The sequence below is a fragment of the Urocitellus parryii genome, chromosome 1 (genome assembly GCF_045843805.1).
Source record: "Urocitellus parryii isolate mUroPar1 chromosome 1, mUroPar1.hap1, whole genome shotgun sequence".
In the NCBI taxonomy this organism is placed as follows: domain Eukaryota; kingdom Metazoa; phylum Chordata; class Mammalia; order Rodentia; family Sciuridae; genus Urocitellus; species Urocitellus parryii.
Window position 1 is genome coordinate 164,608,210 of NC_135531.1, and position 72,089 is coordinate 164,680,298.

Consider the following 72,089-nt stretch of genomic DNA (forward strand, 5'->3'; position numbering starts at 1 on the left):
TTTTTTTCCTGAATCCTCTATCTTATGATATATTCAAACATATTGTATAAGAAAGGAGAAATTGCCTTTTAAAAGGAAAAAAATGCAATATCTGGTGTGGAGAACTCTTGGTCAATAAACAGAGTAAAACAAATTTAAATTTCTACTTAAATGTGTATTTGAAGCAGTATGTGAAAAATATGTCCACAGACCTGGTGTGAACAAGGTTGTGTGGAGTGGTGTGAGAGAATAGGAAAAAAATAAATTAAAAAAATAAACCTTTGGTCTTTCTTCTGTAAGTATTTTATTAGGATATTCTAAGATGGTTATGAGACAGCTAGTAGTAGATTCCATCATCACAGATGGCAATTTTAGAAAACCAGAAAAATTCACAACAGTGCTGTAATCCCAAATGGAGAAGGGCAGCCTCCATGAACACAGAATGACACCTCCCGATGTGCCCATTTGAGAGTAACTAATCAACTATTTAAAGGCATATTTACAGGTAAATAAGGAAAAAAAAGAAAACTCTTAGAGTTTCAATTTAATTAAAAATGAGAAATCGAACTGCCCTCTTTCCCTTGAACCATATGGAGTTTATGGAGTTAAAAATCTTGAAATATTGAAAAAGCAGGGTCAACCAGAGAAAAAAATATAGGGAATTTGTAATATTCGTTAATAAAGTGAAATGACTTTCTTTTATGTTAAATATTGAGTCACCTTCACAAGTTCAGAACTAAATTTTATGAAACCCTAGGAGAAAACGTGGGTTGTAACACAGAGTACCATCATTGAAGACAGGGGACTGAATTCCCTGCTGGATTGCAGAAGCAAGCCACAGATTACTTACAGAACTGTGCTGCAGAGGTTCACTCTAGAAATTTAAATGCTTTTGGTGGCCTTGGAAGTGGGGTGTCTTCTTGAACACATGTGGAAGGTAAGTCCCAGGAAGAAGGTGTGTTCCAAATATTTAGATGGTTTGACCATTGTGGAGTCCAAGTCACTGGGTGGAATCACAGTCTATTCAACAATTGTGTATTAGAAATTCTGTCATTTGAAATTCTTCCAAATAATGAGGTGATTTTTCATGTTGATCTACAACTTACCCCTTTATAGTCACTGACATCGTAGAATAATACATTTCTTATATTTCCAACAGTTTTCAGATTGAATGAAATGATACCAGTGAAGATGCTAAGGGAATGTAATGCCTTGTTTACAGTGATATAAAATATGGTATCTTAAGAATAATTGCAAGATATTCCAGTTCAATTGATATTTATGGGGATCTTAGGAACATGCCTTATACATGAATCTCGATTGGATTAGGAACATCTCAGAAATAAGCACATAGCTTACCAATCAGAAACCAACACTCTCGTAAGGAAAATGAAGGGGTGATAGGTCTGAGTAGAAATGGAAAGATTCATCTGAATAATGCAGGCTGTGACAGATGTGATTGCATGAGGAATTTTAAGTGGTAGCTTATCTTTAAGACAACTAAGTAAGGGGTGGAGAGGACAGAAACAAAATCCTAGAGATGCTGTTTAACTTGCCTGGTGATAAAAGAGTTGGTGTAGAAAAGAACGTAAGCCCAGGATTTCCTGACCTAGAGGTCCTGGTCTTCATGTGCATGTGGAACAGAGAGGGAGGCCCTGTCGAGCTGGGTGTGTGCAGAGGTTGCCCTAGAACAGAGAAGGGAATAGAAAGCCAGCTGTGTGGCCCGAAGTGTAAGGAGATGTGGCTTTCAGGGGTCCAGGACTGTAGGGAAAGAACATGGTTGACCGACTGTCCCCAGGCCCTGCTCACAGGAGGATGATGTCTTCAAAACCAACAGCCATGAAGCACTGCTCATGCCAGCCACCTGGGCAGGCAGCCAAGATTGCTGAGGTTTGTAGTTTCAGATTTGGCAAAGATAGAAGAAATGCATTAGCCAAATGTGATATGAGAATCAGCAGAATTTTATGGCCTATTTGGGCAAAAAGACAAGCCAGAAGATAAATGCAGATGAAGAAGATCCTGGCGCGTGGAACTCCTGCTCCGAGGAGCCCGCAGCTTTCTTAGCATCCCTAACCTTTCAGTTATAGGCTGGCTAATCCGGTGATTTGTGTACAATCTGAAAGATGTCGCTCTAATGCTCTGGTACCCTTCAACTGCAGCACGTGCAGTTGAAACATGGCTGCAGAAAATAGAAAAAGGAGAGGATATTCAAGAGCTGACTTGATGTGTGTCGTTTTCCAACAATTTTATAGTCATCTGTGTATTTCAAAACATAGAGAAAGAAGGCCAGGCAGGGTGACAGCACAAGGGAGCTTGAAGAAGGAAATGCATATTGATAAAGAGAGGGGATGCAACTGGCTCACCGGAGTGGTCTTCATCTACTGGGCAATATATTTCAATCAGCAAGCATGGGCAATCAGGAGCATTTTTTTTAACTTGACTCAAGATTTTCCTGAGGGGTGTATAGTGAAAGGGTTGCACAAGGGTGAATGATACAAAAAGGTTTAGAACATATAATTAGCTATTTTGAAACATAGAGTACATTCTATAATCTATAGTCACCCTGCTGAGCAATAGAGCTCCAGAGATCACCTCTCTGATCTTGCCATAATCTAGGAGTCCTTGACCAACATTTCTCATCCTTCCTTCTCCCACCCCATCCTGAGCCTCTGGAAAGCACCATTCTATTCCTGGTTCTGCAAGGTCCACATGAGTGAGGCCATGTGGGGCTAGTCTTTCTGTGCTCAGATTATTTCACTTAATGTAATCTCTCCCATTATGTCCGTGTTGTTGAAAGCAGATCATAATAAGCACATTTCAAATATTCTAGAAGAAATCATTTTGCATGTTCTCACAACAAAGAGACAACAAATGTTTAAAGAACTAGGTGAGCTTATCCTGATTTGAACATTTCGCTACGTATACACATTCATAAACACCCCATGCACCACGTAAACATGCAGAAGTATTACATGTGAATCGAAAATAAATATAACATAAATAAATAACATAAAGAAAACAATATTAGCAAAAATCTTATGAAGGTTGGGAAAGTAAAAAATTTTAAACAACTAAGCCTCATGGTTTGTATTAACTCACACAATTAGGGTTGAATTTATTGTTAATATAGGAACTGTGAGAAGCGTTGATAGGACATGTGGAACTGATGAGGAATCAAGGCTTCAGGGAACGCCTAAGTTATAACTGGAGTGTGTTCACATAGTGGGGGACCTGCGCACAGACACTCAGGAGGACAAACAACTAAAAGCACAATTATAACAATTTGTTCAGATAGCATTAAAGAAGAAATGAAATGCCTGATCTCCCAAGAAGGAGGACCAAAAAGAAAATGAAAAGGAGGTCAAAACACAGAGTTAAAAAGATGCTACTTTGCAGCCAAATAAGGACTCGTAAAGGGATTTTCCAAAAAAACATTGAAGAGATTGACGTTTGTATAAACTACATTAGTTAGAGAAAGGGGCTTGGGCTGTGGCTCATTGGTAGAGCTCTCACCTAGCATGTGGGAGACCTGGGTTCAATCCTTAGCACCAGATAAATAAATCAATAAAGGTATTATGTCTCTCTATAACTAAAAAAAATGTTTTTTAAACATATTTAGAGATAAAGTAGGAATGGGCTTTATTCCCTCCAGTGGTACTTAATATAAAAATACTTGCAGAAGCCATGACACAAGCAATGTTCTAAACAGCTTAAGGTTTCATTTCATAACTTCATGCCAACTTCTAATATGCCCATTTACAGAGCAAAAAATAAGTTTTAAGGAAATTGATAATTACCTAATGTCACACAGCAAAAATAACCTGTAGGCAGAGTTTGTGTTGTGTGCTTATGGTCCCCTCTGGTTGGTCCCAGGGAGAATGGACTATTCTAATGTCTCACAAGCACACCTGACCTTCAGTGATGGAATAAGACAGGAAAACACTGGTGAGGACAGTCTTCCATGATAACTCACTTAGCAGCAACACCCACTGGTTAACAGCTTCTGTTGGTGTTTAGGACATGCTTCCCTCTCCATGAAATTTTATAAACACCACAGTGTGATGAAGAAGGTTCCATGGAAAATGTAGCAGAAATGCCACAGAATCCCAGGAAATCCGTGACTCCTCACATGATCATGGTGTTGTTTGGAAAATAAAGAGAGACCCAGAGACAAGATGCAGAGGCAGGAAAGATGGCAGAATGGAAGAGGGGTCAAGCTGCCAGCTTTACTTATATCTATCATACTTTAGGTCATTGGCATCATTGGGATCTATTGTTCTTGGTATCACTAGGCATGGTACAGACTTAGCAACATCATGCAGCTTATTTATTCCTCAGTGACAAACTAAGTTGCAATATCCAATGTCTCTCAAGAAGTTCCATTGTATAAAGTCACTGTTATTTGGACAGGTTTAGGCTCAGTAAAACATTGTGGTTGCCTAACAAGAGAGTTCCTTTATTCCTAGGAACTGTGTGCCTAAGGTTAAGGTAGAGGCTGATAATACTCTAGTACAGAGCCTCCTCATGCAGGGCATTGTCATATCAGCTAGACATGGCACGCATGTTAATTTCCTTAGTGGTTCCTAGGAGAAGCTGCAGGATGTCCTAAGGGTGGTAACAGAGTGCCTGTGACCCCCAGGGAGTTTACGCACCAGAGGAATGTTTCCCTGTGTATTTGCACAGTCAGAATCCCTACATAGTGTAACTATAAAGGACATTGACACTACACCTTTGAGCTGAGTTCTCCCCATAACCAGATTATTGACTTTGAGAAGACTTCTAGATTTTTACTGTGAAACCTAGCATGTGCACAATGTAGGTATCTTGCATTTAAAAGCACATCAAGTTACAAACAAGCCTTAACCACACTGATGTACAAATCAAAATTACAAATATAATTTTGTAGTGTGCTTGTGTAAGAGAAAAATCCTCCATATTTCCATAGCACAAACCTGCCCATTTCTTACAAGCTGTCCTCTCCACAGTGAGCAGCTCACCATGGACTGGGGGAACCACACCTCCAGCCCTGTCTTCATCCTGCTGGGCATCTTCAACCACAGCCCCATCCACACCTTCCTCTTCGCTCTGGTCCTGGGCATCTTCACAGTGGCCGTCATGGGGAACTCCACCATGGTGCTCCTCATCCACCTGGACACCCAGCTGCACACCCCCATGTACTTCCTCCTCAGTCAGCTCTCCCTCATGGACCTGATGCTCATCTGCACCACCGTCCCCAAGATGGCCTTCAACTACCTGTCTGGCAGGAACTCCATCTCGCTAGGAGGCTGCGGGACCCAGATATTCTTCTATGTGTCCCTGATGGGAGCCGAGTGCTTCCTGTTGGCAGCAATGGCCTATGACCGCTATGTGGCCATTTGCCACCCATTAAGATACCCAGTTCTCATGAGCCAGAAAGTCTGTGGCCTCATGGCTGCTGCTTCCTGGCTTCTTGGCTCCTTTGATGGTATAATTGAAGCTGCAGTTGCCTTGTCCTTCCCATACTGTGGTTCCCGGGAAATACCCCACTTTTTCTGTGATGTCCCTGCCCTGCTCACCCTCGCATGCACTGACACCTTGACATTTGAAAGGATGATATTTATCTGCTGCATCATTATGCTTCTGTTCCCTGTAGGCATCATCATTGCTTCCTATGCTCGTGTGATTCTGGCCGTCATTCACATGGGATCTGGGGAGGGTCGCCGCAAAGCTTTTGCCACCTGCTCTTCCCACCTCATGGTGGTGGGCATGTACTATGGAGCGGCCATGTTCATCTACATGCGGCCCACTTCTGACCGGTCCCCCACCCAGGACAAGATGGTGTCGGCCTTCTACACCATCCTCACGCCCATGCTGAACCCCCTCATCTACAGCCTGCGCAACAGGGAGGTGTCCAGAGCATTCATGAAGGTGCTAGGGAAGGGAAAGTCTGGAGAATGAGCTGGGTAATTGTATTTATGCTTTGTTTTTTAAGCACACTTGATATGCTTACATTTATATGCAGGCTAATGCACATCAGCATCAAGTTTTCTCATCTTTGTGGTTCTACTAACCACTGCATAAGTCACCAGCAAACATTGTTAGGATAGATAATGCACATCTGTGTGTTGTCCATACTTAGCAAATGGAGGTGGTCATCTGTAGAAGCAGCCCATTAATTGATTGTAGCACTCAGTTTTTTAGCATGTGGTACATTTAATCTGGACATAGGATTGCTTATGTAGAGTCCAGTATATCCTGGACTTACCATTTTGCTGAAATGACTCATGGTTTTTTTATCTATTGACTCATAGATAACTTTTAATATAAATATTGAAATGAAGGTAATTTAGGTGGAGAAAACAGGCATTACTTGGAGGTTTGGCATGTTGTGTTTGTGGTGAACACTATCCTTTGGGGTACTGGATGACTGAGAAACTCTCATTTATTTTCTTCCTCTACAGATTCTCTTATACATAGGATACAGAAATGTTCTTAAGAATTTCTGAGTGTAGATTTTACATCCTTAGTTGTTCTAACCCTTAGGTGTGGAATATACTGCAATTGATTTGCACTGTTTTATGAACAATTGCTTAACTGATGTGATCAATTTTTAATAGAAAATTGTTTCCTAAAATCTTCATATTTTTCTTAAATTTTATGTATGACATACATATTTATACATAGATATATATGTGGCTGTTTTGGTATTATGTAAGATGAAATGCAGTCGAGATTTTACCCTAGCCCTAAGTGCCTTATAAAATCCCTATTATTGTGTTGCTTTCTTCTTCTCCATAACACTAACCACAAACCTAGGACTGTAATGAGCTACTCTTTATTTTAAGCTGGGCCTTCTTCTCAGTGAGCACTTTTGTATGTGGCTCAGAGTCATCTTCCACACTGCAGTGCTTGTTGAAGTGATCCCCTTCCTCTGCAGCAGAGGGACTCTTGCTTTCCTCTCTGAAGCTAGCAGGAGTGTTTGTTCCTCTCAGGGTGAAGCAAGATCCTCTCTAAAAGGCCTCCCAGCTGGTTAAATAAGGCCAATATCAGAATACCTCCCTTTATATGGCTTAAATCAACCAAAGATGGATCTTAGCATCCTGAAAAACAAAACAAAACAAAACAAAAATCTGCGTTCCTGGCATACAATGAACTTGATCTTGCAGGTAAAGCTAGAGGGTGCAGATCATGAGAGGAGCTCGGCATTCCTCCTTCAGAATATTCCACCAGTCATTGCAGACCCATATCCACACAGACACAGAGATGACATCGCCAAAAACTGGTCCTAGCACATGTGTCTTACAATAGTGGTGATGTCCTTGCAGTAGACTGCACTGTGTCACTTAGGAATTCTTTACACTTCTTTTTAATGGACTAACATATAATTTGGAGGTTGATTATGCTTCTCTAATTTGCACATTGCTCCTCTACTTACTATAAAACAGCACTCAACACAGTGCATGCATTCGTTTATAAACAGGGATGACTGTGAATTCCTTTCCCTCTCTTTCCCTTTTTCAGGTCTAGCAGACCATTAAAACAAATGCTTCTCCTCTGCTCAAGCACACAGGTTAAAAAAGCAATATCTGAGTTCAGTGAAGTAATTCATAACACTTTTCTACCTTATTAAAAACAAGACTACTTTGGAGGTGGGGCATGGTTGCACTAGTCTATAATCTTGGCAACTCCAGAGACTGAGGCAGGAGACCACAAGCTCCAGGCCAGCCTCAGCAACTGTTTCAAACAAAAAAAAAAAAAAGCTGGGGTGATGATTCAGCAGTCAAACTCCCTGAGTTCAATCCCCCAAAACAGGATAGAGAAGAAAGTCTAAACTTCACTACTCTTCAACCAAATTGTCTTACTCATATAATTATTTGATTTTTTTATAGAAATTTAATTCAATTTTGGGTTAAACCAATGTTTTTATATTTGACTTTAAGGAAGTAAATATAATGATAAATAGGCAAATATAATAATAAACACTATATTACCCAATCAAATAATATTACTAGCAGGGAAAATTTCTAAGCTTATTAAAGATAGAGTATAGTAAAAGATTATTTACTTTAAGAAATATGATGGTTTTCATATAGATAAAATGAATCAAAACTGCAATTAATAGCCTAAGTCTTTGCTAATGTATTTAAAATGTTAAACTGTGACAAACTTTAAGTTACCTACTAATGATTATGGTGAAGAAAAATATTTTTTCTCTATGTAAATGAAGCTTCAGCCTCTGATATTTTTAAAAATAAATGATAAACCTTGAGATGAATGCTATGATCATATATTTCCCATGAATCATTTATATCATGTGTGACACATTTTATGAGATATATGTATAAATATGTAATATAAAGGAGAGGAATTCCCTCACAGAGTGTGCAATGTTAAAAGAATTGAGGCATGGACTCATTATAAATTTAAAACAATAGAAAATTTTAGAGCATTTTGATCAATAACGTACACATTTTTAAAAAGGAACAATACAATCGAAGTCAGAGGAATGATCTGATTCCCATACAGTACATGCGCTGGATATAGACGTATAGGATTCAAATGTGGTCCTGAGAGCAGTTCAGTGCCAAAAAGTGTGTGGAAGATTGAATAGCAGAGTGCAGGCTGGAGTGAGGCCTGGGTCTGGGGAAGACAGAACAAGCAAGTGGAAATGCCCAGGTGGGCAGTGAGGAGTGGAGAACGCAGGCGGTGCACACCCACAGCAGAGGACAGTGGGGGTGAGCAGGGCCTCTGAAAGTCAAGGAGAGCCGCTAAGCACGTCTTCCTGGCAGGAATCCTGCCTGGCATTGCTCAGCGTGGATGAAGGGGTAGCTAGCGAGGCCCAGGGACCTAGGCTGTCGTTGCAATAAGAGAGAACAAGGATTTTAGAGCAGCACTAAGTGCGCAGTTCCACGTGCCAGCTGCGGTGTGGCGCCCTCTGTCGGAGCCTCACCGGTCCCTCCTGGGGCCCAGCATGGATCTCCCATGCCACCTAAGTCGCCCACTTACAGTGTAAGATTCAACGTGTTTTAGCATCTTCCCGAGTGTGGCCATAATCCACATAGTTTTACACCTTTATCACCCCACCACCCTTCGTTACTAGCGGTCATCCCCCACCCACACCACCTTCTACAGACGCTGACCCACTTCTCCCTGCAGATCTGAATCCAGCTCTCCCCATAAACTGGGTTATTAGTGTCCCAGGGCTGGTGTGTTCTACTCAGCTGGTCCTCAGGGCCCATCCGTGTTGCAGGTGTCAAAACTTCAACCGACATATTACCCTACAATATTCTACCATATGGATACAATCTATTGGTTTGTGCATCTTTGCACTGGGCTCATTATCTCCTATTTTGAAAACGTGTATAAATTTTTGTGTAAAAATGTGTTTTCATTTACTTTTAGTATATCATTAGGAATAGAATTAGGAGGTCCTCTGGTGACTCTATGTCTAACTCTTTGATCATTTACCAGATTATTTTTCAAATCATGCTACCTTTCACATTGTCTAATAAAGAATAGTACTTTACATTCCAACTGGCAGTGTACAGAGTTGTAATTGGCCCACTTTCTCACAAACACTTGGTATTATTTCTATTTTGAACAAAATGATTCAGGTGTGCAAGTTGATATCTCATTGTAGTGTTCATTTTATGTCCCTGATAATTAATGATGGGGTGAATGTCATTTATGTACTTATTGGTCAGTTGTAATTTCTTTTTCCGGGAAATATCTATCTGGTGATTTGTTAATTTTTAAATTGGGTTATATATCTGTTTATTATTAAGGCTTAAATGTTATTTATAGTTCTAGATATAGGATTATAACAGAACATATGAGTTACAAATTATGTACTTTTTCTTAGTTTTATGATGTTCTAAACACAAAAGTTCCATTTTTTGTTGTTTTTTGTTTTGATGAATTTCAGCGTAATTCCACTACTTTTTTTTTTGCTTATGCTTTTGATATTATGTCAAAGAACCTATTTCCAAATCCAAAGTAATAATTCTTTCTTTCTGTTTATATTTTCTTCTTAGATCTTTCTAGTTTTCATTTTCTGTCTCAGATAATTCATCCATTTTGAGTTATTTATGTATGGTATGAGATACAGATGCAAATTTACTATTTTTGATGTGAATAAATAAACAGTAGTCTCAGTGCACAAACAAACAATTTACTGTGTCAGCATATTTATTAAAAAATCACTAATATTGCCAGGTATAGTGGTGCACACCTACAATCTCATCAGCTCAGGAGGCTGAGGCAGGAAGACTGCATGTCCAAGGACAGCCATAGCAATTTAGCAAGATCCTGTCTAAAAAAATTTTTAAAGGGGCTGTGGATGTGACTAAGTGATTGAACACCCCTATTTTCAATCCCCAGTACCAAAAATAGGGGGAAAATCACATAATGAATGTAAGAGTTTAACAATTATATCTAGTTGATCTGTATGACTATTTTTACACCAGAGCAATAGAATCTTTAGTACTGTAAGACTTTAGTACGTTTTTAAATTGATGTGTGAGCACTATGAATTTGTCTACCTTTTGTGCAGAATTGATTTTGTTATTTGAATACTATTTGCTAAACTTGTCAATTTCTGCCAAAATCAGATGGTAATGTAATGTGTTGTTTCTATAATTTAATATGAGACATATTTGCCACTTGATGATAATGTCATCCATGCTATAAACTTGGTATAATTTCTATTTCTTTGGTTATTCTTTAATTTATCTAAAAAGTTTCTTTTGTTTAGAGTATAAATTTACACATCTTTTGTTAACATTATCCTGAACAGTTTGTTATTTTTAACATAGTGATAGGTAGAATGTTTTTTTTCTATATAGGGGATTGAATCTAGGGCCTCACCCATGCTACAAATTACCACGGAACTATTCTTCCAATTCAGGAATTACTTTTGTAATTGTTTATTCCATTCATTGCCAGAACATAGACATACACTTGAGATTTATATATTGATTTTTTATTCTGAAAATATACCAAACTCATAATTAGTTGTAGTATATCTAAGTTGTTGAGAAGTTCAGGGTGTTCTCTTTTTATTTCATTCCATTGATGTGGCTTTCTAAATAGTAGTTCTGTACTTGCAGTGCTGTGGCACCAATTGTAACATGCCCGAACCCAGGTACATATGGATGATTCCAACATTTTAGAAAAATGGGAATGATTTATTTCAAATCAACACACACTAGAGACTGTAAGCATTAAGGTGAAAATTTTTAAAAGCTAAGAGAAATATGTAAAGAAAAAAATCAAAAGAGAAATTTCGGAACACTTAGGTAGGAAAATGAAATGCAGCATGATACCTACTGACTTACTGTCATTTTGATTGGTACTACATTGACTTTGTAGATCAAGATGTAAAATACTGACATCTTAACAACATTGAATTTTCCTATTTATGAATGTGGATTAACTCTTCATTTGCTTAGTTTTTCTTAGATTTTTCAATTCAAAATTTACATCGGTGTTATGATTAGTTTGTTAAATTTATATCATAGAAGGACCACCCCACCCACCAGCAGACACCTGCAGGAGCTCAGGCCCAGCAAAGATCTGCCTCCACCAACCTGTGTGGGAGCCCAGGCCCAGTGTAGACCTTGGTTCCACCCCCCCTACCACCACTGCCTGTGAGCCCAAGTCTAAACCACTTCCATCTTGAGACACTGCAGTCATCCTCACAGCCTTCTCCATGCAGTAGCCTCTACCTTAGGACAACAGACAGGACCTAAGAGCTAGCTGCATCTTGGAGCAGGCATCCCAAAGCCAGTGTATAGCCCATCCTTTCAGTCCCATCTCTGAAAGACTTTGCATCCATCTTGAGGCACCTCCACTGCTATCTGGAGTTACCACTGCTATTGCCTCCACTACCTATAGTTATAGTTTTGTCCACCTTGGGACACCAGCAGGATCTGGAAGCCCAACACCATGGTGAGGTACAGATAATCTGCACAGATACTACAAGATTATAGGGTAGAAACTGTAATACCTCAGATCCACACCTCAAGTAAGGAAATCACATAGTCAACATAAAAAAAAAAAAAAACATGGGAGGAAAGTGCTCCAAACAAATCAGGACCCACGAACAGTGTAGTTGATGAAATATCAGAGAAGGGGCTCAGAATGTTCATAATTAAAATAAACTATGAATTAAAGAATGACCTAAATTAAAAATACAGGCAAACACTAATCATTCCAACAAAGAGATAAGACAGAAATAGCATCCCTTGATCACACCAACAAAGAGATAAAGGAGCAAATACAGTTAGCAAAAGATTACTTCAAGAAAGAGACAGAGACTCTGAAAATAAAAACAGAAATCCTTGAAATGAAGAAAACAATAAATCAAATAAAAATACTCAATAGAAAGTACTACCAACAACCTATATCACTTGGAAGACAGAACATCAGATAATGAAGACAAAGTGTACAATCTGGAAAACAAAATTGACCACACAGTGAAGATGGTAAAAACCATGAACAAACCAAGAATTATGGGATAGTATCAAAAGACCAAATCTAGGAGTTATTGGGATAGAGGAAGGTACAAGAGTTTCCAACCAAAGGAATGCACAATCTCTTCAATGAGGTAATATCACAAAGTTTCCCACACATGAAGAATGAACTGGAAAATCAAATACAAGAGGCTTAAAAGACACAAAATGTATAAAGTTACAACAGATCTACACCAAGGCACATTATAATGAAAATGCCTAGCATTCAGAATAAGGACAGAATCTTAAAGGCTTCAGGAGAGAGGAATCAGATCAGATATAGGGGGAGACCAATTCATATCCCACCAGATTTTTCAACCCAGACCCTGAAAGCCAGGAGATCATGGAACAACATATACGAAGCTCTGAAAGAAAATGGATGTCAACTAAGAATCTTATTTCCAACAAAATTAAGCTTTAGATTTGATGATGAAATAAAATCGTCCATGGTAAACAAAAGTTAGAAGAATTTACAACTAGAAAGCCTGCATGGCACCAAGATATTCCATGAAGAGAAAATGAAAAACAACAATGAAAATCATCAAAGGGATGTATTATACTAAAGGAAAAACAAATCAAAAGAGAAACCAAGTCAAGTTAAATACCTAAAATAAACAAAAATGGCTGGGAATACAAATCATTTCTTAATAATAACCCTGAATGTTAATGGCCTAAACTCTCCAATCAAAAGACATAGATCGGCATTGGATCAAAAAAAAGAGACCCAACAATATTCTGCCTCCAAGAGACTCATCTTATAGGAAAAGACATCCACAGGCTGAAGGTAAAAGTTTGGGATAAATCATACCACTCACAAGGACTGCGGAAGCAAGCAGGGATTTCCAGCCTCATATCAAACAAAGTAGACTTCAAGCCAAAAGGTAACCAAAAGGGATAAAGAAGGATATTTCATCTATTTAAGGGAACCATACACCAACATATTGTTATGGCTAACAATAATAAATGTATATGCCCCAACAATGGAGCATCTACGTTCATCAAAAAAAAACTCTTCTCAAGTTCAAGAGTCAAATAGATCACAACACAATAATTTTGGGTGACTTCAACTCACCTCTTTCATCTCTAGATAGAGCCTCCAAACAGAAGCTGAACAGAGAAACTATGGAACTCACTAATACAATCAATAACTTAGACTTAACTGATATATATATAAAATATTTCATCCTTTAATGAGAGAGTACACTTTCTTCTCAGCAGCACATGGATCCTTCTGTAAAATAGACTATATATTATGCCACAAAGCAACTCTTACCAAATGCTAAATATAGAGATACTACTTTGCAGTCTATCGAATCATAAAAAATGAAATTATAAATCAATGATAAAATAAAAAAAATAAAAGCTACTCCAACACCCGGAGACTAAAGAATATGCTACTGAATGAACAATGGATTGCAAGACATCAAAAAGGACATTAAAAAATTCTTAGAGGTAAATGAGCACACAGAAACAATCTATCAAAATCTCTGGGACACTATGGAGGCAGTATTAAGAGGAAAGTTCATTGCATGGAATTCATTTCTTCAAAAAATAAAAAGTCAACAAATAAATTACCTAACATTACATCTTAAAGCCCTAGAAAAAGAACAAATCAACACCAAAAGCAGTAGAAGACAGGAAATAATTAAAATCAGAGCTGAAATCAATGAAATTTAAACAAAAGAAACAATTGAAAAAATTGACAAAACAAAAATTACATTCTTTGAAAAAATAAATAAAATTGACAAACCCTTAGCCATGCTAATAAAGGGAAGGAGAGAGAAAACTCAAATTACTAACATCTGTGATGAAAAAGTAAATATCACAACAGACACTACAGAAATAGAGAAGAAAATTAGAATTTATTTTGAAAACTTGTGCCAATAAAATAGAAAATATCCAAGGCATTGAAAATTTTCTAGAGTAATATAATTTGCCCTAATTGATTCAGGATGATATATACAATTTAAATAGACCAGTTTTAAGCAAGAAAATAGAGTACACCATCAGAAGCCTACCAACCAAGAAAACCCCAGGACCAGATGGATACACAGCTGAGTTCTACAAGACCTTTAAAGAAGAACTAAAAAATAGTCTTCAAATTATTTCATGAAAATATAAAAATAGAAATAGAAGAGCACTTCCAAACTCATTCCATGAGGCCCATATCACCCTGAATCCAGAACCAGGCAAAGACACATAAAAGAAAGAAAACTTCAGACCAATATCTCTAATGAACATAGATGCAAAAATTCTCAATAAAATTCTGGCAAATCTAATACAAAAGTATATCAAAAAGATAGTGCACCAAGATTAAGTGGGGTTCATCCCAGAGATGCAAGGTTGGTTCAACATACAGAAATCAATAAATGTAATCCATCACATCAATAGGCTTAAAGATAAGAAACATATGATTGTCTTACTAGATACAGAAAAAGCATTCAACAAAATACAGCACCCCTTCATGTTCAAAGCACTAGAAAAACTAGGGATAACAGGAACATATCTCAACAGTAAAAGCTATCTATGCTAAGACCAAAGGCCAACATCATTCTAAATGGAATAAAAATGGAAGGCATTCCCTCTAAAAACTGGAAAAAGACAGGGATGCTCTCTTGCACCACTTCTGTTTAACGTAATTCTTGAAACACTTGCCAGAGCAATTAGACAGGCAGAAGAAATTAAAGGGATACGGATAGGAAAAGAAGAACTGAGTTTAGCACTATTTGCTGATGATGTGATTTTATACCTAGAAAACCTAAAGAATTCCACCAGAAAACTTCTAGAACTAGTAAATGTTCTTAGCCCTGTTCATTGAAGGGATACATCTAATCAGGAAATAAGGTGCTAGAAGGACTTATGAGCCACATCAGTCTCTAAGGTATGATTTTTTGAAATTTCAGTTGGCCAATCTGAAAATCTGTAAATGTCCATCTTAAAACCATTTCCCTCCTGTTGACTACCTCTTATAATAATAGAAATTGATAACATGAATTTGCATAAAATGTCTCCTCTTTTGAACTTTTTGCCTTCACTAAGTCTTTTCTTGGGCTTTTCTTTTAATGGTATCTAAATATAAGTTCTGTATTTTAAGAGTTAACTTTTCCACCTTTTTTCCCTTAATTTATGGACCTTTGGGAGGGTGAATTTGGCCTTAAGGATTGCTTGGGATGATGGAGAAGAGTCATAGCATGAGGAATTTCTCTGGAATCCTGACGTCATGTCTCAACCCCTATGACTGACAATATCCGAACTTTCTCAGAACTAGCCACTCCACACAAGATCACAGCCATAAAGTCCAATTGTCCAGGAGAAAAATTGGATGGAAAGGAAAAAAATTATCTCAATATCCAAACACCAACTATTTAATTAAGTAGAGAAGGCTGTAGATGCAGGAAGGAAACAGTGTCAGTCTGGTTCAAGAGTACGATGAAGCATGCAAAGAACTTTTTGGTCACTTAGGAAGGCTGTTTCCTGATCCACTACTTTTATTCTTTATACCATAGCATGTTCTTGATTATCACACTGTAGATTTAACACACCTACTATATGTTGCAGGGAAAAGTCATGTCAGATGAAAATTATGGAAAAAGAGGGAAACAGAACTGGATTACAATGACTGTTAAGATTAACATAAGCTAAGGACCTCTTCCTTAAAGATTTCACAGGCATTTCCCTCTCCCAGAGGCTATGCTCCTGCTCCTCACTTGAGTTAGGATTCAGCAAATGAATTTTGGGAGGACAAACCAGTCCATGGTACTGTCTGTGACCTATTCTATGTGACTTAAAATTGTGGTTGTAAAATACATTCTTCAAGCTTTTCACAACTTTATGTTAAATTTTTCTTGAAGTTAATTTCATTGTTGCAATTTATTCTACTCTAGACTTGTACTGTTCAGCTCAGGGAATTTATGCTGTTTTAATTTTTCAATATAATATATAAAATTTTAGTTATAATTTGTATCATTATAACTATAATACCTGCACTTCTGTGTGGATTTTGTGTAGTGGCGTCATACCTTTGTTTTGAGACACATTTTAGATCCCAATGAAAACTTTTCAAGCAGCAGAGGAGACCAGGGTAAAGAAGCAAATATCATAGAACCTCTTTCTTGGCCCCTTCAGACATGCCCTGGAGCTCTCACTTCAGCTTGCCTGGGATTCAGAGAGGAAGTGCGTCCCTCTGACTGCAGTGGAGCACAGCCCCAGTGCTCTGGGAGCTCCTTCCCAGCTGGGAGGCTGGTGGCTCTTCTCAGGGACATGCTACAGGAAGAGGCAAGGCACAGAGCCAGCAGTGAGGCCTGTAGGCTCAGAGCCAGGCTGCGCGCTGCTCTCACTCCAGGCCACCAAGGGTCCACAGGGACCAGCTATGGTCCCTGTTAGAATTGTCCTCATCTCCTACCCTCAGTCCACTGTTTCCCAAAGGATGATGCAGAAAAAAGTGAAAACTATCTCAGGCTCACTGAAAAGAGGGGATGTCAGACAAGGTGAAATCACTGAGCTTCTCCCTCACACCCAGGATGGTTGAAGACTCTCAAGAGAAAGAAAATTTCAACGTTTCTGGTCCTTCTAGGTGGGTCTGAATATTGGAGCTTCAAGGGTGGTATGGAAATTATTGGGGAACAGAGATCCTCCATGGAATGTATGTATATATATATATATATATATATATATATATATATATATATATATCCAAGTATGTTTTCAAGAAGAAAGTTGATATATGCTAAATCTAGATTTACTTTCAAGTGCTTACTTTAAGATTGAAAATAATTGATTGACACATTATAGTTCATATTTATAGGATGCAATATGATATTCCAATACTTCCAATACAGGCACATAATGTGTAATGATCAAATCTGGGCAGTTACATTTGAATTTGATTAAAAAATTATTTACATAAAGCAATAAGTCCATTTTAAAAAAGGAAGTTTCTTGGGAATCACAGAATATGAACTCCTCATTTTATAACTAGAACTACAAAGAGAACCAGAAAATCTCTAAGTTAGCAAACATTAATTGTAGTGTTGTTTTCAAAACAACTGTTATACAGTTCCCTCCACATTTGCTTTTAATTATTTTCAAGTGCATTTATTTCTTTGGTTTTATAATACGTATCACATATAAAACACAGGGGGAATCCATAGAAAAGTAGGTCCTTTCAGAACAGGATTTCTCAGTATTTTTTAAAAATGCAAGGGCTTTATTTCCAGAGAGGAAGTAACTCAGAAAGCACAGCCAAGAAGTGCATGGTTGGTGGTCAGCACACATACTGCAGTCTCCTCAGCTCCTGCTGGCTCATGCAGTCAGGTAATCCTGATTGAACACCTGCAGCCCAGCACTGAGAATCCTCAGATGGGATTCTCAGATAAACAATATCATCCACTGCCTTGATAGAATCTGTTTGGAATTGCAACAGCAATTCCTTAAATTTCACACACAGGCCATCCATAGGAGAGTTCTGCTGTCTTAGCTAGAACAGGCCTTAATTCCTCTCTAACTCAGAAGATGGAGAAAGCTTGACAAGTTGGACAGAAGTCAATGGCAATAATTAGCAAAGTATCATTTTCTTTAGAAAGTAAGTACTTTATTTTCTAAAGGCCTACAGCTAAATATCTAATTTTTATGAAATGCTTTATTTTTACTCAAATTCAATTAAAGTTATTCTATATTTCCTATTAAAAATATTTTGTACATTTTCTTTTTTCTCAAACACTAAATTACCCATTTAGGTTGAAGGATAAATTTCAACCCCATGATCTCAGGACTCTATAGCTATAATTATAGCTATAATTATCTGTGCCTTTTATTTGTAAAAATACTGGAAATACAGTGAGAGAGAGAGAGACAGAGACAGAGAGACAGAGAGAGAGAGAGAGAGAGAGAGAGAGAGAGAGAGAGAGAGATGATTTGTGTATGGCTGCATATAAAAACAGACTGTGGGTTGGTAATGGTGAACATTTCCCCCTGTTCCTTGCGCTTCTCTAACTTATCATCCATGATCACTATTGCTTCTTCATTACAATGATGTACCTACATGAATTTTATAATTTATAAATTTTCTTTCACTTTTTCCTCTCTCCTTTTTGCCATAGGCTTTAGTTCTTATACTTTTGTTCCATGTATTTAGTAACAAAATATAAACTATGTTTCCTCTCTATGAAAATGTTACTGAGTATTAAAAACAGGATTATTTCAATATGATTCAATGGGTATGCCCTCTTTGAGCTGCTTTACAAGTTCACTGGCTTATTCCAAAAATTTTACTTAGAAATTCAGGAATGATTCAAGATAAATTTTATAAATTTATAAAATTTATTAGTAGATATGTAAAGTCTAAATTTTAATTTTTTCAGTTTTCTCCCTGATCTGTCTTCTCAGCATTGCTCTGATGAGCATCGGGAGTGGAGCTGGGCAGGTCGTTGACCCTGGTGTGTCAGGAGAGCAGTGTGTGCATGCATTATCACAGAGCAGACCTGGACCCTGCACCAGCGGTGAGCACACACTGTTGGTCCAGAGCAAGGCTCAGTGGGAACCTGACACACGTCTGCCCTCTCCCTCCCCTTCATCAGGTCCACAGCATGGTGTCCACGGCCAACCACACGGTGGGGATGGAGTTATACCTCACACTATTCTCCGAGGCCCAGGAGTTCCAGCTTGCACACGGCTTCCTGTTCTTGCTGATTTACCTGGTGGCACTGGTGGGGAACCTTCTCATCATCATCCTAGTCACCGTTGACCAGTGTCTCCACACCCCCATGTACTTCTTCCTGAAGAACTTGTCCCTCCTGGATGCTTGCCTTGTCTCAGTCACTGTCCCCAACTTCATTGTGAGCTCCTTGTGCCACAGGAGCACCATCTCTTTCCCAGGATGTGTCTCACAGGTCTTGTTGGTGACTCAGTTTGCTGGGACTGAGCTGTCTGTCCTCACAGCCATGTCCTATGACCGCTATGTGGCCATCTGCCACCCCCTGCACTATGTCGTCATCATGAACAAGGGGCTCTGTGTGTGGATGGTGGCTGTCTCCTGGTTCCTTGGGGGCATCTTTGGGGTCTTATACTCTGTAGGAACTTTCTCTTTATCTTTCTGTAGCTCCATAAAACTCCCACAATTTTTCTGTGATGTCCCCTCTCTGCTGAAGATTTCTTGCTCAAAGTCACATGTCACCATTGATGTTACTGTGGTCATGGGGGTCACATTTGGACTTTCCTGTGTTGTGTCCATTGGATTTTCATATATGTACATTTTCAAAACTGTCACAAGAATGCCATCCTCACAAGGAAGGTCAAGAGCCTTCTCCACCTGCACACCCCATCTCGTAGTGGTGACCACATTCATAGTGACGGGTGTCACTGCCTATTTGAAGCCAGTGCCAGAATCCCCGCATCCTGTGGACTTTCTGGTGTCTGTTCTCTATTCTGTGATGCCTCCGTCGTTGAACCCTGTGATATACAGCCTGAGGAACAAGGACGTCAAAGCCTCTCTGTGGAAGATTCTAGGGAAACTGTGTCATAAATATTAGGGGGGAAAACAATAGGACTATTCTCTAGAAAGGATCAATTAAACATCTTTATAAATTGTTGTTTTGAGGGTTTATAGTATACGGTTTATTTTGATATAAGGTAAATAACTGAATATTTTGGTTTGTATACATGTGTATTTTATTTAGAATGAGGTTTATAGCTTCATGGCCATGATCACCAATGATTATCTTAGAATCATCAATCGTTTCTTCCTTAGAGCATATCCATGTGATCAGGACATCCATGATACTGGGCAGCCTTCTGAAGGACCAGCTCCTCAGAAACTGTTAACACAATTCTCTGCTTGCAAATGTGACTAGGTTAAAGGGTTTGGGGTGGCTGTTGGTCCCAGTCTAATCACCTCAACCCTCAGAAACTGCAGACTAAGATTTTCCTCAGAGAAGGACTGACTGTGGGAGAGTGGTCTGACCTCACTGTCACTGAGGCTGGACTGTCCTGTGCTGCAGCGTGAAGGGAACTTCTGGGGACAGAAGAGTCTGTGCTGCAGACTCCCAAAGAAACGCAGCCCTGCCCACTCCCAAGACTCCAGCCAGATTGATCTGGGCCTGTAGAATAAGGAAGATTTATTCTAAGACAAGCAACTGGTGAGGGTTACAACTACAGAAATGTAAAACAACTACAAACCAAATCGTTCCCCCCATAAATGCCTTTGAATCGGAATTTCTGGCATAAGCATAGATATAGATGCTAAGTCTTAGTAAAAGTTGATGAAGATTGGGAACAAACACATTATAATCCTCAAAAATTTCACAAAATGGCACAAAATTTATCATTTATGTCCATTTTCATGTTGTATTTCATATTTCAAATATTAACATAAAATAGGAACATTTTTATTTTGTTATTTTAGCTTTATTATTTCATAAATTATTTATTTAAAATATTACAAAAACAACAAACTTGCTTGCATTTCTTCAACTTACCAATCCTTGAATTCCTGTTTTTGTTGTTACTGATGTTTTTCCATTTGTCAAGATTAGTATTTTTGGCTGCTGGTTATTTTGCATCTATTTCCCCAATGTATTTTATCATTGTTTATAATCTTCTTTTATATATTTAGGAATATAAATTAAAATAAATTTGTCTTGTGAGGAAAGATTAAAAATTAACTGAAATTATTTTATTTAAAAAATAAAATTGTAAAGAGAGGGAAAGGCAATTTCACAACACCTATGTCTCCCACCACTACCAGGTCAGACAGCCCTTGAAATTCTTCAAGCAGAGGGAAGGAGATGAAGTTAGCATTCAACTTGGCCATAGATTGCCTTGTTTTTTATTTCTAGTCAAGGCAATTAGACAAGAAAGATAAAAACATTCACATTATAAAGGAGAACAACAAGCAGTCTCTATTTACAGGTTTCCACATCTTGTCGAGAATCACCCCTTACCTGTGATTTTGCTTTCTGCCAGTTCAGTTACTTGAAGTCAATGAGAGTAAGAATACATCAAATGGAAAATTGTAGAAATAAACAGTGCACAGAATTAAAATAAATTTTCTAACAATGCTTGTAGTCATAATTTTTTATTTCTAATATTATTGCATATTAACCTCTCACTGTTCCTAATTTGTAAATTAAACTTTATCCTAGGCATTTATGTCTAGGAAAGCCCATAACAGACCAGGTGGATTGCTCTATGTGACTTCTGGCATTCACTGAGGGGCTGGTAACAGACCCCTAGCTTACCTGGTAGGACTAGTTATGTGGAAAAACTCAAAATTCCAAATATATTTTGAAGACAATTATATTCTTATCTTAAATTTTATTTATATTATGAAAAGGGACTTCAAACATCCAAAAAATTCTTGAAACAATTCAGAACTCTTATTTTAAAGGCACAACAAAGGTACAGGATTCAAAACGCTGCATTCTTTCCCTCCATTTCCATCCCCAGTGCCTCACTTCCCCTCCTCCCTCCCACTATCTCCTTCTACACTACTAATGAACCTCCACTTATTTACATATATTTAAATTTCTGATTGATAGATCTACATAAAGATGGAATCTACTGGGGTGTATTGATACATGCACATAGGGAATATTGTCAAATGCGTTCTGCATTTCACTCTCCTCCCTCCCCTTCAACCTCTCTCCACTGATCTTCCCTATACCATCGTGTTATCTATCTATACCTTCCTTTTTCCCCCTTATCTTTCCCTTGCTTCAGCATATGAGATAAATCTTTCAACCCTTGATTTTCTGAGTCTGGCTTATTTCATTTAGCATGATGTCTCCAGTTCCATCCATTGACTGGCAAATGCTACAACTTCATTCTTCTTTATGGCTGAGTAAAACTCCATTGTGCATGTATACCACATTTTCTTAATCCATTTATCTATTGATCAGCACATGGGCTGGTTGCATATTGGTGTGGTTTAGATATAAGGCATCAACAAAAGCTCATGTGTGAGACAAAGCGAGAAAGTTTAGAAGTGAAGTGACTGGCTTATGAGAGCCTCAACCTAATCAGTGCATTAATCCACTTGAATGGATTAATTAGGTGGTAACTATAACCAGGTAGGGTGTGTCTGGAGGAGGTGGGTCACTAGGAACATGCCTTTGGGACATGTATTTTGTCCCTGGCAAGCAGAGTTCTCTCTGCTTCCTGGTGCCATGTCCTGGCTGCCTTCCTCCTCCACACCCTCCCACCATGATGTGCCCCTGACTTCCAGCCCAGAGCTATGAATTCGATCTTCCATGGACTGAGACCTCCAAACCTGTCAGCCACATATGAGACATCTCCAAAAAGCTCATGTGTGAAGTAATGCGAAAGAGTTTAGAGGTGAAATGATTGTGTTATGAGAGCCTGAAACTAATCAGTGAACTAGTCCCTTGTTGGGATTAATTTGGTGGTAGCTGTGGGCAGATGGGGTGTTGTAGGTAACTGGGGCATGCCTTTGGGGCACATAAGTTGTCTGTAGTGAAGGGAATTCCTCTCTGCTTCTTGGCTCCATGTCCCCAGCTGCTTTCCTCTGCCTCTCACTTCTGCCACAAAGTTCTGCCCCACCCAGGCCCCAAGGAATGGCTGGCCATCTGTGGACTGAGACCTTTAAAAGCATGAGCCTCCAAATAAACATCCTCTCTTTAAAACTGTTTTTGTCTGCCAGATGAGATGGAGCATTCCTGTAATCTCAGTGGCTTGGGAGGCTGAGGCAAGAGGATTGAAAGTTTTAAGTCAGCCTCAGCAACTTAGTGAGAACATGTCTCAAAATTTAAAAAAAAAATTCTTAAAGGCTGGGGTGTGGCTTACTGCTTTAGCCCTCCTGGTTCAATCCCCCATACTAGAAAAAAAAATTGTTCTTGTCAGGTATCTTGGTCACATCAGTGAAAAAACTGTCTAAAACACTTCCTTTATTTGTTCTTGTTAGGTTTTTTGGTTACAGTGCCCAAAACTGACTGAAACAGAAATCTTGGGTGTTGTGAGTTGCACTGCTGTGAACACTAATGTGGCTGTATCATTAGGGTGTGCTGGTGGGATAAAGAACTTGGAGTAGGGTAGCTGGTTCATATGGTGGTTCTATGCCCACTTTTGAGGAATCTGCGTACTTTCCAGAGTGATCATAATAATCTGTACTGAAACCAAAAATGTATGATAAACTTTCCCTCCACATCCTCACCATCATTTATTATTTATTATTTGCATACTTTGACCAGAATGAGATAAGATTTCTATGTAATTTTGGTTTTCTTCATTGCTAGGGATATTTAATTTTTAAAATATATTTATTAGCCATTGTGCCTTTTTCTTTTTAAGAGAGAGAGAAAGATGTGTGTTTGGTTCTTTTGCCCATTAATTGATTGGGCTATTTGGTTTGGGATGTTAAGTTATTTGCATTCTTTATATATTCTAGATATGAATCCCCTATCTGAGCAGCAAGTAGCTAGCAAACATTTTTTTTTCCATTCTGTGGGTTCTCTTTTCTGTTTTTTTTTTTTTTTTTAGAGAGAGAGAGAGAGAGAGAGAGAGAGAGAGAGAATTTTTAATATTTATTTTTTAGTTCTTGGCGGACACAACATCTTTGTTGGTATGTGGTGCCTAGGATCGAACCCGGGCCGCACGCACGCTGGGCGAGCGTGCTACCGCTGAGCCACATCTCCAGCCCTCTGTGGGTTCTCTTTTCATGCACTTTACTATTTTCTTTGCTGTGCAGAAGGCTTTTGATTTGATGTTGTCGCGCTTACTGATTCTTGTGTGTATTTTTTGCACTTTTAAGGTCTTGTTAAGGAATACTGTGCCTGCATCAATATGATGGAGAATTGACCCTGTGTTTTTTTTTTCTAACAGTTGCAAAGTTTCCTGGTCTAATTCCTAGTTCTTTGATCCACTTTGTTTTGACTTGTGGGAAGAGTAAGAGATAGGAAAGTACTTTCATTCTTCTGTATGTGAAAGGTTGGGTGAGAGAGAACATTCTTATCTTTTTGCTAATTTTAGAGGAAATGTCTTCAGTTTTTTGTCTATTCAACAGGACATTGGCTTTGGTTTTGTCATGTTTAGCTTTTATGATGTTGAGCTAAGCTCCTTCTATCCCTGGTTTCTCGAGGGCTTTTAACATGAATGGGCATGGATTGCATCAGAGGCCTTCTATGCATCTGTTGAGAGGATCATATGATTCTTGTCCTTAATTCCACCATGTGGGGGATGACCTTTGTTAATTGGCATATGTGTGTCAACCTTGCACCTCTGGGATAAGGCCCCGCTTGGTCATGATGCGTGTGCGTGCACACTTTACTCTCCACAGTCCAGTTATGCTAGGACAGGGAGATAATTTGCTGAGAGACCTGGAGATGGCATGTGAGAGATAGGTTTATTGGGAAATGCTTCTGGGAAAGGTTCAGTGTGATGGGCCAAACAAGTAGCTCTTCTTCCCTCCCAGTGTCTGCAGCACTTCACCGGTGGCCTCATGGCACTCTGTCCACTGGAGACCAGCAGAAGGAGCCCTTATCCTCTCTACAGTGGGACACTCCAAACCAGTTACCACAGGGAACCAGTCCCAAGTCCTAGCACTCATGAGGGTAAGTCTGTGTCCCTCAAGATGATACTTATCCAGTATCCAAGATGACACTTATTCTGTACAAGTCCCATCCCATTTTTCCCTTGACTTGGATACGTTCCTGAGAATGGAAAGACATTTCAGAGACATAGTGTTTTGCTGTCTTCATTTTCTTCATGGATGACATAGTGTCAGGGACTAGAAATCAAGGCCCTGTGCAAGCTAGTCAAGCACTCTGCTTATGAAGTACACAGCCAGCTTCTTAAACTGGCCACTTTATATCACAACTTTTTGTCATCTGAATCTGAGGTTATTGTGAACACTGTAATTAATATGTATTAGCGTAGCATTCAATATCAAAGAATTTGTATGATTATAATTGAACACCTTCCAATTTCCAGATAATTTATGAAAAATAGCACAAATATCAAAGCGTTTGCATGTGATACAAGTTTTAGCTTTTGGTTCCTGAATCATTGATTAATTAACATCCCTCATTAGAATCATGCATTTGCCGCTCTAAACTCACAAGAGAAAACAGAACTCGCCAATCCAGAAAAAAATATGGCTTATGATAACTTAAAAAATAATAACCATGGATTTGTACTGTGAGATGATACGTCCCTGGGGACATTCCAGATGCACAGTCCCTCCTGCACATGTCCACCACAGGGGTTAGGTAAGTGTGTCTTGGGTGCTCTTTCACTAAGCACTGGGACTCCTGAGGGCGTTCAGTGTTCACACTCATTCACGCACAGTGTCATCCCAGTGCATCCTGCACACACGTGGAGCCAGACTGGGTCTCCAGCAGCCGTGGAAATGAGTAAACAGTCCCCACATCATCTCCCTTTGGAACATCTCCAACTTCCGGCCTGTGGGACAGGGACAACAGAGAAAACCAGCACCACCCTCCCTCTGCTTGTGCTTATCTACCACTGCTTTTGCAAACTCTAGACAGCGGGGACAGTGCTGGGCTGGAGACAGCAGGGGACAATATTATGCTGGAGGCCTCTACCATTTGGAAGGTAGTATGACCTTGGACCACTTAACTTAGTGATCTGTAGTGATTTCACCAGCCTCTACATCGAAACTTGAATGGAAATGACAATTTCCATTTCACAAGTGCAGATTCTTTAGCAAATTTGAATGTTCTTTTATTCTGATTATTGATTATAATTTCAGTTAGAAAACAACTGGCCCAGGAGAAAACTTGGGTTTCAATGCCCCAATTAGAAGTGTTTCTTGGATGATTAAATGTCAACTTAAAGATAATTAAAACACATTTTGTAAGTGTAGGTCACTGAGAAATAAGATATTAATTTTGAGTGTATTTTCTGAAATATGTTCTCAAATAATTTGTTTCAAAGGCTTTATCTTTATTGTGAAATATTGGTCAAAGATATATCAAATTTTGTAAATAATCATACTATGTAAATAATCATTACAGAAAAATTTAACACTGAGCTACATCCCCAGCCCCTTTTTTTGTTTTTTATAAATTTTTAGACAGGGTCTCACTAAGTGGCTTAGGGTCTAAGTTGCTGAGGCTGGCCTTGAACTCGTGATCCTCCTGCTTCAGCCTCCTGAGCCACTGGAATTGTAAGTGTGTACCCCCCTCACCCAGTTTTGCCTTTTGTTTGTTTGTTTGTTTTTAGGCAGGCTCTTGGCAATTTGCTGAGTTTGACTTCAAACATGTAATCTCCATGCCTCAACATCCCATGGAGCGGGTATTACAGATGTGCACCACCATAACCTTCCCAGAAATTTTAGAATTTTAGACTAAATTTCATTATCTAAATTCTTTAAAGGACTGTCTTTTTATCCAGCTGGTTGAATTAATTTAATTATTTAATGGATAGAAGGATAGTCAATAGAAAGGAAATTATAAAATACGGGCAGAAAATTTTCTCAACTATGGTCTTAGAAAATTATATAAGAAGTTATGAAGTAAAACACAGACATGTATGGATAAATAATCACTAGATATGAATATTAATATGCTGGTACACTTATATCAACATATACATAACTGTATATCTGCCTGTTTATGGATTTCCATCTAAAGTTGGTCAATTTTTAAATCAACTGGAAAGTTATATAAATTTTGTCCTTGAACTATAGAAAGAACTCAGAATATCTTAAGAAAATGTTCATCTGGAAATTGGAAACAGGATTAGCAGTTATTATAGAGAGAATGAAAATGTAAATTTAAATTAAAACTTAATATGTCTTGCCTTTTTAAAGTTGTGCACCAGGATTTAAATAAAAGTTTGGTAGGCCTCTCTCTTCTCTCTCTCTCTCTCTCTCTCTCTCTCTCTCTCTCTCTCTCTCTCTCATCTACCTAGAAATATTATTTCAGGAATATATGAAATAACATTATAAACATAAACTTGAAAAAACTGAAAGGATAAAAGAGTGTTAAGAAATATAGAATATAGAAATACAGAAGCCCAAAATAAAATCTGAGAGTAAATTCAACTAATTTTAAAAATGGCCTAAAGTCTCAGAGAAAATTAAACAAGCAAGAAACTTTAAAAGAGCAGGTAGATATACGTCTGTTGTGTTGTAAAATTTATTTTAAAGACAAGTATCAAAAATATATTAAAATATTAATTGCAGAAGAATTTGCAAAGCAAAATGGAAATAGTCCTGGCAGGCAGCTATCAGTCTGTCTCTCCCTCTTTAGACATTTTAATACAGATACTTCTTTAGAAGACATGGGTTGCTTTGTGCTGTGTTCCTGTAAACAATTTGTGTCTACAGATGGAGAACATTTTCACAGACTTAAAAAGAGAAATTGAGAGAACAAGCAGTTCTTGGGACAAATGAATGATTCCTTTATTGGATAAAATTTACTGTTAAATCCACATTGTTCATATGCATGCACAGATTCACACAGAAACCCATTCATTGATATCTGCTCCGTGTTGGACAGGAATGCTTGGTATGCCTGCCCTTTTAATCACACATGTCCATTTTCACTGCAGAACGATTGTTTGAGAATGAGTAATAACTCTGTGGTCACAGAATTTCTTCTCCTGGGTTTTTCTGACTCACGGAGTCCTCAGCTCCTACTAGCTGTGATTTTTACTGCGATATACCTGGCTGCCCTGGTGGGGAATGGCCTCGTCATGACCATCACCTCCCTGGACCCAGGCCTCCACTCGCCCATGTACTTCTTCCTGAGGAATCTGTCCCTCTCTGACATCTGCCTCATTTCTGCTGTGGTGCCCAGAGCCGTGGCCAACTGGGTCACCCACTGCCATTCCATCTCGTTCCTAAGCTGTGTGGCCCAGGTCTTCCTGGTGCTTTTCTCAGCAGACACAGGCCTGTGCCTCCTCACAGCGATGTCCGTGGACCGCTATGCTGCCATTTGCCATCCCCTGCACTACGACACCATCATGAGCAGGGACACCTGTGTGCAGATGGCCACTCTGTCCTGGCTCAGCAGTGGCTTTGTATCAGCTATCCACACCGTGAGCACCTTTTCTTTATCTTACTGTGGATTCCATGAGATCCAACAGTTCTTCTGTGACATTCCCCAGTTGTTAGCTGTCTCTTCTTCAAAGCGTGTGACTGCAGAAATTGTGCTCATTATCATTAATGTCTTCCTGGACACTGGCTGCTTTGCCTGCATCGTCATCTCCTACGTCTTCATCTTCTCCACTGTCAGGCGGATCCCGTCCACAGCAGGGAGGGCCAAAGCCTACTCCACCTGCCTCCCCCACCTGGCAGTTGTAGTCCTTTTCCTTTCAACTGGTTTTTGTGCTTACCTGAAGCCCCTCCTGGGGTCCTCCTCCTCCACTGACCTGGTGCTCTCTGCGGTCTATGTTTTGCTTTCCCCGACCCTCAACCCCGTCATCTACAGCCTGAGGAACAAGGCCATGAAGGCAGGATTGGAGAAGCTGGTCACCGGGAAGCTCCTGACAAAGCAGCACATCCTCCTGTTCCTCCAAGAATAGTGTGATTCCTCCCTTCCCATTCTTTGAATGTACGGGGGTCAGTCTAGGCTGGTCTGTGTTTGTCTCCAACTTTATCTGGAACCAATGTGCTGATCTTAGTTCAAACTAGAATAAAATACACGACCAGGTTATTAGCAAAGCTGCACTTGGCTGCACCCATCCTAGTTTTGGAGCATTGCCAGAGAAAGTGTGCTCATTAGTGATTTGCTGCAGGTTTCTCTGGGTTATCTTAATTGGTTTATTAAATCAAGGCACACATCTTGGTTTTGGATATTTGCCAAGGGAGTTATTTAAAAGTCATTCTTGAGTGAGACTATAGATCTAGATGCTGTGGTTTGTGCTCCAAAGAGGAAAAACAACCATTGTGACCTAAAAATCTCCTGGCCAACGGCCCTGATTGCACTGGACCTGCCTAATCTCACTTCACCCTGTTGGGTCTGTTGGGCTCTACCCTGGCCTGTTAGCCATTCTTTCCTGAGCACACATTTCTAGAGCCTTACACGTTACTTATATTGTCCTCATTTACAAAATTAACTTCACAGTCAATAAAATATTCACTCCTATCTCAACAGCACATTCATAAATAGCACTGAAAAGCAAAGGAGGGACACTTTTCCAGGAGATGCATTTTCCACAGATGGGCAGTTCTCCTACCTAGGCACGAGCACTGTGTCTCCTATCCCCAGATGATCATGTCCTTTCAACAATTTGGGGTTGCATAAAAGATGAGATGTTGAGAACTTATTAATAATTTCTGTCTTATATGTGAAAATAATTGCTGTGTTCTTAAGTTTTCACTTTACTATGTACTTTTTACCTATACTTTGAAATGTTCTTAATTTTCTATTCTCATTGACCAATATATGGAACTAACATATGAAACTGTTAAATATGTGATTTATTAGTACTTTCTATCACTTCCTTATGATTTAAATATGAGATGTTCCCCCCAAAAGCTCATGGGTGAGACAACACAAGAATTTTCAAAAGTGCAATGATCAGACTGTGAGAAGTGTAACTGAATCAGGGGATGCATCTGCTGATGTGGATTAACTGGGAGGTAACTGTGGCAGCTGAGGTGTGTGGCTGGAGGAGGTGGTCAGTGGAGGGTGGGTGTGGGGTCTGTATTTTTCCTAGCTCAGTACAGTTCTCCTGGATTCCTGTGGGCCATGCCCTGAGCTGCTCTCTTTTACCACGTCCTTCCTCCATGATGCTCTGAGTCACCTCAGGCCTAGGGCTATGGATCAGCTCACGGTGGACTGAACCTCTAAAAACATGAACCAAAATAGACTTTCTCTTGTCTAAAGTGCTCTTGCTGGCTATCTTTATTACATTGACCAAGTTCTAACTAAAACAGTATAATATCTGACCCTAATAAATGCAGGTGCAAAACTGACTATGAATCAAGCTCAGTGATTTCCTATAGCACTCAGCCAACCATACCAAGAGCTGGAGACACACTCAAACACACACACACACACACACACACACACACACACAGAGTGAGAATTTTAAAAAGGAGGAAAACTTATACTTTTCTTATGATTTTTCTGGTTCATGACCTTACCTGAAAATAAATGTACAGTGAAAAATATTTGGGGGAAAATATATATTAGTTAGAATTTACTAGAGGAAAAGGAAAAAGTAAAGTATGCTTTGTGTTTCCTCTTTATTTTCTTATTTTCTAAAACATTTGTTCAAAATAATTAAAACTAGAACTCTCCTGCGGTTCAGCAATCCCACTGCTGGGCAATCCACAGGTCAAGGGTACATTTGACAATGGAGCACATCTAGGCTGCAGCCCTTCGCCCTGGAAATGAAGTAAAGCTGACCAGAGAAGTGGCCAGAGTAAACACTCCAAACCCAACATTGGACAGCTCGAGACTTGACGGGACTTGCAACATGGGATTTGGTTACTGGAGCAAAAAATGAGGAAAGAATTCATTGAACCCAAGCCCTGACAATTGTGGAGCCATGGGGAGGGGTAACAAAGAGAAGAGGGGGAGAGAAAGCCCATGAGCTTCCTCCTCAGAAACAGCCAGGAGGACAGCAGGCTGAGTTAGCCAATCAGCAGCCCCAGAGACAGTGGAGAAGCTCGCACTGGCCAGCCGGGGTGGGCTGAGGGCTGTGCGGCAGGGTGGCCTCTGCAAAGCCTAGAGTTGGCCCGCTTCCCTAGAACAAGCGGAATAAACACGGGCTCCCACCACGTACAGACAGCCACAGGTAAACCCAGAGGGAGTGCCTCGGGAGTGGCTGCCTCTGACACTCATCAGAAAGGCTCCTGTGGAGGATCACTGCTGGCTGAAGACTCCCCAAACCCTCTGCTGCAGACAGGGGAGTGAGGGGGACTTTGCCCAAGAGCAAATCACTCCCAGGGTGTGAGCCCCAACCCAGCACTCTCCCACCACCAAAGGAGCCAGTTGACATCATACCCCTGTCATGGTGGGTGGAAGCCTTGGTGTCACAGATGCCCACAGAGGAACTGTGCCCACAGGCCTCACGGGTTCAGTCACCAAGAGCTTTGATAGGGCTTTACCAAGAATCCCCAGTGGATGAGGCAGGTGATAAGCACTCACAGCCACAGGGGCTCAGACCAAGGTGGGCCCACTGACACTCCACCTCCATTACAGAGATGGCACCCTGACCATCTCCACCAGTCACAAACCACCCACAGAAAGCCTGTGCTCACAGGCGCCACCTTTGTGGACAGCCACCAAGCTCTATGCCACCATAAAGAAGGCCCTGCAGGGGGAAGTGAATGCTTAGAATTCCACAGAAGTCAGCAACAGCCCTGAGCCTCCCCTGTTCCCCCCACCTAACGGAAACAGCCAGTGGATGCAACACCCCATGCATGCAGACGGGCCTGTGGGCTGCGGACCATCCACCAGCTGGTGAGAAAGTGACAGAAACCAGGGAAGCAGCTCCTGATCCCAGCATGGTTTATCTCATGGACGGGACTTCCAGTGCTTCAGATAGATAGCTCTGTTTACTTCACTATATAGTATAAAGACAAACCATTGGGATAATGCTATGTAAGTGTGTTTCAAAAAATCAATGTGCATCTCGGTGAAAAAAGACAAATAGCTCAATCCAACATGGCAGAGTTTCATATTTTTTTGTAATTTTTATTAGCCATTTTAATTATTCAAAAAAACACAGGTTTCATTGTGGTATATTCATATTCATCACCCAAAGAGGAAAAGCAAGTGGCAAGTAAGTGCATGAAAAGTCTCACAGTATCATTAGTCACTTGAAAGCAAAAATTAAAACCATAGTGAGACACACGTCACACTAATGAGAACTGCAAACATAAGAAGAACAAAAACAAAAAAAATGTGACAGTGAAGATTGTAGAGAAATTGGAACCCTCAACACATCACTGAGGGAAAATGTAAAATGGTATGGGTGCTGTGGAGAACAGCTCTATAGTTCTGCAGAAAGCTGAACGTGGTTACCACTAAACCCGCCATCCCATGCTAAGTGTGTACCCAAGAAAAGTGAAATGGCCTGTGTACTGACACTTTGTGCATAAAAATTCATGATAGCATCAAAGTGTATATCAACAAATGAATGGGTAATTAAAATGAATATATGTCCATACAATGAAATATTATTCATCGATAAAAATGAATTACGAGTACATTCTAATGACATGGATGAGCCTCATGGACATTAAGGTCAATGAAAAAAGCCAGTCGTAATGGCTTCATGTTCTATATCTACATTGTATGGAATACCAATAGAGGCAAATCCATAGACATAGAGAGCAAATTAGCAATTGCCAGGGGCTGGGGTAAAGAGAAAACAGACCAGGGCTGTTAAGAGACACACTGGGATTTTTAGAATGATGGAAACGTTGTGAAAGTAGGGAGTGGCAATTTTTATGCAACCTTGGGAATGTACCAAAAATACTAAACTATACATTTTATATGGACAAAATTTATGGCATATGACTTAATCTCAGTAAGATTGTTGTAAAAATATACTCTATCCATATATTTACATAAGTTCCCAAAGACAAAAATGCTATAATATACATTATGGCAGAGTTTATAATAGAAAAAAAAATCCTGGAAGCAAACATCTGTAAATAAACTTCTAAGGAAAAAAATATAATACATTTATAAATATAAAAATACCTTTAAGTTATAAAAGAGCAGAATTTATTTACATGTGATAATATTTTATAAATCAACTGTGACCTTTTAGTGTCTTTTCTGCTAATTTTAACATACATACTAATTCTAAGTTGGTTTTTATTAAATAACTATTTTGCTTATTATCAGTCATATTTTTTCTAATTCTGATAATGCCTGTCTGGCAAAGTCAATAGAATTAAAGCATTTTTAAATGACATCTTTCCTGGGTTCTGCACAGTATTACATAGTCTTTTTATTTATTATATTATCAGCACACTAAATATATAAATTAATGGGTTTCATTGTGACATTTTCACACGAGCATCCATGTGTCCAGTGACTCTCTCTCAACCTCCTCCCCAGCCAGCCTGATCCCCTTCCTTAGTAGCAGTCTCTCCTGTTGCTATGTCATCATCCCCACCCTCTAAATTTCACTTACAGAAGAAACTTGTGATGCTTTCATTTCTGAGTCTGGCTTATTTTGTTTAACGTAGTGGCTCAAGTTGCATTCCTCTTCTGAAAATGACGCCATCCCATTGATCTTTGTGGATGAATAACCATCCATTCTGCACATGCACCACATTATATCAGTCCATTCATCTGCTGGTGAGCAGGGAGGCCCATCCCACAACTTGGGCACTTTAAATAGTTCCCCAATAAATGTGAGTTTATTGGGGAACTATAAACCAATAAACTTGATCAAGTAGCTCTTTTGGATGCTGATTTTGACTCCTTTGGACATGTATGTGGCAGTGGTATAGATGTATCACAAGGAAGTTCTAACTTCAGGTTTTTGAGGCACCTCTGTACTATTTTGCATGATTATTGTTGTCATTTATACCACCATCATCAGTGTTTACAGGTTCAGCATGAACATTTGTATTTTTTGTTTTGTTGGGAGTAGCCTTTCTTACTGGGGTGAGATGAAATCTCAATTGATTTTAATTTGCATTTCCCTGATGGTTAAACATGTTGAGCATTAGTTATATATTTCTTGTACTTCTTCTTTTGAGAAGTGTTTATTCAGATCATTTGCCCATAGGATTGCTTCTCCTTTTGTTGCTGAATTTTTTAAGTGTTTTATATATTCTGGATATAAGTCTTCTATCACATAAATAACTGGCAAGAATTTTCTCCTATTATTTTTTTGGGGGGTGGGGTTGGGGGGCTGGGGATTGAACCAAGGGGCACTTAACCACTAAGCCACAGTCCTTTTTAATATTTCATTTAGAGACAGGGTCTCTATAAGTTTCTTTAGGTCCTCGATAAGTTGCTGAGGCTGGCTTTGAACTTGTGATCCTCCTTCCTCAGCCTCCCAAGACACTGCAGGCATGCCCCACCACACCCAGCATGAATTTCTCCCATTCTGAATGGCTGTCTCTTTACCTTGCTGATTTTTTTCTTCATGCTGCAGAAGCTGGTGTAATTCCATTTGGCAATGCTTGCATTAATTTCCTGAGCCACTGTGTTCTTATTCAAGAAATAATTGTGTGTATCAATATCTAACACTGAAGAAAATCTCAGTGTTACATTAAGGTCTTTGGTCCATTTTGAGTCAATGTTTGTACTGGTGCAAGATAGGAATCTAGCTTCAACCATCCATGGCTGAATGTCCAGTTTTCCCAGCACTGTGTTTAAAAGAGGACATGAGTTTTCCAACCTGTGCTTGGGCTCCTTTAATCAATAATCAGATGCCTGTAGATGCCTGTGTCATTCCAGGATCCACTCTGTAGTCCGTTGATCTGCATGTCTATTTTTATGCCAATACCATGCTGTGTCTGTTAAGATGGCTCTGTGTTATATTTTTAAATCACTGTTGTGATGCTGCTAGAATTGTTCTTTTCCTGAGAATTGTGTTGTCTATTTAGGACCCAGTGTTTCCATATGACTTTCAGGGTGGTTTTGCCTTGGTATTTGAAGGGAATTGCATGGAACCTGTAGCTCACTTTGTTAGTATGGCCATTTCAACAGCATTAATACTCTAATGCAAAAACATGAAATAGAGCTGTGGCCACAGCTCAGAGTTAGAACACTTGCCTAGCATGCATGAGGTCCCAAGTTTTATTGCCAGCACCTAAAACTAAAACTAAAGTAAAACAAAAACAGTGAAACACGCAGTGATCAGTCTGTAAAAGTATGAAAACTGTAAAGTTTTCTTTGTGATGCAGAAGCTGGTGTAATTCCATTTGTTAATGGTGTAAAGATCGGCAAATAGATCAACAGAACATGAGAACAGTTTCAGAAAATAAAATCCCCAGATGGTTCGGCAATTGATTTTTAACCTAAGTCCAAGATAATTCATTGAAAATAGGCTAGTATTTGTTAATGGTTCTGAAATATTGGAATTTATGTGCAAAATGAAACTTGAACTCAGCCTGGCACTATTTAAATTAACTGAAACTGATCCTTGAACCCAAATGTAAGCCCCAAACTGTATCTGTATAAAAACATAACTAAGATTTTATGAGTTTGGATTAAAGATCTATTTAAGTAAGACAATGCAAACACATCCACTCATAAATTGATACATTGGATTTAATAAAAACTAAAACCTCTGCTCTTAGAAGTGCAATGTTAAGGAAAGATATATCAAGTCACACACAGACTTTAAATCATGTATTTCATCAGGGGCATTTATTTAGAAGATATAAGGAACTTCTAGACCTCCATAATCAGAAAAATGATTTTTTCCCACCCAACGGGGAAAAAAAAGCAAAAAGTTTAAACATATATTTCACAAAGCAAAGGTGTTCACATGGCAAGGAAGTCCATGAAAAGATTCTATCATTTTGCATTTAGCAAACACGTGTTAAATCAAAATGTGACACAACCACATACTTACTAGAAGAGCTTACATGAAGAAGGCAGACCATACCAAATGGTCACATGGGTTCAGACGACTGAAGGGCACGCATTGGTGATGAGAGCATTAAATAGCACAAACTCTGAAAAGCCACCTGTATTAACTATGTCAGTCAGCCCTTCCACCCTTCAGGTATTTAGTTAGGTGAAATTAAAGCAAACACCCCCAAATATATTTATTCCCAAAAATATCCATGATTTCTATATGTGTAATAGCCCCAATCTGAGAACAGCCCAAATGTTTATCATCACACAAAGCAATAAACAAATTATAGTCTATTCATACAATGCAAAAATTATACCCAGATGGAAAGGATAGAGCATTGATGTTGCAACTAGTTGGATGGATCTCAAAATAATTATGTTCAGGAAAAGAGCCAGATCCTCCAAGGTGCCAACAAAAGATGATGTACACCTTAATTGTTGAGTGTGTCAATTATGCTTCCACAAAGTCTGCTTCAGATATAATTTAATATGAAAAATGCTAATTACTAAATTATGTATTTCTAAATATTTTGAGGTTAAACACTGAAGCATTTTATTTTTCTTTACCTTTGGGAAGGATTTGCATTTGTACTTCAAGATAAACATTTTACTGATTTTATAAAAGTACAATTTATACCTATTTTCTTGTGGTGTTTGATCAAGTTGCTATATGAAATATGAGGTAAAAATGACATGCTCTTTCTGCCTATTTAATCATCCATTGTTCCAGTTGTAAGATTTTATTCCCCATAAACCTTGATATTGCTCATTATTAAAGATATCAAGACAATTAAAGTACACTCTGTCTTCTACACTACAGATGTCCACACAGAAACGGAGAAGCCTGGTAAAGCCACCTAAGTGCCCGCCCATGAGATGGGTGGTTTGGAGCAGATTCCAGATTGCTTTGTGAGATCCACAGACCCAGAACCCCTGAGAGCTTCCACTTGCCCCTCTTCAGAGCCTGCTTGACATCTTTGTTCCTCAAGCTATAGATGAGGGGGTTCAACATGGGGATGACAACCGTGTAAAAGATGGACACCACCTTGCTCTGCTCCGGGGAGGAGACGGCACTGGGCTGTGCATACATGAAAAACACTGTCCCGAAAAACAAGCACACCCCAGTGAGGTGGGAGGCACACGTAGAGAAAGCTCGGTGGCGTCCCTGCACGGTGCGGATCTTCAGGATGGCTGAGATGATGCAGAGGTAGGAGACCAACACAACCAAGAAGGTGCTGACAAAGATGGAGCCACACAGGCCAAGGAGAACCCACTGGTTCACAGAAGTGTCTGAACAAGACAGGGACAAGAGTGGGGGGACGTCACAGAAGAAGTCGTTGATCTCATTTGGCCCACAGAAGGACAGCCTGAAGGTCATTGTTGTCTGAGTGACAGCATTCACTAGGCCCCATGCGTAGGACCCAGACACCAGTAGTCCATAGACCCGGCGAGTCATGCTCATGGGGTACAGAAGAGGGTTGCAGATGGCAGAGAAGCGGTCATAGGCCATGGCAGCCAGGAGGAAAGCCTCAGTGGTGCCAAACAGAGACAAAAAGAAGAACTGAGATGCGCACCCAGCAAAGGACACCCTGCGGTCAACTTTCAGGCAGTTTACCAGAGCCCTGGGCGCAATTGTGGAAGAATAGCAGACGTCCAGGAGGGAAAGGCTTTGGAGAAAGTCGTACATGGGGGTGTGGAGGTGAGCATCCGCACTGATGATTGCAATCATGCCCAAGTTTCCCACCATGGCGATGACATACAGCACCAAAAAGACCAGAAATAGAACTATCTGCATTCCTGGCCCGCCCCTGAAGCCAAGTAGGACAAACTCTGACACCTGGGTACAGTTGGCCATTGTGTAATGGCAGCCAGAGGAGGTGGAGGAGGAAGAGGGCCAGGAAGGGGAAACTCTGCAAGCTTGGTACAACTTAATGCCTCAGGGTTAAAATGAAACTAGAGATCTCCACGTGGCACTAAAATCATTCTGTTTATAATCCTGTTACAGTGTCTTGGTTTATTGGATTCCATATGCCATGAAATTGGAAAAACCTCTGCTGCAAAAGAAATAAAATGGGATCAAATAAGCATTGACATAAGAAGTCTGCACCTGTAAACACCTATAGTTACCAACGATGACCTTTATCAGTATTACCCATGTCATCTCACCAACAATATATGGAAATGAGCCCCTGATATACTTTACATCATTTATTTACTTCACTTACCTAAGGTTTTTGTTTTGTTTTGCTTTGCTTTGCTTTGTTCTTAAAATGATTTAGAGAAGTTGTGTTTATAATACAAGGCAAAAGAAATCCAATAAAACATGGTGTTGTTTTTACTAATTAGGCTTTTCTCTACAATCACTCATTAACCCATTCTTGAATTAATGATTATCAAACTATTTTTCCATTTGATCTATAATAACTCCATCTCCAATACACTCTCTTCATCATTAAATATTACACACAAAACAACAATAATGTATTTAAGCAGCTAATCTTAGGGCACCTTGAGCTACACTACAGTAAGCTGGAACTTCATTGTAGAGTAGGACTTCCTCCTTGGAATGGAGCCGGGGACCGAGCTGTAACTGGGTAACTGTTGGAGTCAATGTGTTGAAGGAGAGAGCAAGTGCTTCTCTTACTCCAGCTCTGGGTGGACTGACTCACAGGCTCCTCACAGTGGGCAGGGCACAGCACAGCTGCCCACTTCCAGTGCCAGCTCACACTGCTGGAAGTGATCCCAAAGTCTTGTGCACAAAGAAGCAGATCACAAATCCATCCCAGGCACAAAGCAAGGCAAGTCAAGTTAACGCAAAGCATAGTTACAGCTATGACACTGCCACAAACATGGCCATGACTATGCTGCTGCACACCACCGTGCCTAGACACAGTGAGCCTGCTGTAGGGAGTGTCATAGGGCTTACAGGAGAGACTCTGAGGAGAGAAGGCACTACCAGCTAACCCCCGAGGAGCAGGAGTATGATCCTGTCTCATCAAAGGCCACTCTTCTTCCTGGGAGAGTTAGTGCCTAAGAATCTCACAAAGGAAATCTCACCAAAAAAAAAAAAAAAAAAAAAAAAAAAAAAAAAACAGAGCAAAATCATTTGGACAGAGTTTTTGATACATTTGAAGACTTGACATCCATGAAAACAAAAGTCTCCTTTTTGGGGGAACTCGGGGGCACTCGACCACTGAGCCGCGTCCCTAGCCCTATTTTGTATTTTATTTAGAGACAGGATCTCACTGGATTGCTTAGCGCCTCACTTTCTGCTGAGGCTGGCTTTGAACTCACGATCTTCTTGCCTCAGCCTCCCCAACCACTGGGATTACAGGCATGTACCACTGCACCCAGCCCAAAGTCTCCATTGTAAGTGCTTTTCAGATAAGCATTTATAGCTGTGTTGTAACAGATTGATGTAGAAAATGAAGGTCACCAAAACTTAATTCTGAAAAAAAAGCTATTGGATAATTTAATATATCAATCTAAAAGTATTAAAAATGTCTTTAATTATAAAAAAAGCAACCAGTACCACATACTAATACCACTGAGTTTCACCATTAAGAAATGTGCCAAGATGTGCCAAGTTGTCCTGCTTATTTTTTTTTTCCTGACTCCAGAGCCGTTTCTCTTGTGCCCTCATTGACCTGACACCTTTTTAAATATGTGCACTGAGCAACACTAGTACTGGTGCATGCTCTTGTTTTGGATCTTTTGCTGGATTATCACCCTCTGTTGCAAACCTTCTCTGTGCTCCTTAGAAACCCCCAATCCTGAGATAACACAACATAGAAATGAGTGACCCAGCACGGGGTCTGGATCTGTCTGAATCTATTAACATGAGCTTTGAAATGGGAAAGGCATGCATAAGCTTTCTGATATGAAAGCCTTGAAACAGACAACTGCTAAGGTGCATGTTGTTATATTATTGGATTGCCCAAGTGTCTTATTCCATCTATTCCTACATTTACGGAAACAAGGTAGAAAATCTAATGAAACGTCACACCTGGATGTCAAATACTTACAGTCTTTGGATGAATGTCATCAGAAAATGCAGATTCTGGGATCAAAGAGCTCTCAAGGATGATGGAGTGCAAAGTTAATATTATATTGCAGAATGAGTTCTGGACTCTAAATTAAGATACATTTCTACCTCCTATTCTTCTAGTAGCCCAATGAAAAGTTTGAGCAATGAGCTCTGTAGTTCCATAATAAATTTACTGAGTGATTTCTCATCCTAGACAGGGTACCAACTGCTATACAGGTGATTCATTTGATCCTTATGCAAACTGTTGTGTGAGGTAAATACTGTGATCATTCTCATTTTACAAACGGGAACAATGAAATTTGGAGAGCTAGGCCATTTACCCCAAATCACTCTGTTAATAAAAATGAAGTTGCAATTCTAAATGGGAAATTTGATTTCAAAATCTATACCACAATGTATCTTTTTTAGACAAGAGACTAAAGCATGCATATGTCTTAATTTTTGTTGTTTAAAAAAATTAAATTGAATCATTTGTATTTCTATGAGACACCATGTTATAGATTCATTTCAGTGATTTTCAACTTAAAAGATTTAAATATTGGTTTATGTATTGATAAATGTCCCTAACAATGCTAAAAATATATTATAGACTCTTTTGCAAAATAAGCATAGTGATATGAAGGCTGCACTGTAGAATTAGTGCAGGAAGGTGGTTAACATCATGGACTCTGGTGCCGGAGCCCTGGGTTCATTGACTGGGTGCTCTCCTGGACAAAGGTCTTGTTCTTTCCATATTTTAGTAGAGGGACCAGTTAAAAGTAGATAATTAAAGTGTGTACTTCACTGTAAGGACCAAAGTGTTTCACAGATAAAAGTCCTCCAGAAAGCATGGCCATGTAATAAGCACAATTAAGCATGGCCATTATTAATAGTTCTGCTTTTAAAACTTAATTCATTGTTGTCAAACAATGTTTAATTGAGTTCCACCATTTTCATAGCTCCATTGGGGTTCTTCAGCAAAGTGTGGTTGATCTAGCTTTCTAGCTGCCTTGCTAGAATTTAACTTAATTGTGCAGAGGGTCTTGAAGAAGGGTCTTGATTAATATCAAGTCAGCCTCACCTTAGTGCCCTGTGCTCTGCCCTCCCTTTCAGCTGACCCAGCTGCCCCTCCAGCTCTACAGTGAGTTCTGTCCTCAGGAAATCTCAGCACAATGTTTTGTGAGAGTGGAGAGTGAGGATTATAATAGTTCCTTCAGTGTTGGTCCCCAGGGTGGCTCCCTACGGTTCTGTGTTAACAGGAGCAGAGTGGCTCCTTCAGGTGCTTTGGCTTGGCAAGGAGACAAGATGAAGTCCCAGAGCAAAGATCTGAGAGCAGAACCTGACAAACTCAAAGCCACAACTGTCCTCAGAATAAGAAAGCAAGATGTGCTTGTCAGTTTGAGGTTGGAAAGCTTAATGGAAGTTTACATGCTTCCACTCCAGGCCACGGATGTTATCTAGAAGATGATGAACACATGCCAATCAAATCCAACAGGTACTCGTCAGGCTTCTAGCTTGCTGGTGACCTAATCAAACTCAAAGACAGAAATACATTTGCAGGCCTATTTTGTGATCCATTCTAAGTTATTTTTTAACTGACATAAGAAATAGGTAGTAAGACACTAAGATTTTATTCTATGTGTTTCTGATTAGAATGACAACTAATATTCAAAATTGATAAAAATCATATGCCACGTGTTAACCCACATAATGCATGAGGAAATGTTTCCTTACATGATCTTTGAAATATTCCTTCAACTCATAATATTTTCCAAATCATATACATGAAATGTAAGACCTGAAAACATAGGAACTCGGTGCAATGTCACCAGAGACTAACTGATGGAATTAGAATTTTAGTAAAACACGTCTCAACTTCATGGAGCTCAAGGTCTATCCTCATAATTTCTGAAGTCGTGTTGAAATGGTATGGCATATATACAGGCACATAACAAGTTTTAAGTTTTATAATAATGTGTGTTTGGGAAACTTGATAAAATGGAGCCCTCTGTCTTCTTGAAATCTAGTGCCTTCAGTGTTTATAACTGGAATGACTATAATAGTGGAAGATTCAATACATTAGGTACAGTAAATAAATGAAGGTTATTAAGTGGATTAAACAAAGTTGGTGCATATTTAAAGAAACCAAATTATTTCAGCCATTTAAAAATATTTGCCCAGGGGCTGGGGTTGTGGCTCAGAGGTACAGCGCTCACCTGGCATGTGTGAGGCACTGGGTTTGATCCTTAGCACCAGAAAAGGATAAATATATAAGGGTATTGTGTCCATCTGCAACTAAAAAATATTTTTAAAAATTTTATTTAGAAAACATATGTTCAAATGATATTTACTTACAAATACATATTAAACGAAATGTAGAATTCAATACCTTTTTTGTAAATATGTATTAAATGTACATTAAATTACATGTATATGTAATGCAAATATATACATGATGTTATCTTTTTAAAAAGTATAATCTGATGTAAAACTATCATCCATGATTTATTAAATATTGTGGTATATGTTGTGGGTGAAAACATGCAAATAACAAGATAATTGCCTTCATGATTGCTGCTATTTGCTACTGAATGGTAAAATGATCACAGGCATTCAAACAAACACAGCTAAGGATGTTCATTGGACCTCACCATACAGGTGTGGAATATAATTTGCTCCAATTCAGTCCCCAGGACTTCCTCTTTTCATCCCCTGTCCCCTCCCTATACTCCACCGATTCTTCTTCTTTGTTTCTTTGTAATTCTCTTTGTAAATCCATATAGCAGTCTCAGTCAGTGACCTCTCCCGATGACTCCTTTCTCCCAAGATACGAGGAGATATATGGAAACTGCACCTCTGGGCATGCTGGGAGATTTGCACCCTATCATGTGTGTTAAGGGTAAAATTATCAGGTCTTCTGAAAACCATCTAGTAAGTAAGTGTCAGTCTCTGAAATAGCAGATAAGCTGGCGTAGCAGAGGGTTTCCTCTTCCTGAGGACCATGTGGACCTATGCAGAAGATGCACCACCTGTAAGAAGATTCTCCTGAAGAATCTGGAAGACCTCAAGACAGAGTGAGTTGCAGGAGGCACACCCAACACACCATACTGGGAGAGGAAGACTGCAGCATGCTGGTTACTTCCTGAGATCCAGGCTCTGCACTGTGCAGCACGGACTTTACAGAAATCACTTCAACTAAGATAGTCACTTCATAGTTTTCAGGAACCACCACTATTAACAAAGAATTTTTAAAACACTTAAGCTAGTCTTATTTATTTTATCCTCATTGCATATTTTAAAAGTTTTTCTTCTAGATGATTAATTAATAAAATGTACCGAAAATATATACATTTCTGGTAAGATAAATAGTAGAACAATCAAAGACAGAAAATAATGTTCCTGAATAAACAGTGTAATAATTGCTTCTGTTTAACGGTATTAGTAGTACAACAGATGGACAGGAACAACTTCCCTGGAGTCCAGAAAATATGAGTCAAGGTCAACTTTCGCAGGTGTTTTCTGAGACAGCAGCAGCTTTCCTGGTCCTATTGAGCATTCTACAGAAACTTTTGTCATGAATTAGAATGTTTGAAAGCATTCATTGAAAATTTCATGTCTAAAATTAAGATCACTTGAAAGCTGCCCTTTGCCCTGATGTGGGTCAGCTTGGATGGAAGTTTTTGGATGTTTTTCCTGTTAAGATGTAAGATAGTCTGTGGAAAGGAGATGAGAACTAAGTTCACCACTCCATCTCCCACTCAATCTCAGTGGACACAAACCTCTGAAAGTAACTCCCATGTGGATAAGAGAGTGAGCACCAAGGCAAACACCCTTCAAGGTTCCTTTACATAAGTAAATGTGAAGGATGTTCAGCTTTCTCAACTGATTCCCCTACATGTGACTGGGATATTTTCTCAGATTGCTGGCACTTAGAGTATATTATATAAATAGATGGAATATTTTATTTTGTGATGAAATCATTTTCAACATACTAAAAGGGACCACATCTTGAATACCTATTCCAACTAATCTTTTACCATATATTAACTCAAGGTAAATTCTGTGCATATATAAACATATGCAAATATATACACACCAATGCACATATATCTGCATACATAAGTATGTATGACCATTTTATTTAGCATATACTAATTTCATTAAGTATGTAGGATGAATGTAATAATGAGTTGAATAATTAATGATTATTCCAATTTTTATATTTGATCCTTATATATTATAATAGAAATCCCAAGCTTCTCCTCTCCCATATACATACATATGTACTAAAAAAGCATTTATCACCATGTCTGCTTTAAAAATATATCTATTTTATCACTTGGTATGCCATTATCATTATCCCATACCAAGTGAAGGGCATAGAAGTGAAGGGCTGTGTCACATGAGGTAGTCCCCTTCAGGAACTACCACCTATAAAAACCACCAGGGGATTTCTAACTATCACACAAAGTCTGTATAAAAAACATACTGCAGTTGGGGGCAGAATCATCCAGACTGACAGTAGTGACTACTTTAATAAGAGTATTTACAAGGTTTAAGAGTCTTGGATAAGATGGTTTAAGATGGAATGCTTCATGCTAGGACTTGGCATAGTACCTTTAGACTGGGGCACACAATGAGGCCCAGACCCCAGAAACTGGGGAAACTGGGGTGTCACTGGATGAGTTTTTGTGAGCCATCACTGGATCTGTGAATCTTTCATGAGCAGGTTGATGGCCAGTGCAACAAATACACACACAGATGTGTTCGATCCTAGGAATTTCGTGAAACAAATGGTGAAGTCGATTACGTTCCATTCTCTACCTACTGACCTACTAGAACACACAGTTATGTTATTTGCAGTTCTTAGTATGACCTCATACTTGCTCCAAGTCTGAGTTTAAGTATAGAATGTGTGGGTCTACAGATCTGATCTACTGATGTTCTGCATCACCATTGTGCATCAATTTCCCCTTCAAGGCAATTTGAAATTTGGCATTAAATTTTCTTCTACTATTTTTAGATAAATTTTTTAGCAAAGGCATGGTAAATAGATGATTTTGGTTTTTTTCTGGACTGACCTACTTTTTCATCTGTGTATTACAGTCATACATAAAATTGGAATTCAATGTGCTGTGCTTCTACATGTACCTGACATAGTTTGGCTGACTTTATTCTGCTGTTCCACCCCTTCTGCATTTTTCTTCCCTCCCCCTCCCCTTCCTCTACTTCACTATTCATCCTTCCATTTTCATGAGAGTCCTTGTCTCCTTTTTTAAATTACTTATTTCTCTCGAGATTCTGCATATGTGAGGAAACATTTGACCCTTGACTTTCTGGGTCTGGGTTATTTCTATCAGCATGATGTTCTCCATTCATTTGTTTATCTGGAAAATGCCATAATTTCATTCTTCTGTGAAATTGAGAAGAAAACTCCATTGCCTATATACACCACATTTTTTTATCCATTCATCTGTTGATGGGCACCTGGGATGGTTCCATATCTTGACTACTGTGAATTGTGCTGCTATAAACATTGATGGGGCTGCATCACTGTAGCATGCTGTTTTTAGATCTTTTAGAAAAATACCAAGTGTAAGATAGCTGGGTCATGAGGTGGGTCCATTCCTATTCTTTTGGGGAATCTCCATACTGCTTTCCAGAGTGGTTGCATTCCCACCAACAATGTTTGAGTGTACCTTTTCCCCATATCCTCACCAACACGTATTATTATTTGTATTTTTGATAATTGCCATTCTGATTAGAGTAAAGTGAAATCTGAAAGTGGTTTTGATTTAATTTCCCTGACTGCTAAGGACATTGAATATTTTTTATAGACGTGAAAGAAGCAGCAGAATTATATATGCTGCTACCAACACATTACTAACTTCTTGATATTAAGATTTTTTTCAGATGCATTAATGATATAAAATAACATAGAGAGTGCTTTTGTCAGCTTTTTCACTACTGTGACCAAAAGACCCAATGCAAACAAATTTAAGGAAGAAAGTTCATACTATGCTAACTTTATTTTTGTTGTTGTTGTTTGAATAAACACTGAGGAGTAAATAGCTGAGTCATGTGGTGGTTTATTCCTAGTCTTTTAAGGAACCCCACATTGATTTCCATAGTGGTTGTGCTAATTTACAGTCCTACCAACAGTGCATAAAGGTTCTTTTCTCCCCACATCCTCTCCAGCTTATCATTATGTGGATTTCAATGACTGACTTTCTAACTGGAGTGAGAAAAATTTCCATCTAGTTTTGATTTGCATATCTGTGATTGTTAAAGATGTTGAACATTTTTCATATATTTGTTGCGCTTTGTATTTCTTTTTTTTTTTAAGAAGTGTCTAGTTTATTTGTTCACTTGTTAATTGGGTCATTTGAGTTTTGTTGTTGTTATTGTTATTGTTGTTTTTGTTTGAGTTCTTTATATATTCTGGATATTAATCCTCTGAGGAGCAGCTGGCAAAGATTTCCTCCCATTCTTTAGGCTCTCTCTTCATGCTCTTAATTGTTCCCTCTGTTGTGCAGAAGGTTTCTTCCAGGTTATGCAATCTAAATTGGATGGATTGAATACACAAGAAGAGTTTTGAGGTTGGGTCTTTTCATGGAGAGGGCTTAGACTCAGTTTGGAAGTCAGAGGTACAGGTGGCCTGAGGTTCACAGAAGCTTTAAGAAGGAGAGAATGTTGCTTCTTTTATTTGACTCTGAGAAACTGGCACCCCAACCTGGCTTGATTTAGATTATAAAGTTAGATGGAAACAAAACTAACACTTGGCTAGGAGTTCTGCAATTTTAAGACAAAAACCTTTCTATATAATATTCTATATCTTGTCTCCTGGCCTACGTGGGCCCCAATATGGCGCTGTGGAATGAGATGGCTAGCTAACCTAAGAGGTCAGACATTCTGGTCCATTTTGAATGCAGATTCTTTATGTTGGAGCCATAGTACTGAACTTAGACAATTAGAAAACAATTCTTCAGTACATATGGGTTTCAAATAAACACACAATGGATTTTTTATATCTTCCAGGTGACAGAGAAAGGAGATTCTGCAATTAATATTAAAATAATCATTTTATTAAACAATTACACTTTTACAATTTTTTTTTTTTGTATTTTACAAACATAGAGTCCTGGAGCAATCCTGGAGGCACATATATTGCTCAATTACAGAATGTGTGAGGGAAGGTGATAGAATTTTCTCAACTTCAATTTAAATCACATAATATAAATTTACTGTTTTGTTATTTCAAGTATACAGTTCAGTGTCTTGAGAATACTCTGTGTTGTGCAACTATCTCCATAATTAATTTCACATTGTAAAATTGAAAGTAGGCACATGAAACCACTGCTCCCAGCTTCCCCATCCTTTCAGCCTCTTACCAACTATCCATCCACTTCTATTTCTCTTTGACTACTCTATATACCTCATGTAGGTGGAATTGTAGTGGATTTGTCTTTTGTGACTGACTTATTTCACTTAGCAAAATATCCCCAATAAGCATTCATGTTGTAACATGTGTCTGAATTTTCTTTCTCTTAATATTTCCATTTCAGTCTTTTAAAACAATTTGTAGATCAATGAAACTTTGCTTTCTTTCAACCTTCTTATGGATAATGCTACAGTGAACTTAGGAGAGTAAATATATCTTTTATGTACACACCAACAAGCAGAATGGCCAGATTGTATAGTAATTATATACTTAACTTTTGTGAGGGTAAAACATTGTCCTTGATTGCTTTATCATTTACATGAACACTTACAGTTCAGAGGATCTAAACGATTCACATTCTCCCCCAAACTTGCTATTATTTATTTATTATTGTAGCCATATTTTGGGTTGGAGGTGATTCTAATTCATATGTCCTTTGTTATGAATGACACACAGCAACTTTTCATGTATGCCCATTTGCTTATTTTTGGAGATGGCCCTTGCTAGGATCATGCTTCTCATCTTCTGGATCTCTACAGAACCCTGCCTCTGGACCCCCACATACTCCTTCATCAGTCAGCTGTCTCTCATGGATCTCCTGTACATCTCTGTGACTGTGCCCAAGATGCTGGTGGGCCAGGTCACGGGAGACCATACAATCTCCCCTGAAGGCTGTGGGATCCAGATGTTCTTCTACCTGACCCTGGCAGGGGCTGAGATTTTCCTTCTGTCAGTCATGGCCTATGACCAGTATGCTGCCATCTGCAGACCTCTCATTACCCACTGCTGATGACCCAGAGGGTCTGCTGGCTGCTGGTGTCCGGCTGATGGCTCCTGGGAGCACTTGACGGCTTGCTGCTCACACCCATCACCATGAGCTACCCCTTCTGCAATCCAGGAAGATCCTGAGCTTCTTCTGCCAGGCCCCTGCCCTGCTGAGGCTCTCCTGTTTGGACATCTCCCTCTACAAGATGATCATGTACCTGTGCTGCATCCTCATTCTCCTTGTGCCCACCGTGGTCATCTCCAGCTCCTACATCCTCATCCTGCTCCTCATCCACAGGTCCAGCTCAGCTGAGGGCTGCAGGAAGGCGCTGGCCACCTGCTCTTCCCACATGATAGAGGTGCTACTCTTCTTTGGTGCTGCCATCTGTACTTACATGCTCCCCGGCTCCTACCACACAGTACAGCAGGATGTGATGGTGTCCGCCTTCTACACCATCCTCACCCCTGAGTTGAACCCCCTCATCCACAGCCTGTGCAACAGAGATGTCACTGTGGCTCTGAGAATCCTGCTACAGTCAAGGAGGCTCTTCCTGAGGGTCCTGAGAGGGAGCACCTGGGAGTGAGCCTGCTTCTTCCCCTCCCTCCTCCTCCCCCATCTCTCCTTGGAGGGCCCAGCATGGAGCCCACACATTTTCACTTCATTCTCCTGGGTGTGGCATTTCTCCTCCACACTGCTTACTCATTCCAGTCCTTTATATTTAATCATTAAGTCTTTTTAATTGTGTTGCAATATCTGCTGTAAGAAAAGCCATATAAAATGGTTTTACATTATTTCATTAATTTTAGCATAGTCTTGGGATACTTGTGCCTCTCCATGAAGACTTCAGATTCCAGCAGACCCCTCGAGTGAATGTGGCTTTTCTCATTTGAAGTACCCCTAAGCTGTTGGTCACTGTGGCAACCCACCATGTTCTAAGGTTTGCTCTCATATCTCAGTAAGTGCAAATTAGACACTTTTCTAGATACTAAAAGCTAGATCATTTCCTGAATGTTTTTAGTACTGTTTGGCTATAAAAACTACTTCTAACACATGACATTCCAGAGAGTTCATGGAGCCATCTGCTTTGATGAAAGTGCTTTTTTATGTGAGTTCCTTAGATTTCAGTCTACTCTAGATGATGCTCTACCACACTTAGACCAAATATGCTACCTTTGGAAGAAGGTGAGATGTTATAGAATCTTAATCTCTTTAGCCTTTTACTTATAGAACTGAGAAAACCACAAATAAGTTTTAGGCTTGTCACTACCCTTTACTTCTTCCAGCATAAATCATGCTGTGAAGAGAATATTGTAAATCCACCAGAACCAGGAGATCATTATTATTTTATGTAGTTTTTCCAGAATCAAGATATAAGGAGATGATTGCTGTTTCTTAATTAAGCATTTCCTCTGATTAACATGCAAGGATGTGATTTGGGACCCTCTGCTGTTCAGGTGCCACCAGCAACAGGAGCCCTGACCTGCTGTGTTATGGTGGCAGCTGGATACCAGGGGCTCACAGGGGCCACATCTTCCAGACCAACAATTCTCCCACCCTGCAGGCCACAGAGGGAGCATGGCACTTCTCAGTGATGGTTATTCCCACTGTGCATGAAAGGAAGTGTTTTTTGTTGTTTTTCATGATTTTTATTAGTCCTACTAAGCAAAAAAAAAAAAAAAACAGAAAAACAAATTGTCTAGAGTTAGGATAGTTTCATTTTGGAAATTGGTGAAATTAAAGTAACAGAAATGTAAAGAGCAAAATGGCCCAAATGAGTAGAATAGATGAAAGACCAGTTAGACATGCATTTATCCTTATTTTCACATTATAGATATTAAGTACATTTACATATTATTTTATCATAGGTGTTATTTATTTTATTTTTATTTTTTAATTGAAAACAATTTTTTTTTTGGTACCAGAATTGAAATCAGGGGCACTCGACATTGAGCCACCTCCCCAATCCTATTTTGTATTGTATTTAGAAACAGGGCCTCACTGAGTTGCTTAGTACCTCGCCATTGATGAGGCTGGCTTTGAAGTCATGATCCTTCTGTCTCAGCCTCCCAAGCCGCTGGGATTATAGGCATGTGTCACCACGCCCAGAAATATATATATACTTTTTTAAAAAATATTTTTTAAATATTTTTTATTGGTTGTTCAAAACATTACAAAGCTCATGACATATCATCTTCCATACATTTGATTCAAGTGGGTTATGAACTCCCATTTTTTACCCCAAATACAAGTTGCAGAATCACATCGGTTACACATCCACCTTTTTACATAATACCATATTAATGACTGTTGTATTCTGCTACCTTTCCTATACTTTTAGTGCATAATTTTAGTCTAATGGGAAGAATAAGCTTTGGCAACCTCTTGCACAGAAAGGCAACTGTATTAAGTAATAATTCATTGGATTTGTTATTCTTAGTAAGTGTCTATGACATTTCTGACTCTAGAGGATGGTTCATCAATTCCAGGATATGTCCATCAATGTCATTCATTAATGAGCTTTCTTCTGGCTTTGTTAAGTCTCCCTATAGAAGTTTTAAAAACTTGTTCTGCTCTCTCTGAATTTCATCTGTTCTTCTCCTTTGTAAAGAAAATGTTTAAGCATCAATTTTAGATTTATAAAGTATTGATGACATACATAAGTCTCTGCAATCTCAGTAGGTGGTATTTTCAAAGTGGCCAACTGTTTTGATAGAGGACTTTATTTTGACCCATTTATCATTTAGAGAAATATTTTGTCATAAAACATTCTCATTTACCTTTTTAAATTGAATTTAGAATTAAAACATTGTGAGCAAATATTTTTATTCTCAAAAGTGTAATTCAGCTTCTTGTACGGAGTCCTAAAAGGTGGGCGTGTCTGTGTTCTAGATGTGAAGTCTGTTGAGCTTGCTGTTCTCCCGCTGTCTGTGGGGACTTGTGTCATTCAGATCTTGCTGGTTTCCTCTGTGGTTTTTGCAGAGGGGATGATCATAGCTTCCCCTTAAATTTTGCCTTTTGGTTTCTTCTTTTAGCTAATTGTTTAGCACCATTTTCTGGTAACATAAAAATCTAAATTTGTGTTTCTATGTTTTATAATCTTTATTAACACGTTTTTATTTAGTCTAATGAACTAGCTTACCTTAGCTTATCCTCTATCTAAAATACCTTTTCTCCATTTATTTCTCCCAACTATGCATTTCTTGGAAGCAGAATTAATTAGGTTTCATTTCATTTTGCTTGTCTGTCTACAAATTTAGATTTCAAAATAGAGAATTTGGTGTTTTTCCAATACTGTGGTGAATGCTATATTTGGGACATGTCTCTCTCTTCCATCAGGCTTGGTGCTTTGTACTATATTTTGTCTTCTTCTGAGCTTACAAGAATCGATTGATAAGTATATTGCTACAGTTCCATTTTTCTCTGTGCTTAATACTTATATACTCTCTTCTTAATTTTTTGCTCATTAACCTATAAATTGAGACATTTAAAGCCCATGAAACCTTTAACCTCCTTCAGATTAATGCAAAAATTTAAAATACCTAAATAATTCCCCTCTCCCAATACTTGGGCCGTTATGATTGGTTGATTCTATATCTTTCGCTTTATAAAGAAATTCTTAAAACACCTTTATACCATGGTGTTTTAAGATTTGTAATGCAAAAAAAAAAAACAAAATAAGAGAGCTCATGTAAAACGGCATAATTTGGCGTGAACATACTCTATGTACAGAGTTACGAAAAATCATGCTGTGAATGGATAATTATGAATGTAATGCAGTCCACTGTTGTCATGTATGTAAGAAATAAATAAGTAGATAAACTAAAAAAAGAAAGGAAATTCCTACTAGATGTACTTCTGTCATGATAAAAATTCTTTACATACCTCTCACAGTATAGACCTTCCACCTGAGTGTCTACTGTGTCAGATGCTCTTAATTTGAGTGGATCCAAGGACTTGCTTTAGTACTGAAACATATGTCCAGGGTTTAAGAATTTTAGATTGCAAGCACATTATACTTGTTTCACTTTGAGATAGAATTCAGCTGAGGGTAATATGTGAATTTATTTACTGTTACATTTGTCTCTTTTATTTTGAATAGTTAAAAGTTTTATTTGTAATACTATACCTTTTATTACATGTCAATTTTAACTCAATAAGTTAATTAAAATAGAAAGAAAATCCATTTTTTCCAAACAACTTGAGATGTCACGTTTATGTTATGGTAACTTTTATTAGTGATGACTTGGTGTATTAAAGTACCTGGAAGCCCTGATCCCCAATATTGTTCTTTTTTAAAGATTTTCAAATAGGAATGTCATACTCCCCGTGTGCTGCTATTCCAATGATCTCCCTCATAGGCATCAGGTTAGCACCATCTTGGGAGGATGGCCATCTGTCTGCTGTTAGGTTGCCATGCTTCCCAAGAGCAGAGGAGATCCTCCTGTCAGGTCGCCAGGGCTGCTGTATCTGAGCACTGGGCCCCTGTGGCCTAGAATACCAGAAGTGTTGCTCCAGGGTTCTGGAACCAGAGGTCTGAGGTCAGGACATCGCTGAGCCCCTGGATTTCTGCAGGAGAAAAGCAGGAACTGATTGTGGCCTCTGCCCCAGCTCCTGCTGGCTCCTGGGCTATGGCTTTGTGACTCCAAAGCTGTTACAACAGCTTCTGTGTCCAGGTCACCCCTTGTGTGAGGACACCGATCACCTCGCTAGGGACCTCACCTCACTTCAATTAACTGCAACTGAAACAGCCCTATTTCCCAATAAAGTCACATTCTGAGGTACCGGGCACTAGGAATTCATGGTGTGACATTTTAGGCAGGACACAGTCCAACCTATAACACTCTGACCACTCCCCAATTCCAAGTCTTCACCTGCAAACACCCTCATCCCATGGCAGCACCCCCCAAGTCTTTGCCCATCCCCGCATCACTGTTGAGCCCTCGACTAGCATCACCTTCTGCGGGAGAGGTGAGGTGGGAGGAGATGGACCTCTCAATAACTGGACTGTGGCAGTCATTGGTAATCATTTCACTGTGTTTATCAGAACACCATATCCTTCATCTTAAATGCACACACATCAAAAAGAAAAAAGGTCTACCACATTGTGTCACTTAGAAATCTGATCCCAATATAACTATTCAGTATTTAAGGAGGATTGCAACTATGTCATGATTAACATAATGCAACATAACCTCACTGTGTTCGGCCACATACAGCTTCATCCACTTTGAGTGTAGGAGAGTTTTCCCAGGAAAGTGGTCATAGAGGCATCGAAGGCCTGGAGACACAGCTGGGGAAGCCAGGAGGGGAATGCTAGCAACTCAGACTGGGAGCCTCCTGCGACCCTGCCACAGAGCTGATGGAGACTGCCCTCAGGGCTGTGGTGGCACCCTCCACTACTGATATGCAGCAAACCAGACACCTGCAAGCCGCTGTGGGAACATAGTTGGGGTAGATCCTGAAATATGCACGTGGTCCTGTTGCCTCCTCCTGCTGCTGCTGCCAGGTACCATCTCCAGACATGGGAGAAAAGACCCAGTTTCTTTCTTCCTCCCACCCTCCAGAGGACCCTGTGGCTGCAATTCACAGCCTTACACGAAAACAGGTGGCAAAGAAGGCAGGACAAACCATCTTCACCTGAAACCCTGCAGGTCAGAGGTGGCTGCATCTCAGGAGGCAGCCTGACCAACAGTGTATGATGAAGGCTGTCACTAGACCTCCATGTTAGGGGAGATGACCAGCATCATTCGAGAACTCCCACTGGGAAAAAAATTGAGAATGATTTGTCTGCAAGAGAGAAACTGAATGCCAAGATATATATATATACACACATACACATGCTGTGAGAGATAAGAGGGGAGATGGTGGCATTCCACATATGTCACCTGCAGAGACCCACAAATGTTATGTAAAATGGAACAGGACAGATACAACTGACACACCATTCATACATAAGAACTTGGAGGTGGTGATAAAATGTGCAATGATTGTTAATATCTTTATATTAACAAGATTTTGAGTATGACAATAAAATGAGATTAAAAAAAAAAATGAGAAGCCAGAAAAGGACAGCAGTAGTGATAGCCTCTTTAGCTCTCTTAATTACATCCTCTTCAAAGTCCCAGAAGGGATTTGTCTGCAGAAAACTGTCTCCACTCCGGAATGGGCTCCCAGAGCCAGGATGATGTCACGTTCTGACTCTTCTTTGCACACCCGTGGATGGGACTGAGGCATCATCTGGAGGTGAGGTCAGTCACACGGCCACATGCAGAAGGGCTGAGGGGATCGCTGCTCTTGAGTGCTCTGCTTCAGAGGTGGTCTATTAGGATGTCACTGCATTTCCTTGTGGTGCTGTTTTGTTATCATCTACTTGCATGCAGAAAAATGGATGTCTTTTTCTTTTGAATGTCATCTCCTATAAAGCATACTTAGTGTAATATAATAGGAAAGGGGTTTTTACCTTCCAATTGTTTCTGGGTAAATTGAAATACATTCTTTCTGTATCACTGGATGTAAATCATATAGGATGTTTGGCAGAGGAAGAGTGACTGATTTGACTTTGAGATTCTTTCTAAATTAGAAAACATGAGAAACCAATGTCTGAATCATATTTATGCTCTTTGATTAAGCTGATATCTAGTGGCCTAAAATCCAAATTACAAACTGTGGAGGGAGGACTCTGTCCCCAAGAGGACCAAGCAGATTTGATTCTGGGGCTCCACAGTGGACTGAGGGAAGCCAGGTGACCTTACGGATGCCCCCAAGAATTTGGATTTTTCAACTCCTAAAGGTCAAAATATGATGAGTGTACTTCACAGACTCTCAGGGAAGATGGAATTTGGTAAATCAGCCCAAGTACTGTCAAGCCCTCTAATTCCTGGTTGTCCTTCCTGAGATTTAAACTAATGGCAAGAGCTTACAGGGGTAAACTTTGAGAAGCACATACTAGAGAGGAAAGGGGTCAGGTTTTCAGGGTAGTCTGCTTGACAGAGCTGTAAGCTTCAAATAAAATCTGCATTGTTCTGCCACCAGCACCAACAGTCCTCCAGACTAAACACACACTATGCTATGTACTGAAAAACCAAGCACGGAGAAGGGGAGGAATGGGAAAGGAGGTGGTCACTGTGCATGATACAGACCCAGAGATGTGTCCCCTGGCGCACCAGCTCAGCTCTTGGCTGTGGCTTGATGACAGTGACATTTTACTCAAGTGCACAAGAGCCTTGCCCAGCACTATCTACCATCTACTCCCACCACTAACAGCAAGCAGCTTCCAGCCAAATCTTTGCCCCATTCTGACCACAAGTTTGGATTGAATTGGCAAGTGTGCCTTGTCCAAAGCTCAGCTTCCATCTGCCAATGCAGGTGATAACATAGAAATATTATAATTTTAAGTACAATGTGTCCTGGATTTGATAAACATTGATGTGCTGTCTACTGCATCAGCACCTCCAGAACTTGAACTTGCTAAAAAGTCAAGTGTTTTAGCTAGTGTTTAGAATTATTATTATTGTCAGAACATAACATTGCACTTAAAACTTGGAAAATTTCCCTGAAATATCCCTGTATCGTGACCATTGTCAAAGCCATCCCCAGAACAGCCCACATTTGCAAGGTCCATTAGAAAGTGACAAGTTGGAACAATTTTGTTCCCGTAGGCAATAAGTAGAAGAAATCATTATGGGTCTTCTTTAGAAACACCAAGACGTTTTTGCTTTTATTAATCTTTCTTATTTTGTTGCTCTTCTAACACTGCACTTTAAGTCACATTTATTTAACTTATTTTTCCTGGATAGAGTGATCATACCTTCCCTAAAAGTTATAAAGTTTAATTAATCTTGGATTTGACTTCACTGTCTAATGCAGAAGCAAGCTATGAGTGACAAGACAGAGACGGGAGTAGTCCACTAATAGAGACATCTAAGTGCTGTTTGGTGGTCCTGAGGGCATCTCAGCTCCCCTGAAAAAGTGATTGCAGCAGGCAATAATACAGGTGGCATTTGCAAAACCAGCAGAATCCTTGTCTGGCAAAGACAGTGAATCTCTAACTCCTGGCCCTCCTCCCTGAGATTTAAAGCAAGTGGAAGAAACTCAAGGAGAAGAACCATAAGAGGCAAGTACTACAAGAAAGGGGGTCAGGTGCTCAGCAAAACTGGCCAACAAGATTACGAAGTATATATTATGTGTGTTTATGTAATACAAATACACAGTTCATACAAATTTATATAAATAAGTATTCAGACACTTAAATTGTCTGGGAGTACAAAATTTCCAATTTCACATCCATGGTTGGTCACATAGATACTGATGCCATAACATGTCTTTTGCCATAAGACCATTAAGAGCACCAGGCTCCTTTTGCAAAATAATTAATGTGAATATTAACTCTGAGAGCACATTTGTTTATCCACTGGCAAGGTTCTGGGCACATTCCTTACTGTGTCTAGTTGAGTCTCACCACACCTGAGGTCAAGCAGAATGAACAGAAGAGGGGCGCGGAGGGAGGGTCCCTGGGTCCCTGGGTCCCTGGGTGAAGACTCTGGGCTGCTCATGCTTAGGTCCATCAGGGGTCTTTTGAACATTTGGACTCACCAGGATATCAGAGATGTATCAGGATTTTATCCACAAAACCACAGAGACTCACATGGGGTTTGATACCATGGACAGAAGGGGATGAAGCATTTGGTATGAATTTTCCTCAAATGATGTTTTAGAAACGTTCTAAATCTTTAGATAAGGAATGTACTTCTCACATTCCTTAGGATCTCGCCAGAAGCCTTAAAGCAGAGAGGCGGATTCAATTCAGATTTCTATGACAAAAGCTTAGAAATAAGGAGTTTTATTTAACTTTTCTCCAGTCATTTACTGTCTGTGTTTGCTCACTGTGGTGACTTTTCAAATTTCCAACATTGGTTTACAAACAGCATCATCTATCAAGAAGCCCACATCTTCCAACTCTGGTCACTTCAATATGAACTGCCAATCCCTTTAAGCCACAGTCCCACAGTGGTGAATTATTAATTTCTGGTAAATTCATTTAATTACAAGTAATTTATAAGCCCCAAAGTTACAGACATGTAGGACTTTTCTGGTCAGCATAATCAGGTGGGTACACACACACACACACACACACACACACACCATTCATTTCAGCCTGCTGCACAACACTAACCAAAGCTTTCTTGGTGGCCCAGGTGGAGCCTCATAGACATCACCCCCTGGATGACCAACCACACGGGGTGGGAAGATTTCATCCTAGTGGGATTCTTCAGGCAATCCCAACACCCAGCTCTGCTTTGCATGGTCATCTTTATGGTTTTCCTGATGGCCTTGTCTGGAAATGCTGTCCTGATCATCCTGATACACTCCAGTGCCAAACTCCACACCCCCATGTACTTCTTCATCAGCCAGCTGTCCCTCATGGACATGATGTACATCTCCATCACTGTGCCCAAGATGCTCCTGGATCAGGTACTGGGTGTGAGTACCATCTCGGTCCCTGAATGTGGAATACAGATGTTCCTCTATGTGACACTAGCAGGTTCTGAGTTTTTCCTTCTGGCAGCCATGGCCTATGACCGCTATGTGGCCATCTGCCATCCGCTCCGTTACCCTGCCCTCATGAACCACAGGGTGTGTCTCCTCCTGGCATCTGGCTGCTGGTTCCTGGGATCCGTAGATGGTTTCCTGTTCACTCCTATCACCATGACCTTCCCATTCTGCAGATCTCTGGAGATCCAGCACTTCTTCTGTGAAGTCCCCGCTGTACTGAAGCTCTCCTGCTCAGACACCTCTCTCTATGAGGTTTTCATGTACCTGTGCTGCGTCCTCATGCTCCTCATACCGGTGACAGTCATTTCAGGCTCTTACTGCTTTATCTTGCTCACCATCCACAGGATGAACTCAGCAGAGGGCAGGAAGAAGGCCCTGGCCACCTGCTCCTCACACATGATGGTGGTCACTCTCTTTTATGGGGCTGCTATCTATACCTACATGCTCCCCAGATCCAGCCACACCCCAGAGAAGGACATGATGGTGTCCGTCTTTTACACCATACTCACCCCTGTGCTGAATCCTTCAATCTATAGTCTTAGGAATAAGGATGTCATGGGAGCACTAAAGAAAATGTTGAATGTGGGACCAGTTTTTAAAGAAAACACAGCATAACAAATTGTTATGATAACCTATTTATATTTACAAGTTCCTTCTTTCTGAGCACCACGGGTTTAGAAATGATTCCCAAGGTGACTCCTCAGATGCTAAGACCACCATGGCGCTTCAGCTCATTTTCACACCTCTTTCAGGAATTGCTCCTTGAACCAGAAAGCTGTTGGGTTTCACCCTCATCCACCCAAAGTGCATTATGCAGTGACATGGTAGCCATGTGGAATCCCACAGGAGCTCCTAACTCCACCTATTCTACAAGAGAAGAGCCATGTTCTCAGAAAACGGTGATGGTAGCATTCAGAGGACAAGGTGTAAAACTGAGAGAGAGAGAAGTTATAGTGTGCTGTTGCACAGAAGGGGGTTACAAATGGCAGGCACACACTGTGTAGTTCAGAAAGGAGAAGCCATGATTTGAACATTCTAAACATCAAGAACTGATCAGCATTTAGGAGACATAGACCTTTAGTGATTTAAATAATACACAATGTATTCAGGCATGGAGACAGCACATGGTGCACCAGTAACACAGATTTGAATGTTATTGTATATCAGTTGAAATAATGAAGATTTTAAAAATAGGTTATAAAGGAGACAATGTTTAACTGTAGGTGGATCAGAGAATAGGGCATATAGGTGTTCTCTATATTACTGTTTTTCATGTGACTTTCTTGAAAATTTGAAGTTAATTCCAAATAAAGGCTTAAGAGATCAGCCTCCTCTGCCCCTGCTGGTCTTCACTGGCAGTGATAGAGCGTCTTCAAAAACATGCTCATTTCAAATTTCTTATTTGTGCCTGGAATAATCGGTGACTTTTTTTGCTCTTATTAAAGACTACCTTGTTCCACGTGACCATTTCTGAATGCATATACTTAAGGACAGGAGCCTTTTACCGGTAGGTTTGGGTCCAGAATTGCCTAAGGGACCTTGGGAGACATAAATGCAGAGTGAAAGAAAGAAGCAGGAAGTGTCCTTCAGGGGAGAACATCTTGTTTTTATGCAGAGCTGGGATTGAAGTGAGGGCCTCATGCATGCTAGGCAAGCTCCTGCCACTGAGGACACTTTCATTCCTTGAGTTTCAAAACCATGCAATTTAATAATCAGCTAAGCTAAGGTAGCATATCAAATATTTAGTGTTTCATTTATTTGATAAACATTTTAACGCTAATTAAATAAAAAATATTCTACATAATATTAAAATATGAATACTACATGGTTGCAGTTCCCAAGGAATTGGAGCTAACATTATGGTTGGACAAGATAGGTGCCTGGAGGTCTGTAACACGCGTGGCTGCACCTGGGGAAGTGCACAAATCAGGCACACGTGGTTTCCACCTGTGACATGTGCTTGCTGTCATGCAAAAGGGACTGAGAGAAGATCCCAGAGCTCAGTGCTGAGGAGAGACGAGGTGTTGTCCTCAGATAACTGCAGGAGCTGGGAGAGGAGGGCAAGGACCTGGGACAGGATACCAGGGGAAAGTGACAGTACAAGCAAAGGCAAAGTTCAGGCAGTTCACAAAGTAGGGGTAGAAAACATATGCATGGTGCCTTCTTTCCTCCCCTGCTTTTATTTTATTATTATTATTTTTAAAAAGCCATGTAATATTCATATTTTAATGTTATTTAGATGGAATTTTTATTTAATTAGCATCAAATGTTCACCAAATAAGTGAAACACTGAATATTTGATACCTTAGCTTACTTGATTATTAAATTGCATGGTTTTAAAACTCAAGGACGGGGAGTGTAACTCCGTGGCATTGAACCCAGGAGAACTGAGCCACATCCCCAGCCCTTTGTATTTTTTTCTTTAGAGAGAGTCTCACTATGTTGCTTAGGGTTTTGCATTATATGCTCAATTATTGTCCTCAGTGACCCAGACTTTGTAAGAGCAGTGAGAAATGATCAGATTTGCACTTTACAAGTGCTGCTTCGGTGGTGGCCAATGGGTGAGAAGCAGGAAGAGAGCATCTGGGAGAGCAGATGGGTGAAGACAGAGAGCTGAAAGGGGCAGGTGAGGGTCCTGGGGAGCTATCTGGGCTGAGCAGGTGTGGGCGTGCCCTTGGTGAGTGTGAGCCCCTACCCCTGGTGCCCAGCATGGAAGGAATCAGTGGTTTGCAAAGTGTGATCTGTTTCCTCTTGGCACACTCCTTTTCAGGGTTTCATGGCTGTGAAACAAGGATCTTGCTGTGTTTTGGAAAAACAGTAGGAAATATCTAATGTTTTGCTGCAGTGAAACTGGAGACACAACATACGTGAGCGTTCTGCATCCCTCTGGTTGCTGGACTGCACTGAAAAGCACAGTCTGTAACACCTAGGCAAAGGGTAGCAAAGCACAATGCAGTGCAGAGTCATAAGTGTCAAAGACAAGTATTTATTTATTTTTTTTAATTTTTTCAATGTTTTTGCATATGAAGTTTTATTTATTACTTGAAGATATAGTCTAAAACATTGATTCTATATAATTTTGGCTCTGAAGCAATCACTTAAAATAACAGAAAACACACATGGCTTTATTTATTTAGTAAAAAAAGGGGGGATAATTAAAAAATGGAAAATATAACAGAGAAAATATATATGTATCCATATCATTAATCAAATTAAGTATAAATGGTCTCAATATAACAATTAAAAAGCAAAGATTGCCAGATTATATATATATATAATTACAAGCAAGTATATAAAGAAATTAACTTCAAATATGAATAAACAAATGAATAATTGTAAAAGTATAGAAAACAATAGAACATGGTAAAATAAAATTATATTCATGGTAACTATGTAAGTATTAGAAAAAGTAGATTGCAAATAAAAATATTATTAGAGACAAAGAAATTTATTTCATAATGATAAAATAATTAGTTTCATAAGGAAATAAGAATCCTAAAATTTATTCATATAAACTCATATTTATTCATATAAATTCATTTATATAAGTTTCAAAATATATGACACACAAATGGATAGCTTTACAGGTAGAAATAGACAAATCTACAAATAGATGTTTCATTTCAGTATCACTCTTTTACTAATGAATGAAACAAGTACTTCTTATTTGTACCATATCATTATATTATTTTTAAAAAATTTACAGTGAGGAAAAGTATGTCCATACAACTATAATTTTGTTTTACTTTCAGTACATTATTTGATAAATTACAAGACATTCAGTATTGTAAAGTTAGGCTTTGTGTTAGATGATTTTCCCCAATTTTCAAATAAAAGTATTCTGAATCTATCAGATTGAGATATGGTAGATGTTTTTTAGGTTATGTGTATTAAATATATTTTTGACTTATGAGGTTACATTCATGATATGCCCCCATTGTAAACTGATGAGCATCTATATTTTATTGAGAAATTTGGGATCTTATTTCATGAGTGATATTGGTATTTTTTAGTATATCCATGTCAGGTTTTTTGTTAGTGTTTCTTGACACATAAGTTATTCTGAAATGTGTTTTTATTTTTTAGAGTTCTTTCCTCAAAAAAAGAAAAAACCAACAAATAAATGAACTCACACTACACCTCAAAAACCTAGAAAAGGAAGAACAAAACAACAGCAAATGTAGTAGAAGACAAGAAATAATTGAAATCAGAGCATAAATCAAAGAAATTGAAACAAAAAAAAACATTGAAAAAATTGATAAAACTAAAAGTTGGTTCTTTGAAAAAATAAATAAGATAGACAGGTCCTTAGCCATGCTAATGAAGAGAAGAAGAGAGAGAACTCAAATTACTAACGTACGGGATGAAAAAGGCAATATCACAACAGACACTATAGAAATACAGAAGATAATTAGAAAGTATTTTGAAACCCTATATTCCAATAAAATATAAGACAGTGAAGATATCGTTAAATTTCTTAAGGCATATGATCTGCCCAGATTGAGACAGGAAGACACACACAATTTAAACAGACCAATAACAAAGGAAGAAATAGAAGAAGCCATCAAAAGACTACCAACCAAGAAAAGCCCTGGACCGGATGGGTATACAGCGGAGTTCTACAAAACCTTCAAAGAAGAATTAATACCAATACTTTTCAAGCTATTTCAAGAAATAGAAAAAGAAGGAGCTCTTCCAAATTCATTTTATGAGGCCAACATCACTGATCCCGAAACCAGACAAAGACACTTCAAAGAAAGAAAACTATAGACCAATATCTCTAATGAACTTGGATGCAAAAATTCTCAATAAAATTCTGGCAAATCAAATACAAAAACATATCAAAAAACTTGGGCACCATGATCAAGTAGGATTCATCCCTGGGATGCAAGGCTGGTTCAATATACGGAAATCAATAAATGCTATTCACCACATCAATAGACTTAAACACAAGAATCATATGATCATCCCAATAGATGCAGAAAAAGCATTTGACAAAGTACAGCATCCCTTTATGTTCAAAACACTAGAAAAACTAGGGATAACAGGAACTTACCTCAACATTGTAAAAGTTATATATGCTAAACCTCAGGCTAGCATCATCCTAAACGGAGAAATACTGAAGGCATTCCCTCTAAAATCTGGAACAAGACAGGGATGCCCTCTATCACCACTTCTATTCAATTTAGTTCTTGAAGTACTAGCCAGAGCAATTAGACAGACAAAAGAAATAAAAGGCATAAAAATAGAAAAAGAAGAAATTAAATTATTGCTATTTGCGGATGACATGATAATATACTTAACAGACCCAAAGGGGTCTACAAAGAAGCTGCTGGAGTTAATAAATGAATTCAGCAAAGTGGCAGGTTATAAAATCAACACTCATAAATCAAAGGCATTCCTGTATATCAGCAACAAAACCTCTGAAATGGAAATAAGGAAAACCACTCCATTCACAATATCCTCAAAGAAAATAAGATACTTGGGAATCAACCTAACAAAAGAGGTGAAAGATTTATACAATGAAAACTACAGAACCCTAAAGAGAGAGATAGAAGAAGATCTCAGAAGACGGAAAAATGTACCCTGTTCATGGATCGGCAGAACTAACATCATCAAAATGGCGATATTACCCAAAGTTCTGTACAGGTTTAATGCGATGCCAATCAAAATCCCAACGGCATTTCTTATAGAAATAGATAAAGCAATCATGAAATTCATATGGAAAAACAAAAGACCCAGAATAGCAAAAGCAATTCTAAGCAGGAAGTGTGAATCTGGAGGTATAGCGATACCAGACTTCAAACTGTACTACAAAGCAATAGTAACAAAAACAGCATGGTACTGGTACCAAAACAGGCAGGTGGACCAATGGTACAGAATAGAGGACACAGAGACTAATCCACAAAGTTACAACTATCTTATATTTGATAAAGGGGCTAAAAACATGCAATGGAGGAAGGATAGCATCTTCAACAAATGGTGCGGGGAAAATTGGAATTCCATATGCAACAAAATGAAACTGAATCCCTTTCTCTCACCATTCACAAAAGTTAACTCAAAATGGATCAAGGAGCTAGATATCAAATCAGAGACACTGCATCTGATAGAAAAAAAAGTTGGCTACGATCTACATATTGTGGGGTCAGGCTCCAAATTCCTTAATAGGATGCCCATAGCCCAAGAGTTTATAACGAGAATAAACAAATGGGACTTACTTAAACTAAAAAGTTTTTCTCAGCAAGAGAAACAATAAAAGAGGTAAATAGAGAGCCTACATCCTGGGAACAAATTTTTACCCCTCTCACCTCAGATAAAGCCCTAATATCCAGAATATACAAAGAACTCAAAAAATTAAACAATAAGATGACAAATAACCCAATCAACATATGGGCCAAGGACCTGAACAGACACTTCTCAGAGGAGGACATACAATCAATCAACAAGTACATGAAAAAATGCTCACCATCTCTAGCAATCAGAGAAATGCAAATCAAAACCACCCTAAGATACCATCTCACTCCAGTAAGATTGGCAGCCATTATGAAGTCAAACAACAATAAGTGTTGGCAAGGATGTGGGGAAAAGGGTACACTTGTACATTGTTGGTGGGACTGCAAATTGGTAAGGCAAATTTGGAAAGCAGTATGGAGATTCCTGGGAAAGCTGGGAATGGATCCACCATTTGACCCAGCTATGGCCCTTCTAGGACTATTCCCTGAGGACCTTAAAAGAGCACACTATAGGGATACAGCCACATCAAAGATTATAGCGGCACAATTCACAATAGCTAGACTGTGGAACCAACCTAGATGCCCTCCAATAGATGAATGGATAAAAAAAATGTGGCATCTATACACAATGGATTATTATGCAGCACTAAGAAATGACAAAATCATAGAATTCGCAGGGAAATGGATGGCATTAGAGCAGATGATGCTAAGTGAAGCCAACCAAGCCCTAAAAAACAAATGCCAAATGTCTTCTTTGATGTAAAGAGAGCAACTAAGAACAGAACAGGAAGGAAGAGCATGAGGAAAAGACTAACAGTAAACAAAGACGAATGGGGGGAGAGAAAGGGAGAGAGAAGGGAAAGCATATGGAAATGGTAGGAGACCTTCAATGATACACAAAATTATAAGAGGTTGTGTGGGGCAAGGGGGAGGGAAAAAAGGGGAGAGAATTGAACAACAGTAGAGGAAGTAGAGAGGGAAGATGGGAGGGGAGGGGAGGGGGGATAGTAGGGGATAGGAATGGTAGCAGAATACAACAGTCACTAATAGGCCATTATGTAAAAATGTGAGTGTGTAACAGATGTGATTCTGCAATCTGTATTTGGGGTAAAAATGGGAGTTCAAAACCCAATTGAGTCAAATGTATGAAAGATGATATATCATGAGCACTGTAATGTTTTGAACAATCAATAAAGACAGGTATTTAATGCTCTATCATAAATCTGAAAAAATCAGGATGCTTTTGGAATAAAAAATCATCAGTTTAGATAATGAGTTGAAATTCTTTTTTAATATCCTCTATTGATAAAACTATAAAAGAAATGTGGAGAATGGAAAGGTTTTGCTGAATAATATGCAGTATCTAAAACTTAAATCCCTAGACAGATGAATGATTGCTACTCAAAGCTATCTGCACAGAGTCAACTGTTGAAATGCAAGGTCTTTCTCTCCCGCCCGTGCCTGTTTGCAGGGTGAACAGTACCCACACCAGCTGAGAGTGTTCAGACTTCAGTACAAATGCATGTATTTGAACAGGTAATACCATCAAAAGCATGTGGCCAAATGGATTGCTTTCACTTTATGATAATAAGGATTTCTCTATCTTCCAAAGCATGTTAAGGACTTGACTTTGATTCAAGTTCTTTGCCTAATTTAGAAATAAATCAGTGTACATTAGGTAAAGACACTTGCATTATTTTCCACATTTTTTGTTTTTGTACTTTCTTCAATGTGCTCCAAGGATACAGCTTGACGATATGGAAGCCATTTTCTAGGGATGGCTAAGGAAACCAACTTAAATAGAATTACCTTCCTTTAAATTGACATTTAAAAGCATGATTATGTCTTTTACTATTCTCTTAGGTGATTATTCTGTACACATATGGCTCTGTATCAGTTTGGTGATAGGTTCAAAAGGCCTTCCATGGATAGGAACCCTGAAATTGCATAACAGAAACTTTCCTTTTCCTGGGGACATTTTAAAGAGGTGACCTGAGAGTAGAAGAAGAACTGGAAGGAAGGAGGCAATGCGGCAGGGCAGAGGGCAAGGTGGGCAGAGGGTAGAAGGAGGCTGGACAGGACTAGCCCATGCGGTAAGCATGCATGAAATACTATAGCGAGACTGGAGTAGCATGTTCAATTTATAGTGTTAATAACTAAAACTTTGAAAAGCAAAAAACTGAAGCGCTGACCTACAACATGATTTTCAGCTCTGTAGACTATCATGGGGATGCTGCTGGTTCTGTGCCTAGAAACTGTGTCACAATACATAGGGTGAACTAGATGTCATTTAATTAAATTAAGTTACATAATACTGAATCCATGGCCTCTTCACTGAATATCTACAACAGTTGATTAAAGATGATATTGTCTTGTTATCTAGAAACTCCTCTTTGTGCTAAGATAGAAATAACAGGGATTGCATGGTTTTCCTCCCAACCAGAAACAGCAAAAAGAACACTGAGAATATATTGAACAGCCGTTGTTCAAACATGGGTGATACATTACAGAGAAGAGGAATCTGTGAAAGACTGGGAACAGATGAGATAATCTGCAGCCCAAGAGTTCCCAGGCTGTGGTCCAAATGGGCACGCAGGTGGACCCCAGTGGTCTTACTAACGCAGTGGAGAAGGGGGCATCTGGGATGATCAGAGGAGCAAGACTCATAAAGAGTTTGAGGTCCTTGGGAAGCATCCTCCAGTCTTTAGCTGAAGACCCCATACATGTGAGGAAAAGTTTCAAAGCACTGGAAGAAACCTGGAGGAGAAGGGAGTAAATCTTTGGAGGTCCCACAAGTTTGCCAACAGCTCTTTGTCTCAGGATCTGTGATGCCAAAATATCATCAAAATTCATGGGCTCAGGGAAAAATAAAGTTTTGACTTGGTAGTAAGGTAAAATTATCCCTAGAAAAAATGCTACTCTGTACTAACAAAGATTAAAAACTATTACAAAAAAAAAAGTCAAGCTGCTTTTAAGACAATGTCAAAATGTGTACTAATAAAACTGCTCAAAACCAATAATGAAAAAATAAGACATCTAAAAAATATCATACAGGCAGAGATTCTGCAACAATGCAAAACAAATTCTTTAAAATACATCTCACAACCATAGCAGAACACAGTATCTTCTCAAGCTTATGCAGCATAATCACCAAGCAAGAACCCATATGCATCATAAAATACGCCTTAAAAATGAGGAAAACAGGGACTGGGGTTGTGGCTCAATGATACAGCACTTGCCTAGCACCTGTGAGGCACTAGGTTCAATCCTCAGCACCATATAAAAATAAATAAAATAAAGGTATTGTGTCCATCAACAACTAAATTTTTTTTAATTAAGGGAATAGAAATTATAAAATATGTGCTCTCAGACCACAATAGAATTAAATTGGGAACCAACAGCAGAAACATAGCCATAAAAATCCCAAAATATCTGAAGATTGCATAATATCTTTGAATAACACATGGGTCAAGAGGAAATCACAATATAAATTTAAATATGTTTTGAAACTAAATTAAAACCTATAAAATTAATTGGATGCAATGAAATTCTTAATGAGAAAATTGTGGAATTGTTAAAAATTTTTATCATGAAAAGATTTTAAAATTTGTCAAAATTTTAAGATAATCATTCAGTATTCACCTTCACTTTGTTAATGTGGCCTTTATTGATTTATGGATACTGAACCACTGCAGCAATCAGAAATTAAACCTACTTGAACATGGCATATGACTTATTTTGATGTACTGCTGAATTTGGTTTGGTTGAACACTTTTGCATCAGGGATACACAGCTACTTTTATTATCTTGTTGTGACATCTCCTGGCTTTGGTGTCAGTATTCATGGCCTTGTGAAATGAGTTTGGATGTGTTACTTCCTCTTCAATTGATTGGGAGTGTTTGAGAAGGATTAGTATCCATCCTTGACAGATCGGCAGAATTCAGGCAGGAAGTCTACAAGTTTTGAGTGTTTATTTCTTGGGAGATGTTTTCATTACTGGTTCACACTCCATACTTATAAGTTTGTTCAACTTGTCTTCGGCTTCCTGCTCATACTTCCACAAAACCAAGGGTGTGAGTGATAGACACACAGCTAACAGAATATTCAACAGCAAGCACCTGAAGGCCTTTATTCCCACATCAGGAAGAAGACAAGCCCACTGTCACCATTTCTACCAATGCATTATTGAGGGTCTTAGTAAGAGCAACTAGGCAAGAGAAAAATAAGAGGTGCCAATGAGAAAGAGAGACAGTAAATGCTTCCATTTGGCATGTGTGACACTACATAAAACCTAACTTCACTACCCAAACTCTATTAGAACTAATGAGAGACTTCAGTAAAGCTGCACAAATAAAAATCAACATCCATATGTCAGCAGGTTTTCTATAGGCTGACAAGAAAATAACTGGAAGTAAAAAAACTAACCTCTTTTTTATTTCAATACACAACCAAAGTCAAGGGAAAATGAAACTAAGTGCTGAAACATCTGCCTAGACATCTGTAAAACACTGATGTAATAAACTGAAGTCACAAACAGGTGGAAAGACACCCTGTGTTCACAGGTTGGAAGAATTAACAAAAGTGTCCACATCACCCAAGCAATAGACACACTTAATGGAATTCCTGCTTAAAAATTCCAGAATCATTCTTCCCCTAAGTAGGAAAAAAAGTCCTGAAAGTAATATGGAAACCTAAATAGCCAAATAATCTTTAGGGAACCAATGGAGGGTGTATCTTATCACATCACTTCTAAATATATCACAAAGCTGTTCTCATCAAAATAGATTTGCATTGGCTTTGAAAGACTCATCAATCAAGGAACAGGATCTAGAAGACAGCAAAGAATACACATTTCCAATCAATGCATTTTGACAAATGGATCAAAAACAAACATGGGGAAACAACATCTCCTTCAATGAAATGATAAGAGGAAACCTGGATGTTCACACACAGAATGGTGAAGCTGGTCCCTTTCTTCAAATCAGACAGCAGATAAACTCCTTGTCCTTCAATAAAGCTTATCATGAATTGCAGCATCTCAGTCACATCTGTTGGCTCCACTTCTATTTCTCATTTTCTTGCTATGTCTGCAGGTTCTTCATTCATGTTTTGAACCCCTCCCAGTCTCCATGAGGAATGACACTCTGACCTCCTCCCACTAATCCTGACTGTCCTTAGAGACATCTGGAATAGCAAATCTTGTCCAAGGGGTTTCAATTTACATTGCTCATGTCCATCAGAGCAGTCACTCTCTCTAGCCTTGCAAAATGTATCATGATTATATAATATAAATGTACATAATTATATAAATACGTATTATAAATGTATTATCTAAAGCCTAAGGCTGGCGTTAAAATTACCCCTGACCATGAGCAACAAAAAAGATGTATGTCAGCACCCATGAAAAGACAGCTCCTCTCATTGTGCATCCCCCTCAGCAATGCTGGAAAATTACATGCTTTATCAGTGAACAGCAATATTTTAAAATCACCTCTATCAGAGCACTAGGTAGCAACAGGCGACTTTAACCTCTGTGGTCTGTGTTGTGAACAGATGTGCTCGTATCCATTCTTGTTACCCAACTTACAGAGCAGAGGCATAGCCAGTCTTGTAGAGCTCTTAGTGATGGGAGGATTCCCAGGACAGTGAATTAGCCTTGAATTCGACTTACACTCACCAGCTGCACCAAGGCAAAAACAGTGGCAGGATGTCCTAGATACTAAATCGGGCAGGGACTTCTCCTCTCCAGCTGTGAACGTCCCATGTGGCATCTTCCATGATGAGGTTGTTCCATCTGCATTTAAAACCTCTTTTTTAGTGCAACCAACATCATCAGTGATCTGATACACAACCATGGTGGCTACCAAGAAGTTCATGTAAAATGTTTCCTACATAAAACAGTGTAGTTTAAGCTAATAACAGCCTTACCTTGGTCACATAAAAAAAAAAACTCAACACTTTTGAAGCTGGGGTTGTGGCTCAGAGGTAGAGCACTTGCCTAGCATGTATGAGACACTGGGTTCAATCCTCAGCACCACATAAATATAAAATAAAGATATTGTGTTCACCTATAACTAAAAAGTAAATATTTAGAAACAAAAACAAAAAATCTTTAACACTTTTAATACCCTTGTATGTCACAATTTCCATATAATGTTTATCTCTTGATCAAATGCTGGGAGAAAGAGTGGGGCCCTCAGATGGGCCTCAGTGTCCAGCAGCTGAGAACAGGGCTGGAAGCAGTGGTGTGAGCACACTCTGCTGGGGAGATAATCTTCAGGCACAATCTGGACACAGAAGATTCCTCAGGCCCATGCATGGCAGCAAGGACTGGGTGGTGTAGGCCTGGATCCACATGTGTGTGATGTGTGCCAGCTGGGATGGTAGCTAGCATGTGCAGGATTGTAGGGACTGGCTGTGAGCCAGCAACAAGGTTAGGCTGTCCACCTGGGCCTGAGCAGCTAGACTGCAAAACTGTAGTCAAATGCACCAACATGCAACCCTGGGGCGAGCTGTGTATACACACACACTGGAGGAGGCAGGACCCAGGCAGGAGAAAGCTTCAGAGGCTCAGCTTGGCAGCACGCAGCAATTTCTCTGCAAAAGTCAGCTGTGCATAATTAGGCAGTGGGGAATGACTCTCGATTGGGATTTCAGAGCTGTTTGCTGACACACTTGTACTAGTAGCTGTACTGTGACCTTGGGATAAAGTGCCCCTAAAAGTGCCAGCTGGGCTGGTTCTAGAAAGAAGGGTTCTTTATGCACCTGGAGAATGTGGCGGCTGCTGATGAGGAACTCTGGGCCTTAGGTTACTGAGTGGGAATAGCTCAGGGCACTCTAAGAGGAGACTGGAGCAGGGTGGTGGACCAGGCACCCAGAGATAGGCCAGGTCCCCAGGGTGGAGTGAGCACAGTAATGACAGTCTTGAGCCTCTGGTGGCAGGACTGCCTGAGTGGCTCCACAGAGGGAGAAGGGAACGAGGTGGTGGATCAGAAACCCAGGAGATGCGGAGACTGCAGGGCTGGGTCCCTTGACTGGGGCATATGTCTTGCAGCTCTGGATGACTCCTGGGAGCAGAGGGCGGGGAGCTGGCTCAGGTACCTGAAGCCTGCAGATGCAAAAATCATTATGGCGTGATGGTGAAAGGTATACTGAGTCCTCTGATTTGTTGGAAGTTAGAGTTGCCAGCAGCAGAACTTGGCAGGTTTCTCTACAGAGAAGCTGCTGGGCACACTAATGGCACATCAGGGTCCTAACAGCCAAAAGGGCAGAAGTGATGTAAGCTTCTGAGTCCCGTGCCTAGTAGGGGACTAGGGGCATGTGGTGACTCCAGTCACATGAGTGATACTGAAAATCCCAACCCCCTTTCTTATTTCCCAACTGACTCCAAACACCTCCCTCAGGTCAGGTCTACCCATGCAGAAGGTGGGGGTTGGAGCTGGATGCTTGGGCAGGGTCCTGAAATGCAGGGAATGCTGCGGAACCTTCACTCTTCTTTTCTCTGCAAGAGGATTATGCAAGCCAAGGAGTTTCATCTCCATCCTGTGCAGTGCTAACTTAAGGGATAGGGTGATGAGGACAAATTCAAAATGTTCTTCTGATGGGTTTGGGGAAGGTTTTTTTTTTATTGGTTGTTCACAACATTACAAAGCTCTTGACATATCATATTTCATACATTAGATTGAAGTGGGTTATGAACTCCCAATTTTACCCCAAATGCAGATTGCAGAATCACGTCGGTTACACATCCACAATTTTACATAATGCCCAATTAGTAATTGTATTCTGCTACCTACCCTATCCCCTACTATCCCCCCTCCCCTCCCCTCCCATCTTCTCTCTCTACCCCATCTACTGTAATTCATTTCTCTCCTTGTTTATTTTCCCATTCCCCTCACAACCTCTTATATATAATTTTGTATAGCAATGAGGGTCTCCCTTCATTTCCATGCAATTTCCCTTTTTTTTTCCCACGCTGCATTACTCTTCCACTTAAGTGCATCCTAATGTCTCCATTGCTTGCTTTTTTCCTAAAAAGACCAGATCTCCAACACTGCCATCATGTTGACATTCAATTTCAATAAACTGAAATGGGAGCATTTTCAAGCCAAAA

The 72,089-nt window shown here is 39.4% G+C and overlaps 5 protein-coding genes and 1 pseudogene across 5 annotated transcripts; 5 read left to right on the forward strand and 1 right to left on the reverse strand.

Annotated features, from left to right (window-relative positions):
- Window positions 1-4,977: 4,977 nt before the first annotated feature.
- Window positions 4,978-5,916, forward strand: LOC144254622 (olfactory receptor 2M3-like). Its single transcript, XM_077797996.1, has one exon. The coding sequence runs from the start codon at window positions 4,978-4,980 to the stop codon at window positions 5,914-5,916; it is 939 nt and encodes a 312-aa protein (XP_077654122.1).
- A 13,138-nt stretch (window positions 5,917-19,054) lies between these two features.
- On the forward strand, window positions 19,055-19,996 carry LOC113177917 (olfactory receptor 14A2-like). Its single transcript, XM_026382423.2, has one exon. It carries the CDS (start codon window positions 19,055-19,057, stop codon window positions 19,994-19,996), a length of 942 nt encoding a protein of 313 aa, XP_026238208.2.
- Window positions 19,997-28,010: 8,014 nt separating this feature from the next.
- LOC113177916 (olfactory receptor 14A16-like) lies at window positions 28,011-28,970 on the forward strand. Its single transcript, XM_026382421.2, has one exon. The coding sequence runs from the start codon at window positions 28,011-28,013 to the stop codon at window positions 28,968-28,970; it is 960 nt and encodes a 319-aa protein (XP_026238206.2).
- A 7,800-nt stretch (window positions 28,971-36,770) lies between these two features.
- On the reverse strand, window positions 36,771-37,811 carry LOC113177915 (olfactory receptor OR9H1-like). The gene has a single exon (XM_026382420.2). The coding sequence runs from the start codon at window positions 37,809-37,811 to the stop codon at window positions 36,771-36,773; it is 1,041 nt and encodes a 346-aa protein (XP_026238205.2).
- A 10,106-nt stretch (window positions 37,812-47,917) lies between these two features.
- Window positions 47,918-48,773, forward strand: LOC113177914 (olfactory receptor 2T3-like; annotated as a pseudogene).
- An 8,639-nt stretch (window positions 48,774-57,412) lies between these two features.
- Window positions 57,413-58,357, forward strand: LOC113177912 (olfactory receptor 2T29-like). The gene has a single exon (XM_026382418.2). It carries the CDS (start codon window positions 57,413-57,415, stop codon window positions 58,355-58,357), a length of 945 nt encoding a protein of 314 aa, XP_026238203.2.
- Window positions 58,358-72,089: the final 13,732 nt, after the last annotated feature.

What these genes read in the sequence shown, in the direction of transcription:
- LOC113177912 (XM_026382418.2), top strand. Translation starts at nt 57,413, where the DNA reads ATGACCAACCACACGGGGTGGGAAGATTTCATCCTAGTGGGATTCTTC.
- LOC144254622 (XM_077797996.1), top strand. Translation starts at nt 4,978, where the DNA reads ATGGACTGGGGGAACCACACCTCCAGCCCTGTCTTCATCCTGCTGGGC.
- LOC113177916 (XM_026382421.2), top strand. Translation starts at nt 28,011, where the DNA reads ATGAGTAATAACTCTGTGGTCACAGAATTTCTTCTCCTGGGTTTTTCT.
- LOC113177915 (XM_026382420.2), bottom strand. Translation starts at nt 37,811, where the DNA reads ATGGCCAACTGTACCCAGGTGTCAGAGTTTGTCCTACTTGGCTTCAGG.
- LOC113177917 (XM_026382423.2), top strand. Translation starts at nt 19,055, where the DNA reads ATGGTGTCCACGGCCAACCACACGGTGGGGATGGAGTTATACCTCACA.